The 72,089-nt window shown below is 36.3% G+C and overlaps 1 pseudogene; it reads left to right on the top strand.

Moving 5' to 3' along the window:
• The first annotated feature begins 25,823 nt into the window (after window positions 1–25,823).
• Window positions 25,824–27,451, top strand: LOC126953406 (52 kDa repressor of the inhibitor of the protein kinase-like; annotated as a pseudogene).
• The last annotated feature ends 44,638 nt before the right edge of the window (window positions 27,452–72,089 follow it).

Consider the following 72,089-nt stretch of genomic DNA (forward strand, 5'->3'; position numbering starts at 1 on the left):
TAGGGTCTCGGGGGTTTTTATAGGCACGGGGTGGGGGTGTGGTAGGCCAAGGTGGTCTTGGGAAATGCAACATTTGGGCACGGAAACTGAAATGCTTGTCCTCACCTAGGTCCCTGGGCACAGGCCCGGGGGTGGAGCCCTTGCCAGGGACCCACACTTCTCCACCCAGCACTTCCTGCCTCCCTCCTGTGTCAGTTTGACAAGCAAAATATAATACCATTATTTTGGTGGCAATCTAGGAAAATCTTAGAGCTACTTAAAATTAAGATTTAATTGAAATGAATTAAATGAAACTAGGTCTAAAAACCTTAATGAGTCATTTGGATATATCCAACTATTCATATGTTTGACAATATTTGAAGAAATCTTTGGTTAATTATTATTGTACTGTTCGTTCCTGTTTTGGGCACTGTTTATGTGAAACATTTATGTGAAATGGTTATTTTGAAACTGCCACCAGAAACTAGTGGTTGAAGAAAGGCAATTATGGATATCCAAATACCAAGTAAATTCCTTAACAATTTCAAACAAATGAAAACAAAGCATTCATATACTTTTTCAGTAGAAAACTTTCCCCTGAGGATACACCATAAGTAGCCTAGATAACATAGTAATTGAGTGAAAACTTACCTGTCACTATAACTAAACAATGTCACAAAAGATTTTACTAATTACTCGCACAGAAACAAGACATAAATGGCTGAGCATGGGGATAAATTTTAATTTTCTGATGTTTACTATGCCTGCATTTAAATTTTTAATTAAAACAATTAAGAAATAGCAACTACTTATTGACTTTATGCAAAGTCTCATAAACTTGGGCAGTGTCTAAAAAAACATATCTTCTCAACTTGCTGAACCAGAAATTTCATTTTGTCAATTCAGCAAGAAGTAGTAAGATTACAAATGCTTCTTTATGCTAACAAAACTCGTAAAAGAATTAACTGTAAATTACAAAGTAAAAATAGTTTTGGTGTGTTCCAGGCTCTATGTTATGTACTTCCTACTATAACATATTTAATTTCTACCATTCTATAAGGTAACCAGGATTAACCTCATTTTTTAAATAAGAAACCGAGTCCCAATGAAATTAAACTATTTCCCCTAGGTTACAGAATTTTTTAGCAGCAAAATACAAGAAGCAAACCATTGGAATGTTAATATTTTAAGGTCATGTACTTAGTCTTGTTCATAGCCATCTCTTCAGTGGGTTCCAAATGAAATCATAATAATTATCTGTTGGCCATTCTAGTCTTTCTTATTCCAAGGTCTGGGCTGTTTTGACTATGATACAATATCAATACATTTATTTAAAAAAATCTTTCCAGTCACCAGAATAGCTACTCATTAACAATATCAATATGCCAAATTAATAATTATAAAATCAACTTATAGAGTATATTGATGTATATTTTATTTAGGTCAATAAAAGACAAAGCGATTATATGCACCTTGTAGTATATGTTTCATACAATTGTGAAATAACCCTGGCAAATCTTATTTTAGTACAATTTTTATTCATCATTATAAGTATTATTTCATATTAATTGCAACTTTTTATATCAATTATATTTCAGTCATGTCTTTTTGAGGATTCATCTCCAATTTTGTTTTATAAAAATGTTCAAATATATTTAAAAGTAAAAGGAATAGCCATCACCTGGATTTAGCAATTATGAAGATTTTGGCACATTTATTTCATCTGTTTCAACTTATTTCCTGATATATGTTAAAGCAAATCTCTGACTTTGTGTCATTTTCTTGAATGCTTTATTAGATTTAATAGACACTTGGAAAATCATTTGCTTGGAAGAATTGATCAGAACTGATATTAGAACAGATCAGAAGATAATTTCCTTAGAATAATTCTAAGTCATTTTCCCCCACTCATTTATAATTATCTTCTTCTCTAGGTAAGTGCTATACTGGTCCAGATTGGATAGCCTCATGTTGTAGTAACAAACAACTGCCAAATCTCAGCAGATCATAAATTTCTTCTCTGTTAGCAGTTAGTAGATTTCTGGCATTAGATGGATTATGCTATTACAAAGAAAAAGTGTAAAAGACACAAAGATATACAGATGTGAGAGGTGAGAACAACAAAAGTTTTCAATAGTTAAGTATAAAACATCCTTATACAGTATTTCCACATTGGGATGATATTTGAATGTGGAAAGTACAACAGCAATTGCACCAATTAAAGAACAAAAGATGTTACAAGAGGAGGAGAATGCTGTTGTGAGAGGTGTACCAGAAGCAACACTACAGCTTTAAAAGGCCCTGTGATGAGAAAAAAGAGGCTGATTCTCTTGTGTATGGAACTAAGCATGTAAATGGTTTTCATACTTCTATAGATTATTTGGACTCTTTCAAGAAACTAGTTTGTTTCTAAAATCTCATTTAAATACATTTCTGAACTCTGAAAAAATCTGAAAACCAATCTATTTACTATGCCCCCTTAGTAAAATTGATGTCCTGTCAACACATCTTAAATAAATGGTTCCTGATGAAAGGATGTCTACTTTAGGACTGTAGCACTGCTAGTACCTCTAGTGACAGAGTAGAGAGAAATTGAGTAATAGAACTGGTATCATAGGAAAAATGCTAACTCCATAGTGCATGTTTTTCTTCAAGGATATTTATTGTTATGGACTAAACGTTTGTGTCCCCTCAAAATTTATATGTTGAGATCCTAACCCCCAATGGGACATCATTAGGAGGTGGAGCCTTTGTGGGGAGTAATTAGGTCATGGAGGTAGAGCACTCATGAAAGGCACTAGTTCGCCTATAAAAGAGACTCCCCAGAGAACTTTTTTTTTCTTTCTGTCATGAGAAGACACAACAAGAAGATGGCCATCTGTGAACTAGGAAATACACGCTTGTCAGATATCAAATCTGCCAGTACCTTAATCTTGGACTTCCAGCCTCCAGAACAGTGAGAAAAAAATATTGTTTAAGCCACCTGGTCTATCGTATTTTGTTATAGCAGCTCGAACATACCAAAGGAAAGAAAAAATAATAATTGCAAACCCTTTTTGCTCTATCTCTCTATGAAAAAGTAAAATTAAATGGCCACTTGTTTAAACGTTTGCTGACACCTTTTATTTGAAAAGAAGAGATAATAGTATTAGTCCCATAGTGAAAATTGTAAGTAGTTAATGAGTTAATGTTATGTCAAATATTCAGAAGAGTATCTAGTTCATAATCAGTACTTAATATTCATATCAAACAACAATTATTATCAAAGATGGAAATTGCTTTATGTATGTAAAGCAGACTCCATAATTCATTCTTTCTCTTTTTTGAGGGACAGTGTGTTAATCTGTTGTTCAACCTAGAGTGCAGTGGTACGATCATAGCTCACTGCAGCCTTGAACTCTGGGCTGAAGCTACTCTTCTGCCTCAGCCTCCTGTATGGCTGGTACTACAGGCATATACCACCACACCCAGCTTATAACTCATTATTTTATGAATATTCATTGTTATTTGCTACACATTGTGTTATGTGGTCAAATTGAAGTTATGAATGAAAAATTTCTATCCTTAAGTCAAATATAAGAGAGACAGAATAGCAAATAATTTAAATGATATAAATATAAAAATACAAGTATTCATGAGGATCTGTGAAAGCAACAATGATGACTGGGACTGATAATATATGCAGAAAAAAATGAGGTCAGTTGGGCAGAATGATTCTATTTTTATTTCTCACAGTGAAAAGGCATGGCTTAACACTAACTTGTCCTGGAGGGTTGAAAGATTTTTCTTTAAAACTGATCTTATCAATTGTAGTCAGGACTGCCTGTACAGAATGAGGGAAATTACATCAGTTTATACTTATAAATCTTAGTGATTCTCCTGGGCATTTTGAAATGATCTGATAGCGATCCATTAACTTTACACAATCTTAAATGCACTTTGTGTTCTGGCTTTTCAGCAGATTTCTGCTGAGAAAATAGGGAGGCTTGTCACCTTTTGTTATGTTTTAATTAGTTCCTAACACAGACATGACATTACAACTACTCCCCAAATGGTTAAAATGTCCAAGTAACTTGTGCACAACTGTTTTTAATTCCATTTTCTAGTTCTGAGTTCTCAATCCTTTTATTGTCTCTTTTCTAGCTTGCTGTAGTTATTTTCAGCAAGATATGTACAATAATTAAAACTACCATTTTTTCAGCATGCATTAGCAGAGATTGTGCTAAATGCTTTATGTAAATTTGTTAATTTAATTCTAAAGGTAATCCTACGATGTGTATGTATGGGTATATATTTGTGTCTATGTCTGTGCAAATATATATATATATATATGTATTTTTTTTTTTTTTTCCTTTTGAGACGGAGTCTCGCTCTGTCACTCAGGCTGGAGTGCAATAGTGCAATCTTGGCTCACTGCAACTTCTACCTCCTGGGTTCAAGCGATTCTCCTCCTGCCTCAGCCTCCCAAATAGCTGAGACTACAGGTGTGCACCACCACACCCAGGGTTTTTTTTTTTAATTTTTTATTTTTAGTACAGACAGGGTTTCACCATGTTGGCCAGGCTGGTCTTGAACTCCTGACCTCAGGTGATCCACCCGCCTCGGCCTCCCAAAGTGCTGGGATTACAGGCATGAGCCACTACGCCTGGCTCCAGTATTTTTTAAATTGAATTGCCTTTGTCAAAAATCAAATGACCACCACAATGAGATAACACTGTACCACACTAAGATAGCTGTAATAAAAAGACAGATAACAAGTATTAGCAAGGATGTGGATAAATGCTTTTGTTTGGAAATGTTTAGCTTCTTTGGAAAACAGTTTGACAGTTTCTCAAATATTAAATACAGAATTACCATATGACACAGTAATTCTACAATTAGGTCTATACCCAAGAGAAATGAAAATCTATAGCAACACCAGTCACTTGTACATGAATATTCATAGCAGCATTATTCGTAATAGCCAAAAAGTGGAAATACCACAAATGGCTATCAGCTGTTGAATGGATATTTAAAATGTGGTATATCTACACAATGGAATATTAGTTTGGTACCAAAAAATGAAGCACTGATATATGGTACCACATGGATGAACCTTGAAAACATTATGCTGAGTGAAAGTCAGTTACTCAAGACAACACATTGGACCTTTCAATTTATGCGAAATGTCTGGAACAGGCAAATCTATAGTGACAGAGTTAGTAGTTGCATAATGCTGAGGGGATTGGGAGAAATGAAGAGTGACTATTAAAGGGTACTTACCTTCTTTTTTAGATAATGAAAATACTCTAAAATTGATGTAGTTATGGTTATTTTACAAATAACTTTTCTGCACATGTTTTCCTCTCTTTTTAGAATTTTGATTATACAATATAAAGCATCATTCATTATTGTCCCACAAATTCCTGAGTTTCTCTTTCCATTAATTTTTTCTATTTATTCAGACCGGATAATTTCTATTGATCTATCTTCAGGTCCACTAACTTTTTCTCTGCCATGTCTATTCTGTTACTTAGTAGAGACAGCAAATTTTAATTGTACTTTTCTGTTATTTTTTAGATAACTTATTTTTAGTTCTAATCTCTCCATTTTGCTTTTTAAAACATAGTGTTTACTATTTCTCTGCTGAGGACTTCTATCTTTCCATCCATTTAAAGTATTTACCTTTTTCTTACAGAACATGAATATTATAGCTGATCTAAAGATCTTGTCTGATCTCCTTGAGGTTGACATCTGTTGACTATTCTTTCCCTTTAGAGTTAATCACATATTATGTTTTATTTAATGCTGAATACCTTTGAATTACTCCCTAGACATTTTGAGTGTTATGTTTTAAGACTCTAGGTGTTCTTAAAATTCTTCAGAGAATGTTGCATTATGTCACAGATGATCCATCATGTTTTATTTAGATTACAAGTTTGATCTTTTGAGGATAGTTTCAATGTCAGTTCAGTTATTAAAGCTCTAGCTATGCTTCTTTTTGTAGTGTGTTATACCTCCATAGCTTGGAGATGAACCTTGGACTTAATGTTATTTCAAAGCATAGTAAGAAATACCTTTCGTTGACTATTCCTCTTTGGAATGTCCCACACAATCTCTGGATCCCAGGATGTATTTTCCCAGTCCTCTGTTTGGAAAGATGGGATTTCTCTCAGAGGCTCAGCCACCTATGCTGCCCCCACCATTCTGTTGGAATCACATCTCTTTGGGACAAAGTGAGAGAAAAGAGAAGAGAGAGAAAAAAAAAATTACAGAAATCCTTTCTGCATTCTTCAGACCAAGGAAGTCTCTTTTTCTGGTTTCTCTGGTCAGAAAGATGGATTTTCTCTCAGGATTTTAGGTGCCTGTGTAGCTATCACCACCACTGGGCAGTCGCCTTTGGGATAGTGCAAAAATAAAGTAAAATGGCACTTCACCCTGCGCACTCTAGTTTACAAGGACCTCCGTCCCTAATCTTCTGGACAGAAAGACAGGGTTTCTCTCTGGGTTTTTGCTGCCCCTGCTTCAATGCATATGAGGCTGCATTGGAACTCTTGTTGGGTTAAAGCTGAAATGAAAGAGGAAGAAAAGCCCAGAAAGTTTGCCCTAGTATAAATCAGTCTTCAGGCATTGACTTCCCTCCTCGATATGCCTGTTGTTATTAACTTTTCAGAGTCCTCAGCTAGTTAGTTTCTTTTTGTATTTTGTCCAGAGGTTTCAGTTGTAATCAATGGGAGATGTAGGCTGTAGTAGATTTATTCCTTCTTGACCAGCACTAGAGTTCCAGAAACCTTGCTTGATTATAGTGAAATGAGGAAAATGAAGATTCAGACAGTAATGTAAATAATTCCAACCCTTGCCTTAATCACTGCATTCTGCATTTTATATATGAAGAAGAATCCTTTACTTTTCTTTTATATTTGTATTTTGCAAAGTAAAAGAATAAAAAGTGGCCTGTGATTTCTGTTGTGTTATGCGAAGATAGCTGAAGGAGAACAGCAGCAGGAACAGGGGCTGGAACAGAAGAAAGGTCACTAATAAGAAAAAGAATAAGAGAGACATAAAATAGATCAAAAGATAAGTCTATGTGGGTTGGCTTACATTATTAAAATAGGCATTTGTCATATGTCTCACTCAGGGTTCAGGCAGGAAACAGAGGGTATAGTAAAAGAGTAGCCGGAAAGAGTTAAATGAGGATACTATCTCATTACAGGCGTAGGTAGGATTAGGAAAATCATAAGGGATGCCAAAACGCAAAGGGACTAGCAACAACTGAAAGCTGTTCCAATCCTTGAACCTGAATGAGCAAGGGGAGGAAACAGTTATTAAAACCTATAATAAAAGGTGCTGTGGTAGAGAGTTTATGCAGTTTTATTGAAATCTGTGGTGATAGACAGAGAAATGTAGCCATGGTCACAAACTTGCTGGTGACGAATTAGGGAGTAAATATTTTGTCCTGTATTTCCTCCTGTCCTCTTATCTCCTGCTGGTGCCTCTCATTGTCTGAACTCAAACATCAAGGGAGCCCAGATGAGGCAGTTCATAGATGTCACCTCTCAGAGCACAGAGTAGGTTGGAGAAAGGTGGGAAGTGGCTGTCGAGGACAAATGGAAAATATCTACTCCTCTTGTCCGTCAGCCACCATTCTTATTTAACTAGAAGAAAACACAATTATGTAATCACAGAATGATATCACAAGTTTTAACCTCACATTTTACTTAATATATTAGGGCTACCTGTGCCCTTCAGATATACTAGAAGAAAAAAGGGGGAGGGGAATAAATGATCAATTTACATAAAACATAGCTGCTATTGTCCACTCTTAATGTAGTTTGTCTCAAGGATTAAGTCAATAAATAGCTCTTTGCTTCCACGACCCCTTCTGTCTTTCTTGTACTCTCTACTAGCATGTTGACTGGTTGGATCTTCAATCTGGTGGGATGATTAAAACTTTTATTCACAGAAGATCTAAGTCCTTAGTGGTCTTGTATTTATTAGTTCCTGTAGCTCTCCATTATCTATTGAGCATGGAAGTACCACAGGCTAACCTAGTGAATCCTCTGGATTTCAGAAATAGTAATCCTTGAGTCTATTGTGCAATTTCTCCTTGACAAAAAGGATTAATCATCACTTCTAACTAAGTGACCTTGGTTTCTGTCAATTAGTTTAGCAGCAGGAGGAACCTCAAATAGCCAAGGTACACTGTGGTTGGCAGAATAATGTCTCCCCCAAAGATGCCCATAACCTAATCTCCAGAATCGTTAAATATGTTAGGTTACACAGGAGAGGTTGTAAATGGAATTAAAGTAGATAATAATCTGACTTTATGATAGTGAGATTATCCTGGATAATCTAAGTGAGTCTAGTGTTATCACAATGGCCCTTGAAAGTAGAAGAGGGAGGAGAGACAGAAGGAAATGTGACTATGAAAGTGTGACTAGAGAGATGCAGCATTGCTGACCTTGAAAATGGACAAAAGGGGCCAGTCATAGGACTCATGCCTGTAATCCTGTCGCTTTGGGAGGCTGAGGCAGGCAGATAGCCTGAGGTTAGGAATTCAAGAACAGCCTGACCAACATGGTGAAACCCCGTCCCTACTAAAAGTACAAAAATTAGCTGGGCATGGTAGCAGACACCTGTAATCCCAGCTACTTGGGAGTCTGAGGCAGGAGAATCGTTTGAACCTGGAAGGCGGAGGTTGCAGTGAGCTGAGATCATGCCACTGCACTCTAGCCTGGGCGACAAAGTGAGACTCTGTCTCAAAACAAAGCAAAACAAAACAAAAACAAAAGAAACAAACAAAAAAAGATGGACAAAAGGAACCATGAGTGAAGGAATGCATGTAGCCTCTGAAAATTATAAAAGTTAAGAAAAAATTATTCTTCCTTAGAGCATTTGTAAAGAATGCATCCCTATTGGTATGTTAATTTTAGCCGCATGAGATCTATGTTGAACATGAAACCTACAGAACTATAAAATAATAAATTTGTGTTGTTTTAAGACACTACATTTGTGATAATTTGTTACAAGAGCAAGGGATAATAGATATATTCTTACTTCCAATTTAATGGATCTTTGATTGTGTCTCCTAGTACAAGTATTTCTCTCTTGAGGAATAAGTACTCTAAATCCACTGAGCTCAAGGTTGGTTGCAAAGCAAGGAATAAAAAACTTTTTCAGTGGAATGAGCCATTCTGGCCTTTGGTTTTTAGATCCATGAATTCTGGATTTGGGGGAATAATGACATATATTGGTTCCTGGCTGAAGACATTTTTCATATTCTATTGGAAAATGCCCTTTTTTTTTCAGTTTTATTTCTTAGCTGACAAATAACAAAGGCTTCAACAGGCCATTCCATTGTTCTATCAATTCAACTGCTCCTGGAGTTGATACATATTTAAGACTAGCTAATACTCTCGCTGTAAGCACATTTCCATGCTTTCTTCACTGTATAATACATTCCTTTGTTAGAGGTAACATTGCTGCAGTTTTTTAAGGAATCATGTAAATCTAGAAACGGCAGTGCTGTCATAAATTTTGTGGGCAGAGAAGGAGGTATAAATATTTAATATGTATCTCCTCCCAGGAAGACAAACACAAGACCATTTTCATTGTGGAAGGAGTTCAATGTAATTAACATGCCTCAAAGTGTCTGGCTGATTTTGACCTGGAATGCTGCCATAACCAAAGCTTAGCAGTGTCCTTTGCATTTGGCAGTGTGGATACTTATGATATTTAGACCAGCTCTGTTGAACTCATAAAGAGCTTTTATCTCTGCCTTTGCCTAGTGATTATCCTCTGAAATGTGTGTAAATGTTGGTACTGAGTAATAAATATAAGTGTGAATCTGATTTTACAATCCACTCCTTGTGCTATCACGCTTATCTTCAAATATTCTTTTATGTGTTCCTGACCAACAAGTTAGACGCTGCATCTGAGTAAGTGTAGATTTGTATCTCAGAGTATTTCTTCCTATAAATACTAAAATAAATATAAATATAAAATATCCAGTTTTTATATTCCTATAAATATAAAAACTGGAAGCCTACTGTTTTATTTCTGTATTTTAGGGTTACCCTAACTAGAAAGATAATGCAGCAACTATTCATTTCTAGCTGGCTCCACATTTCCCATGCAGACCCATCTGTATTGCTGGCCTTCACTTTTCTTCCTCTCTCCATGAGGCCATAAGTACTTATGAAGCTTATTTTTGCCTTTTGGAATAGCTGGGGCCAGTTGCCATACAGTGGGATGCTGCTCTGCACATTAAATGTTATGATTTGATGGATCAATAACACCCAGTCCAGATAGAGAATTTAGATGATACAGTTATTTGATGTGCCATGATCCAACACTGAGTTTCTACCATTATCCACTTTTCAAATAGAGAATAGGTATGAGCAGAATATGGCATGGCCTCACTCTAAAACTCTAGGGATTTGTACCATGATTCAACTATCAGGGCCTGGAAGAAATTCCACAGAACCTCTCTGTCTAGACTAGACACTGCTCATACCACCAAGTCTGTTGGATCATAAGGTCCAGGCGTTAGGGCAGCTTGCCAGGTAGTCTAGACCTGCTATACAGCCCTCTTTCTCTTCTTTTTTCTTTTTTTCTGTGTGTGTGTATGTGTGTGTTTCTTTTTTCAAAACTAGAAGCCTCACTGGCTGTCCAGTTAAGGGATCAGAAAGTCTCTGACCATTGTACTTTTAAATTTTTTTTTACAGTTTGGCATACTCCTGTGGTGGCCTTCTACTTCAGAGAAGGCTCTTGAGAATTGTGGGATTTTCTAACTTCTATCTGATAATGAACCAGTGTAAGTTCTTTGAGATGAGAAGAGTGTATTTTTAATGGACTCTATAATGACAGGGGGTAAGGGTTGTTATTGACTTGAAGTATGATATTGAGGGTGTATTGCTATCATGGACATAAGAAGGCAAGGTGCTTCTGATTACCCTTACCAAGCAGTATAGAAAATAAACATTTCATAGGTTAACAGCTGCCACTAGCTGCCAGGAACTGAGTTGATTTGCAATTTGGTTTTTGCTCAGCAAAAACTGTAGTTTGAATTGGCTTTATCCACCTGATTAAGATTACCAAAATCTATAGTTGTTGTTTAGGAAATGAACACATCTCAGTTTTCCAGTGGTTAAAACATGTATTGAATAGGAAAATGACATCTATCACCACCTCTGCACCCTTTGAATCTTTGAAAATGGCAATAATCTCTGCAATACCCCCAGGAACATAGTGCTGATTTTTAGTTTACTTTGTTAGTGATGTGGGTGAAGGTTAGTTCTTGGGACATCTTTCTGTTCCTTCCCACAAAATTACTTATGACTCCGTTGGTGCAGGAATGAATGCAGGATTCTGCCAGTTGCTAAATGTATCTGTTCTCAGTATGAATTCCGGGGGTAGTAACTACAGGAAAGTTCTGTAGTCCCACTAATATGATTGTGAGATGAACTAAGGCCAAAACTCCATCTGTCATCTAACTTCCATAAGCCCTAACTCTGACCCTGTGGTCCGTGATGGCTTTTTGTTTTCTCTGGAGACTGGAAGAAGTTTGGAGCCAATATCTAATGTCTCTTAAAATGTTTGGGTTTTGACCTTCCCCTAATGCATAGTCACCTTGGCATATAGCTGCAGGTCTCTCTGGGGAAAGAGTATAAAAAGATTTAAAAATATATACATTTTAGCATCCTTCATCAAATAGACATGGTCTATTTTTAACTGGAGGAGCTTTAAGTTGTGAACTGGGAAAATCTTGAGTCCTTACTACTGTACTTGAACTTAGATTTGTCTACTAAATCTATAATTTTTCCACTAATTTTTGTCAAGAAACACCTTCATAGGCTTGGTAGTCTTGACATTTATTTTATTCAATGATCACGTAGCCATTGCCACAGAAGCCCACTATTCAAACCACTCTGATTACCATTTTCCCCATGGCCTTGGTCAACCCTTCTGGCTGTGATTGCAATTACTGCTGTCTGGCATCTAGTACTGTAAGATCCTCTTATTTTTACTGAAATTGAAGACATAATTTTCACTGCACTATACACCATCATCACTATCATCTCAAACCTGCAGAGCTCTTCAAGGATGCTTGTGGCCTCTCTGCAATACACTTCTTAATATCTTAGTAAGGTTAGTATCCTATGGGCTCTCCCGTGAGAAGAGATTAGGAGGTGATTGATTGGATTGCATACAATGGATACATTTTATCTCTCTGAGCTATAAGACTTTTCTCTGAGATGCCAGGGGAGTTCTGTCATCTCAAATAACTGTAGGCACTGTTGGGTCCAAGTTTCACTTACCAGTTCAGCGGATTGTTGACACTACTACCAGGTCCTTTTTTTTTTTGAGACAGCTTCTCACTCTGTGGCCCAGGCTCTAGTACAGTGGCATGATCATGGCTCAGTGCAGCCTCGACCTCCTGGGCTCAAACGATTTTCCCATCTCATTCTACCAAGTAGCTGGGACTACAGACATATGCCACCACACTTGACTAACTTATAAATTTTTTGTAAACACAGGGTCTCGTTATGTTGCCCAGGCTGTTCTTGAACTCCTGGGCTGAAGTGATTCTCCCACCTGGGCCTTCCAAAATGCTGAGATTACAGGCGTGAGACACCCACAGCTCCTGCTTGAACCAAGACATTAAGTCATAAATCCGTAGTAAGTGTACTCGTTTACATAAATTTGACCTAGTATTTTGTTTTCCTTATATTAATAGTGTAGGAAGACATTGTGGTACATGTCCTACAGATACAAATTGACAAGATCTTGCCAATTTAGTCTATAAGATGTGTCCATAAAGAATATGTCTTATGTATTTTCTGAGTAATTTTGGGTTCTAATTCTGTTTATGAGCCTGGAGGCAAGGAGTGATAATGAAGGCCCCCAAGGAGAACCTGTATGACTTTTAGAGACAAATTTCCCAGGTGAAATCAGTGTATCTTTTTTTTTTTTTTTTTTTTTTTTTTTTTAGATTTTTAAGGGCAGGAGGTATTGCTTTCATTAGCAAGGATGTTTCTTTCTTTAGCATAAGAGTCATTGAAAATTAAATTGATGCCAAAACTCTGTAACTCTTTTAATTAATTAATATGTGAACTTGATTGTCATTCACAAGTAATTTGCTGTTACAGACAATAATATGTTCCTTTAAAGCTGGCATAGTTTTCCTGATTTTCCATTTGTGCCTTTAATTTTGAATTCATGACTTTCAATAGAAACTTTTCTTTGTGTGCTTTCTCAAGTGCAATCAGAGCAACCAACTCCCTACAATCATAGTCACCATTGTCACCACAGTGACCATATGCTGCAGCCCATAAACTGAACAACCATGATACGAGTCTGTGCCACAGACTACCAGTATAACCTCAATGTGATCATTGAAGACATGTGCAACCAAACCCCAGAATTCCATTTTGATGGCTGTTTCCTCCCCCAGGCTACTTCTGGTAAAAATTACTTTATTGATTAGGAAGCCCATCAGGAGAGAAATGGCACAATTGTAAAGGCAGAGAGAATTAAATACAGCAACAATTTGATCAAATAGTACAAAACTGCAAGACGAACAAGTTCTGGAAATCTAATGTACAGATGGTGATGATGGATGTTTTAGCTAATTTGGCTGTGGCAATAATTACACTGTGTACATATATCAAATATGTTGAACACCTTGAATATAAACAATCTTTATTTGTCTATTAAGTATTCTAAAATAAAAAAATTACAGAGACAATTTGCAAAGGTGTGGGAAGGTTAAGGAAACAAATAAGTGCTTACAACGAAACTAGAATCTTGCAACAGCTGGAAGCTATGAACACCCCTTAGTTTGAAGACCTGGAGGCAATACGCAGTTGTCAGAGTCTAATGCCTTAAGAGAATAGCATCCAGAAAATAGCTGTGTTTTTGGGTAGAAGAATACTGTTATTGTCATGCCTATTAATGAGGACTGAAGGGAATACATTCTCTGATTTCTTTTCTCTGATCTACTGCTAGAGTATCCCATTCAAGGATCCTACCAGAAGCCAGAGGACAAGAAGGTCCAGATGATACAGTGCATTCTTCCCACACCTCAGGCCAGAGAAAAGGTTCATTAGGTGGAAAGTGAATGTTGAGGGAACCAGCAGAGAATATGGAGAATGCCCTATTTCAGTGAATCCAAGTTGTCATTGAGTGTAAGACTCATTTGAGTTTTAGAGATATTAAAATGGGAAAGATTAGCTTTAAATGTGTGTTTAAACTTAATAAAATACCATAATACAGAAATAGGCAAGGATACAAACTTTAAAATTATTTACATGGTTTAAAAAAACAGCAGGCCCTTGAGGTAGTTATTTATTTTAATGGTACATTAAATGTACCATGTTTTCTGACAGTAGCAGAAAATTGAGTACTACACTTTCAAGACAGTAGTAGGGGGAAAAAACCCTTGAGCAATAAAAATTTTATTATTTGATGAAATGAAGCAAACAAATTAATCTGGAATTTTTTTCTTTAGGTTAATCTATTGAAGAATTAACCATATCAGATCTTTGTTTTAAGGTATAATGATTCTAGTCCTAATGTGAAGTAGATCCTTCAGACAGGAATTTGGATATGGGAGCATTTTCAGTAGAAAAAGAATGGCTTTAAGCAAGGCTAATGAGACAACTCTTGTCTGTGACTTTTTGTATTTTTATACATTAGAGAAGACTGTTATTTGATTTTATTTCTATGTCCAGCTCAAGGTAAATTTGGGAGTCACCTTCATGTGACCACTTTCACCTCAGCTTTCTTAATTTTACCATTATAAGATAATAACTATAAAAATTTATCTTGATGAAAATCAAATAGTGGGAAAAGGGAGATCTAAATAGGAAGTTTGAGAAACTGCAAAATCTATGCCGGCTGAGAGACTAGTCAAGATGTTGGCTTATAAAATTAATAAATTGTTAGAAGTTAGCAGAAATATAATTTAGAGAGATTTGGCGCTCATCGTATACCACCAAGTACTGAACAGGAAAGATACTTTCCTACTGGGAACAAGTTGCAGTTTCTTTAGAGGAAAACATAAAAGCACCCTCAGGAGAAGGAGTGTTGAAATCAAATAATAATTTTAATTTATGTTGCTTTTCATTTGAAGAACTCAGTCACATTTGCTTATCAGCTTTCAGAATGCAGTTGTAAATCATGTTTGAATTATTGTAATCCTTTTTTTGTTACAAATAAATTGAGGCATAGATAAATTGATATGTAGTAACTGCTATTGAGGTTATTTAAAGAGGGTGATTTCTAGGAATCATGCTAGTTTTCGTGTCTGATAGAATAAGGGACCCTTCAGACAGAACCTGTCCTTTCTAGAATCCCTATTCATAATGGAAGCTTTAGAAAGTCATATTTTTACTATGTACTCTCCTTCCTTCTCCTCATACTCAGCCATGTCTGATTATATCACCAGTGGGTACATGATCCAGGGATAGGTAGATTTTGACTGGTAGCCTGGTCAAGCAGGGATGATCTCTTTCCAAGCAACACTTCTGGTAGAAATTGCTAGAATCAAGATATTAGAAGTAAAAGTAGAACTGATGAAACACATGTAGAGTAATTGTGGTACTCATTCATAGTATTTGCAGAAACAGCAGTAAAATAGACTTTCCAAAGAATTAAAGATGAGATCCATTCTTTAATTATTTTCATATTTTTAAAATTAAACCTCACTGAGTACATTAAAATACACATATCAGAATGTCAAGGGTCAGAGAGTTTATTCAATTCCAAGGCAACATGTTAGCCGGCCAAAGTTCATGGATGCTAGTCAAATACATGAAACTCCTGGAATAGAGAAAAAGGTTTATTTATTACTTACAGCAATAGCAGTAGGTAGAGTATCAGTATTTTTGTGCTAGCTTGACAAGTTGCAATTCCTACAAGGTGACATTAAGGAAGCAAGATGATATCCGTGTGTGCAATGGATAGCATGACAGAACTCTGAGCTGAGGAAACTTGAATCTTTTATAGCGGGCAATGCACATACCTGTCCTTTTTTAGGAGGCAGACCCTGCAAGCTGTAAGCAAACCTGTCCTTGCTCCAAGGGCGATACTATCTCTGTCTTCCATGGCTGTTTTAAATGCAAACATACTTAGAAAAATAGTCTAGAAAAAAGACAGATAGTGCCTTTGCTCACAAGTTGTACAGAAACATGAGATACCACAGAGAATTGTCTCTCAATATAGTTTAGCAGATATATAAAATTATTTATTAATATATGAGATATAAAAATCAATGGAAAATATTAAGAATCTTAATCTTTGTAATACATGTAAACATTTCATATACAGAGAAATGGTAATTAAGTTAGGTTTTTTAGTATTACCAGACTATGTACTTCAATTTATTTCTAGATGCATGAACTTATTAATGCAACTAATGTAATATGTAAGATCTTTAGTCCTAAATGATTAAACTTTGCTTTAATTTTTTTCTGTGCTTATTCCACTAAGTTTAATACCTAAGTTTTCATGTTTCTAAATTGTACATAATACATTTTAATATGTAAAATGCTTTGATTCTGAAACATACTTCTTCATGTAATGATCAAGTAAATAGATTACAAAAACATAATCTGCATAGACATTGATCCACTCAAGGATTCTATTAAAAGTTATATTGCTTGAATGTATAGTTGATATTTTCATTATTACTCTCTTTGAGTAATCCTGAGTTTAGGGTCTAATATCCAGAAATGTAGCCCTCCAATGTATTAAACATCATAAAAAATTTATTTTACTATGATGAGTAGATGTTATATAGTTTAGGGTATTATAATCTGTATTTCTATGTATGTCTATTCAGGATGCTGTAGTGGTTTCCAAAAGAGATACAAATAGTTATTTCAAGGGTATTGAGATACTCCTTGCTGCTCAGTTTATATGACTGTATCTTCTGTTTTCAGCAACATGTACAAAAGCCCATGAACTTGATTTTTTATTTTGATAACAGTAGTCAACATTTTAGCATTTTTAACTAAATCTAATCCTGAGAATATGAATTTCTTTTGGGGGAAAAATGATTTAATGGATGCAAGATTTGTCCATATCACATTTCCATAAAGTTTCTTTCCAAAATTTGTCTCCTGAACATCTTCAAAAAATTATCATCAGTCCTAACAATTCCAAATGGTCTTGACTAAAGCCTCACCTCTCAGGTGTGCATATTGTTTGTATTTATCTTAGTCATCAATCTGTTGATTTATATTGGAATCTAAGCATGTCCTGCCATATAAACATTACTGTCAGGAAAACTTAATGTATAATAGAATATTATAGAACTTCGCTCAATTCATTAAGCTCTTACACTTTATTTTCCTAGTGAGCTTGGAAGGTATCTCCACAGTTATTCTCCACAAACACCATGAGTGTCCAAAACATTCATATCTCTGTACTCTTTCTTGGCACTCTTCTGAAGCTAGAGCCACCCCTATTATCTCATAGCTTGTTTTATTTGTTCTTATTGCACTGTCTTCTGTCTTACTAAGCAGACAAATTATTTTTACTGTCATATAACACTTATGTTTAGTACCACTATTTTAAATTGGAAATTGTTATCCTGACATCTGCCCCTTTATATAAATGAGAAATATTTCTCAGATCTCCAGGGCCCTCTGTGTTTAAAGGTAATTAATCCCTACAAATGAGTCTAAGATCATTTTATCTATCTATACTTTTCAAATAAATATTAATTGTGGATTTTTTTAACAGAACTTGTCTCCATTGATTACTCAAAATCACAGAATAGTTAGGATTAAGGTGAGCCTAAACTTGTTCCCTCAACAATTCAATAAATTAGGTATCTTAATCTTCTGTAAATTGATATTTTCTAAATTATAATTTGATTCTCATTACTGTTGGAATTTTCATTTTTTTCCTAGACCTTTCCAATGGACAGAGTTAAATAAATATAAACTCTATTTGAATCATTCAGATTATAATTTAGATATTCTGTTTAGTATTTGCTGCTCTTATATAAAGTATTGGGAAAATGTGTGGTTGGATAGCAAGCATTCTTTTTACACTGTTGTAATGCTATGATTAAAAACATTTTAATTATGTGAAATTTTAAATATGCACAGACATATACAAGAGTAGTATAAGTCCTCTGTGTACCCATCACCTACCATCAATTCAGTGACATACTTGGTTTAATTATATCCCTACACTCAGCCCATCTGTATTGTTTAGAAACAAATTCCAGACATAGCATTTTTCATCTTTAAATACTGAATGTTTTAAAAAGATAAATACCCTTCAAAAAGTATAATACCATTCACCACCTAGCAGTAAATAATAATTCCTTAGAATAAGTTTGTGTTCAAATCATCCCAATTGCTTACTTTTTTTTTTTTTTTTTTGCCAATTTACTTTTCATTACTGTGACTTTGTGTGGCATGTTCCTGGGTTCCTTGCCTTTTCTGTAGATAGATAGATAGATAGATAGATAGATAGATAGATAGATAGATAGATAGATAAGTTTTATTAGATTCAGGTTTGATTTTTGAAAATATCATGTGGCCAGAATTACTTTATGAGTGGAATTTTGTACTTCCTCCCGGAAGGTACCTAATATCTCACTCTCCTTCATTTTACGATATTAAGAAATATTGATAATAACTCTTTAGATTAATTGTAGAATTGCAAAATGGTAATGTTCTAATTTTATTTTTTTACTTCCTTTCATTAAAAAGCTGGAATACTATTATAAAGAGAAGCTTCTTGCTTATCAATTATTTGATTTAGTTACTCCAAAGTTTTGTTGATACAGAGAAGGATAAATGCTTAATTATTTCCCTCAGTGTGCCAACTTTCATCACACTTAGTTGCTTTCCTAGAATCCTTCTAAGGAGCTGACCAAATGTACTTTTAAAATATACTTGTAAACTCATATTTAGTTTGTTTCAGTCCACTGTAGTTATTATACTTATCGAGGCTCAAATAACCCCACCTCTATCTAGGGGAAAACTCTTCAAGTTGAATCTCTGATCTTTTTGATGTTTTAATATTTTTATTACTTTCTGCTGTGTTCAGATGTCCCCAGACTCATCTTGTATATTTTCTTTTCTAGCCTTATAAGTACCTATTTCTTTATGAGATTTTGGTATAATCTAGGCAGTAGGGATGCTCTTTACTGTTGGAATTTTCATTGTTTTCTAGACCTTTTCAAAGGACAGAGTTAATAAATTGAACCTTTTTAAAACATAAAAAAGTTAAGTTTATACTAATATTTCGGACTCAAAATTTTATTACTTGTTTTTACTTGAATTTGCTGATTTTATATTTATTTCTCTTAAACCATAAACTTTGATTTTTTTCTAATGATGCATACATAATTGTTTGTCTCACCATTTTATATATAAAACAATTTCAAAGATGTTATTTTGAGTGATAGTCTTCCAGCTCTGCAGAAATTATTAAATAATGCTTATTATTTTGAACATCCCCACCTGACACAAACAAAAACTAATCACTAAGTAGGGACTTGGAAATCAAGGACATGGTCTATGATGCCTTCCTGGCAGAGCATTAAACTTTAATTGCCATTCTTGGTTATATTCTAGAAGCCACTATGACTTTGGACCATTGGGATAAAAAAGGCATTATTAGGTCAGTTTTTAATACCTATGTTGCTCATGACTACAATGCTATCTTTGCTTACTGTGTACAAAATTTATATTTTACCAAATATTTGTTTTGTTAAAATTGCTCTATATCCTTTTGTGTGTCAGCTAGTTAACTCTTTTTTCACTATAAAACCTATGAAGACAATAAACCAACCTACATATAGTAAAATACAAATTGTAGGATCTAATCCCTTTGTGTATAGCAAATAGCTAGGAGAGGTTGGACTTGATATTCATTAGAGAACTTTCAAGGAACCATGTAATTTTGAAGAGAATGCTTCTTGATCGGAAGGTAAAACAACTAGAATGTTTTTTAAAATTTGATATTAAAATTGTGATGAAACAACTAGAATATTTCTTCAAACATAAGTTTTCTTCCTGTGTTAATCTTCAAGCCATAACTTTATTTCTTAATGTGGTGTACAATGGAATTCTGAAATCTAGGCAAGATGTTCCATTCAGCCATCCCAGGTCCATTATGTTGATGTTAAGAGGTTTTTCTTTTTTGGATAGTTTTGAATTAGCAATTAAACAACCAAAGAGAATGATTACTGCTTAATCTTGGGACTGTCATTATAAACTTAACAATCTATCTCACTTCTTCACTAGGGAACATTCTTTTTTTGCTGCCTGCGGGTAAAAATAAAATCACAAATGTGTTTAGTGCTTTCTTGTCCTTCATATTTCGTTCTCTTTACGTGAGACAGAACAATTGATTTGGTATAATTTAATTGAATTTTAACTTTCTAATAATTAAACATTTAGTTTTGAGCTAAGAGTTTTTATTACTATGGTTTTATTATGCCTGACGCTCTTCATAGGCTGCAGATAAGTCTTTAGAGGGACTATAGAACTGTTACAGGAAAGCAAAAATATGAACAGCAAATGAATGATTCTGTTGGTCTTATGACTTTTCTTTCAACATTACTTTCTCAAATAAACTGAAGAAATAGGACTATAAAATTTTCTTTGTGGGATAATAGCTGTAACAGCTTGACTAGTTGAATAGGTAAATTACATTTTAAAAATTAATTTTTGTAGTCCAAGCAGGAGCTTTTGATCACTATAGTAAAACAGAAATATCAGTGTTTTCAAAATTAATAAATCACTCATATCACAGGTCCAATCCTCAGCAACACTATGATATCCTCCTTAAAATATCCATCTGCTATCTCAGATGTCATATTTTAAAATTAAATTTTAAGCTAATTATCCAGAAAGTATTACTAGAGCAAATGATGATAATACCCATGGGATGAAGATGGAAATGGGACAGATTTTATTTTAATAGGGGATCAAATATCTGTAAGTTGTCTGAAAATGGAACTCCAATTTTGAAATTTAGGTCAATAACCTCTAAATGAAGGTTTTTCCACCTGGCATACTTCAGATCAAGTACTCTTAGCACTAATATGAACTTTTTTTTTTTTCTGAGATTGAACAACTGTGGAAAAACTAAACTCATCTATATAAACTTCTAGTACCAGGACTTTTAACTGCTTCATTTTGTTTCATCCATTTTGAAATCGTATGTGTATTCACTTGATTTAATAATTTTACAATGTATACATATATCAAAATATCACATTGGACCCAGAATTATATACAATTATGTTCTGTCAATTAGAATTTAAAATAAATAAATAAAGAAGAAGACGAAGAAGAAGAAGAATTTTTTTTAAATGTATTGTTCCTGCTTTGGCTTATGTCATACTAACTCTCAGGACTTTTTTTTTTTTTTTTTTAGGCATTCTATACATGAGTATGACTAATCCATTTGCTAGAATTGTGCAACAATTAAATATTTAATTTAAGAAATAGCTGATCTTTTTTTCTCACTAATAACTTGGAGGACTTGAAAAAAGAGAATTTTCTCATAATTCTCTAAACACATCGTAGACACAGCTCAACAGCATAATGGAAAACCACCATGATTCAGCCTTACGGTTGGAGGTAGAGATACGGCTAGTGTACCATGTGAATGGATCAGTTTAGGGGCCTTTTAAATCCAAGGAATGGGTGAGATTTAAGATAAATTATTTTAATTGAATAAATTTAGTTGAGTAGGGGCAATGGAAAAAATTAAGATCTACAAAACCAGAAACATCCTATTAACCAATAAAACAGAAAATAGTGAGTGATGGAAAGAAAAGCTGACATATTATCTAGAACTAGAAATTAGAAAAAAATCACATTTACAATAGTTTTTTTTTTTTTTTTTTTTTTTTTTTTTTTTTTTTTTCCCCGATTTGGAGTCTCACACTGTTGCCAGGGTTGAGTGCAGTGGCACTATCTCAGCTCCCTGCAACCTCCACCTTCCAGGTTCATGGGATTCTCCTGCCGTAGCCTCCCAAGTAGCTGGGATTCTAGGCACTCGCCACCATGCCTGGCTACTTTTTTGTATTTTTAGTAGAGATGGAGTTTCACTATGTTGGCCAGGTTGGTCTCGAACACCTGACCTCGTGATCCACCCACCTCAACCTCCCAAAGTGCTGGGATTACAGACGTGAGCCATCACTCCCAGCCTACAATGGCATATAAAAAATACTTAGGAATAAACTTAAACAAAGAGATAAAAGATGTGTATGTACACTGAAAACTAGAAAACATATATGAAAGAAATTGAAGGCACAAATAAATGAAAAGATATCCCATGTTCAGAGATTGAAAGAATTAATGTTGCTAAACTGTCCATACTACCCAAAGTGATCTACAGATTCAACTCAATTTCTATCAAAATCCCAAGGACTTTTTTTTATAGAAATAGAAAAAAATAATTTTAAAATTCATATGAAACCACTAAAGACCGCAAATTGCCCATGCAATCTTGAGCAAAGAGAATAAAGCTATAGTAATCAAAACAGCATGGTACTATACAAAACAGGCATGCAGTCCAATAGAACAGAATAGAAAGCCTATAAACAAATCTTTGCATTTATGGTCAACTGATCTACAACAAAGTTGCCAAGAACACACACTGGGGAAAGGAGAGTTGCTTCAGCAAATGGTGTTGAAACAACTGGATATTTATATGCAAAATAAACTAGACCCTTATCTCTCACTAGATATAAAAATCAGCTAAAAATAAAGACTTAAATGTAAGACCTCAAACTGTAATACTTCTAGAAGAAAATGGGATAAATGCTTCTTGACATTGACCTAGGCAAAGATTCTTTTTTTTTTTTTTTTGTATGTGACCTCAAAAGCACAAGCAACAAAAGCAAAAATAGACAAATGGAATTACAGCAAAGTAAAAGCTTTTGCACAAGAAAATAATCAACAGAGTGAAGAGACAACCTATTGAATGTGAGAAAATATTTTCAATCCATACCTCTGATAAGGGGTTAAATATTCAAAATACTTAAGAAACTCAAACAATTCAATAGCAAGAATGCAAATAACCCAATTACAAATTACAATTAATAATTGAGTTATTTGATTTCCTTGAGGATTTGGCAAAATACCTAAAATAATTTCTCAAATAAAGATATACAAATGGCCAACAAGTACATGAAAAAAATTGTTAATATCAGTAGTCATCAGGGAAATGCAAATCAAAACTATAATGAGATATTACCTTATACTGTTAGGATGGCTATTATCAAAAGGACAAGAGATAAGTGTTAAGGAGGATATAGAGAAAAGCACCCTTGTACATCATTGGTGGGGGTGTGAATTAGTATAGCTGTATTGGAAAATAGTGTGGAGGTTCTTCAAAAAATTAAAAATAGAGCTATCATATGACTCAGCAATTCCACTTTTGGATGTATCTAGAAAGGAAATGAAATCATTGTGCTGAAGAGGTATCTGCACTCCCATTTGCATGGCAGCATTGTTCATAGTAGCTGAGGCATGGGGAAGACCTAAATGTCATGGATGAATGGATGGATTAGGAAAATGTGGGAAATATACAAAATTTTTAAGATTGAATAATATGCAGTCTTAAAAATGAATGAAATTCTATCATTTGAAATAACATGGATAAAACTAGAGGAAATTGTGCTAAGTGAAATAATCCAGGCACAGAAAGACAAGTACTGCATAATCTCATTTATATGTGGAATTATTAAAGTCAAATTTATAGAAGTAGAATGTATGATGGTAGTTACTAGAGGCTGCAGTGTAGGATAGAGAAGATGTTCAAAGGATACAAATTTTCAGTTAGACAAAATAAAAAGTTCAGTAGAGCTATTGTAAAACATGGTGACTATGGTTAAAAACAATGTATTGCATACTTAAAAATTGCTAAGATAGTAGATTTAAATGGTCTCACCACAAAAAAAATGGTAAATATGTAAAGTAATGGATAGATATGCTCATTAGTTTGATTTAACCATTTTACTATATATATATATCTCTCAAAACATCACATTGTACACCATACATACAATCTTTGTCAATTAAAAATTAATTAAAAGTCAAAAAATGAAAACCAAAATGACCCCCTAAACAAACATACAAACAACAAAGAAATAGCTGACTTTCATATATAACCAGACCACAAACAAATTTTAAGTTTAAAACACCATAGCTAGGGTTTTGTTGGGTTTCGTTTACTATCTAAGAGTCTAGGTCCCAAACTTACATTCCTGCTATTTAGTACATTTGAAATTCCACTATTAGAGATTCATTTGGAATGACAGCCAGGACAGGTTTCAAAGAAGTAAAAAACAAATTTGTAAAATTATTATTGATCTATATGGGATTTTTTTATCTCTTATTTTTGGACTGGTAGAGTGGTTAAGGGGGAAAACATGTTTGTGAAATATAGCCTTCCTCATTTAGCAGTTTAAGTGAACTGGAGGCCAAGGATTACTATTCTCCAAGGAAGCAAATGCCAGTATTTGGAGAGGGAAGTGGGAAGAGGAAAAATCAAACTATTATCCTTCCTAGAAGGTTGCTCAGGCATCCTGCAACAATTGCTGCTTGGCAGGCTGAAGCCAGATATCCTTAAACAGAAGACAACTTTGCATTTCACAATTAGCGATGAAAGCTTACAATACAAACAAATAGAACAAGCAGAGTTAACACAGAGGAAATTTGGGTTTTTTCAAAGTATAAATGTATTTGAATCTTTCTCAGTTTAACAAGGAGATTTAGAAATTTGCTTGCATTTGGAATGGAGAGTTACAGATGGGGACAGAGGAGAAGAAAGAGGTTGTAGAGAATTTGCTTCACAAATTTATCTGTGCAGCTCCACTCATTTTTCTTGGTCAGTGATATATCCAAACTATGGCTAGAATGCACGCAAGCAGGACTGAAGCTGTTAAAGTACCTGCCGAAGAAACTAGTGGATATTCTTAACCATATTTAATCAATACAGAAAAGATACTTGATAAGGTGATATGAGAAAAAATATCATAGACTTTTCAAGAAGATGAATGAGGAATGGCTCTTGGAAATTACATTTCACCTATATGATGCTTTTCTCTTCTTGCCTATAGTTAGGGAAATGTAATGTCTTTTTTCTTTTGTTACCTAGTTCTCTGTCTTCCATTGATCTTCTTTATATCCATAAAGTCTATACTCTTTACCTAATCTATGCCATACATATCACTTTCTTATACTAGGTCTTATTTAATACAAGTAACCTTTGTTCTTTGAATTTACTCAGCTCCTGGATTTATATAACTTGTTTGGATAGTTGTGTTCACATGGTAAAGGATGTTGTGATATCTGAATATCTGAATCTATTTGGTTCCCTTTAGATATGGGATAGTGAGAGGTTTGGATAATGATGAATTTTTCTGAAAACTTATTTGAATCTATGTGAAAATAGAAAATAGAGTTCAACTAGTAATCATTAATTGCAGTTCTGAAGAATTCTTAGTCCTCTTGTCAGCAATTTGTCAGTGCTCATAGTGTGTTTGCCGTGTTATTGGTGGTACTGATGATTTCAAAACAGTGAGCTCAGAGAGAAAACATATCCTACCTGAATAAAGACTGGAATTTAAAAGCAGAAAAGCATGTGTAGCCTGCCCCTCCCTTTGTCACCAGCCAGGCTTCTCTCTCCAGCCAGACAGGCCTGTAGGATACTCTGAGGATGTGGGATGAGGGTCTGGGTCAGCAGGCAGGCAGTGACAAGGTTGAACTTCAGCACTGTCCCCAACTGCAAGGGGAAGAGCAAGGAGTCTTACCTGGCCTTCTTCAGGTTCTTGGGGGTCGGCCAGATGCCAGGAGTGGGTGGAGAATTGTAGCAGAGAAGAGACTTAGAAGATAGAACACTTGATCAACTAAATAAACATTATCAATTATGTGCCAAACAATTTGAGAACTCTGTGATCTGTAGACCTTGTATTTACAGGGTAGTTCTTTGAGATAACGCAATATCCACACAATGTGCTCTTACTAATCATTTAGACAATCCACATAGTAGACACAGAAAATGAATAAAAGAATTGAGTGAAGATGAAATCAGGACATGGAAGGGGCCGGGCGCGGTGGCTCAAGCCTGTAATCCCAGCACTTTGGGAGGCTGAGACGGGCGGATCACGAGGTCAGGAAATCGAGACCATCCTGGCTAACACGGTGAAACCCCGTCTCTACTAAAAAATACAAAAAACTAGCCGGGTGAGGTGGCGGGCGCCTGTAGTCCCAGCTACTTGGGAGGCTGAGGCAGGAGAATGGCGTAAACCCGGGAGGCGGAGCTTGCAGTGAGCTGAGATCTGGCCACTGCACTCCAGCCTGGGTGACAGAGCGAGACTCCATCTCAAAAAAAAAAAAAAAAAAAAAAAAAAAAAAAAAAAAAAAAAAAAAAAAAAAAAAAAGAAGAAAAAAAAAAAGAAATCAGGACATGGAAACAGGAAAAAAAAAATGACCAAACTTCTCAACAGGAAAAGGAAATAACATAAAGAAACTAGTAACAGCAATGCTCAGAATCCCAAGTGCGGAAGGAGTTGAGGACATTGTATCTCTAACCCTTGAAGAGAAGCAAAACAAAGAATACCTAAAATTTCGATTCGAAATTTGTATTCTTACAGGAAAGCAAAACATACCTCTGTATAAATATAAAGCTGATGAAATCCCAGGTCTCTTTGCTCCTGATAACTTCTAAGAACTGCTGGAGTGGCTGATAAATTCTGGCGAAGAGGTCCCGAGAAAGCACTTTGAGACAACTGCAGTTAATGCACTGTTCTGCTAAGAAACCCATCAGAAACAGATGCTAGAGATCTGCGAGAGCTGTATTCAGGTAGAAATGTTCAGGGAAGTGAGAATCTCACTCTTCTTTCCCTTATCACTGTCAATATAGAGGACATAGTGGGGGAAGAGCATCACCTGTGTTGGCGAGGTTTGTCCATGAATCTCATAACCTGAAAGAGGATTTTGTAGGCTTCCCAACTTAGGAAGTTATGCACAAATTTTGGCTGTAAAATTCCACACTGTGGCAACTGAGAAGTGGGGGCTACAAATAGAGTATTGTTACAGGCAGGCTTCCATTCTGTCCACTGAATTTTCTTCTAAAATGAAAGTAGTTGCTTCTAGACTTTTACAAAAATATCCCCAAGATATCTACAGAGGAGATATCTCTCTTCTCCTTATGCCTTAAATATGTGGTTGGTGGAATCACTGACTGTTATGGGGAGTTTCTGTTGCATTGGGAACAATTGAAGTTTGTTCATTTTTTTCTATCAATCAATTACCACAACTGCTTTTAGAACTTGAAATGTAATTTTTTTCTTTTTCTGAAGAGTGAAGAAAGGGGTAAAAAACTGAAGGAAATTTGACATTCACCATGGACAGGAAGGCAGGATGCTTTTGAAATTTTAGTGGGCCTCATGAAAGCACTTGTTTTATGTTTGCATGGTACAAATAGTGACAAATATTAGATGCAATAATAATGCATTTGTACCGTGAAGTACAGTAACAGGTTTTGATTTCATTGTTACCATTGTTGTTCTTTAAAATGTCCTTTTGTTTGTTTGTTTGTTTGTTTTTGTTTTTTACAAGAGACTTTTGGAAAAATCTCTAGGGGCAAACCTCTGAGGTCTTGTCTGCAACCAGTAGCTTGACTGCAATACTGGAGTCACTCAGTAAAGTGATGGAAAAAAAATTGAAGTTTATAATGAGTTTTGGTTTGAGGAAGTCATAATATGACTATCCAATTTGATATTCAAATGAAATTCCCTGAGAAATTCCACAGAATTCAGCAAGGTAACCTGAAATTCCAACTACCCTATGAGAGTTTTTATAAAGAAAAGCCATGTTCGGCCAGGCGCAGTGGCTCACGCCTGTAATCCCAGCACTTTGGAAGGCTGAGGCGGGCGGATCACAAGGTCAGGAGACCGAGACCATCCTGTGAATGGTGAAACTCCATCTCTACTAAAAATACAAAAAATTAGCCAGGCATGGTGGCGGGAGTCTATAGTCCCAGCTACTCGGGAGGCTGAGGCAGGAGAATGGCGTAAACCCGGGAGGCGGAGCTTGCGGTGAGCCGAGATCGCACCACTGCACTCCAGCCTGGGCGACAGAGCGAGACTCCACCTCCAAAAAAAAAAAAAAAAAAAAAAGAAAAAGAAAACGCATGTTCAACAGTGGAGTACATTATTCAGGAACTTAAAGGTGGGTTTTCAGAACAGCACCTCAAAGCTCGTAAATGCTTATCTCTGTTACCCTCAGTCACAGGTCAGCTCAAATTTTATACATTAGAGGAACACTATACTGGCGTGTGTAGAAGTGACTTACCCCGTCCCAATATGCTCTCAGCCAAACTGCATTGTTGAAGAATCAAATGGAAAGGCAGAGGGAAAAATATAGAGCTTCCATCCACCATTTATGAAACTCTCCACTTGACTAAATCAAGATTTTACTAATGTGTATGCGTTGCTGAAGGTCCTGTGTATTCTTCCTGTGATAAAAGTTGAGAATTAGTGGTATGAAAATGGACAAAGCATCTCAAAACATACTTGAGGAAACCTTCGACAGACCAAAGGTCGAGTAACTTGGCTTTGCTTAACATACATTTTGATCTAAAGCATGTTCTGGATTTAATGGTGGACACATATATCAAACATTATCCCACTAAGTCAGAATTCCCCACAGATAATTCAAAAATCATTACAGATACTTAAAAGCTTCTTTAAATGGACTTCATCTTACATTTGATATTTGGAAGGAAAGCTGTAAGGTGTATGCAGGTCACTCAGTCACTGAATATCTTTGCCTATAGGCCTCCCATTGAATACATTAATTACTGATAATCTTACTATTTAAATGGCTCCTGTTTGAAATCTGATGCTTTGAGGACCTATTTTTTCTTCCAGAAGCTAGCATTGAAAACACCCTGTTTTATTTCTGCATGATCTCTGCTACTGGCACTCTGGAATTGTTTTAGTTAAGGCATTTTAGGTATAACATTTATTATCACTTTGGATTTGATTGTTGGATATTGAGTTATCAATTATTTGAAGAAATATATTTTGAGGAGGTGTAGGAGTAAGGAGTACATCTTATAATATGTTAAAATAAACCTTATAATTGACCTTGGACTAAGAAGAGTTTCAGGTATGTTGTTAAAACTCTGTAATTGACAGTTAAAGAATGACCAGAGTGAGAAGCTTGTGAGATCAAGAAACAAGGACTTTAGAGCAGGTTTTGTCTTAGTAAATGAACTTAAAGGAACAAGTTACAGTTGAAGTTTGAATGGAAAAGCCTGCTGTTGTTGTTCCACATTTGGCTGTTACTGTTTATATTTCTTTGTTGAAACTACATCATCATATGCTTTTTAACAGGAGTATGTAGAACACTTTATGGTCAAGGCAGGATCAGAGGCCGTGAATACTGACAACTGACTTGTATGTTTTCTTCTGTCTTTTTCCATGACTGTATCTTCTGCCTCATCTTGATTTGTAAACAAAAGCTGGCAAACTACAAAAATAAGTGTTTTGTATTTTATCTAGAAATATTACAGAAAATATTGCTATTTTTGGTGAGGAAAATCAATTTTGTATAATTTATTTTAGTCTAAATAAAATGTAAATTTTGTTTAAAAAAGAAAAATATTCTGTATATTGTTTTTTATTATATATATGTGTGTAGAAAGTGACATTTCTTTTATTTCACCAAATAGATTCAATTAAATTAAACTGTTTTCTTCCTATTTGAAAAATGGCAAGTGGGAATGTCAAAAAGAGAGAGAGCGCGCCAAGCCTTCTTTATGTGCTTGTGAAATTTTTATTGAACAAGCCCATCAGGAATTTCCTTGGCAGTGTTTTGGCACATTATCTTCCCTACCCACTTCTCCTGAAAATCATCTACAAATACATCTATAACTGCATTGCTGATTCAGAAAAAGAAGTCAAATAAATCCTCAAAAGGGAAATATATAGTGAGGATCATGAATCTAGAGTTGGGCGAGCAAGATTCAACTCCCTGACTGTTCTAAGGAACTCCATTTATCCATGTTTTGTTCCATGAACTTCATTTATATGGCTGTCTAGGACTATAGAGTCAAAAGACAAAGCCTAGGTCCTGCTGTGTCAGAAGTTTAACAAGAGAACCTCTGCATAAAGTCAGACCAGCGATAGTTACACTGTCTGTAAAATAATCAACAAGGAATAATTACTCTTTGCAGAGGTTCTGGGTTCAAGGGTAAAATATAATATCTCTTGAGACAATCTAACTATAACTCTTGTGAGATTTGCGGTCAAACCAAAGATCCATCCTACTGAAACTGAAGATGATCAAAGATAAAAAAGAAAATCTTAGAAGCACCCAGAGGGAAAAGACAGATTAAATACTGAAAACAACATTTAGATCAGCCAAATATTTCTCATCCTCAATAACGGAGCCAAAAAATAGCAAAATAACATTTTCAAAATGTGATACAAAAATAAATCTTAACCTAGAACAGTATAACCAAGGAAGAGGGAGATAAAAAGGCATTTTCAGTGAGAGCTAAAAAGAGAGTTTATTACTAATAGTTTCTTACTGAAAGATTTTCTAAAGGATACACTCTGAAAGACTAGAAAATAATTCCACAATGAATATCTGTAATTAAAAAAGGAAAGAGTTACCAGAATATGTGATAAAAATGGATAAATTACCACAAATGTTGTTTGAAAAACCAAAAGCAATAAAATATGATTTGTGAAATAATAAAAATAACTAAAATAGTGGAGCATAATAGCATGTAAGTCAATGCTTAGATGTTAAAATTAAATTATTTTGTTTGAGAGGATAAAAATAATAGTCTTTGAAGAGTTAAATATGCTTCTAACATTTTAGGGTAAACACTAAGAGTAACTTTCAAATTCACAGAGAGAAAAAAATGGGATAGGAAGAAAGTTCTCAATCAATTCAAATAAATGGAAGAAAGCAGGAGGACATGTACACGTATTACAATTTGCCAAGCATTATGGCTCCTCTTGTTGTTGACAATTATACTTCTCCACCACCTTGATGTCAGATTTATTCCTGTAATTTGCTCTGACCAATGGAATGTTACTGAGGAAGCTTTCTGGGCCAGGTAATGATTTGGCATCTTCCTTCTACCTCTGCTGTGAGACTGGTAGAGGCTGCTTCTGAGTCCTGGAGGTAAGGTAAGTGGAGAGACTGTGCATGGACTTACAAAGTGAGTGTGAAACACATCTTTGTAGTGGCAGGCCCCTGCGATTTTAAAGATTAATTGTTGCCAGAAGTACAATCTATCCTATCCTGACTGATAAGGGAGGAAAATCTTTCATAACGATCTTTGGAGCTAATAGCTGTGTGACTTTGGGCAAGTCACTTCACCTTTCTGGGTCTTTATTTCCTCTTCAGTGAAATGATGTATTGTATAGACAGAAAAATCTCTTGAAGATATAAGGGAAAAAGAAAAAGCAGAAAATATGTTCCAATTTATGTAAATAAAACCTTCAAAACCATAACCATTTCAAATCATACGTGTGCATATCTGCATCTATACCTACCTGTTTGTAAATGTAGAATAATAAATCCAGATGGATACAAACTGAATTGTTGACAGAGATTATTACTAGAAGGGGTGGGAGGCTTGAAGGAAGATAAAGAAGGATGTAATTTTTAATTCTATTAATTTATTATTTGAACAGTTCATACTTGATTTTTACATATTCAGTATAATTTCTTTCACAAAGTGCAGTAAAATGAATGTTGGTTAAAAAACAGCGATCCATAGTGATGAATGCATGAGAAAGAGAAATATATCTTTCAGGTAATATCAATTGTTGGATGTTAAAGTTATATTATTTCATTCGAGAGGATAAAAACAGTTAATCTTTGAAGAGTTAAATATGTCCCTAAAATATTAGGGACATAATTAGGGTGAACACTAAGAGTAACTTTCAAATTCATAGAAAGAAAAAATAAATGAAATAGGAAAAAAATTCTCAATCAATTCAAACAAATGGAAGAAAGAAGGAGGATGTGCACAACATGTATCACAATTTGCCGAGCATTATGGCTCCTCCAATTAAATGTTTCCCTAAGTATTTTGTACCTTCAGGGTTATACTGATATAAATGAAGAATTGAATGGCTATTTTGAGACACTTTGTTTTATTGCTTTTTTCAATCATATTTTTCTGAAAAATAGTTTCAGAAAAAATAGTATTACGCTGAACTTCTTACATTTTTTTTCCTTTGCCCACCTTTTTAAAAAATATTTTTTTCCAGTACAATGTTTTAATTAATTAATTAATTAATTTTTTATACTTTTAGTTCTAGGGTACATGTGCGCAACATGCAGGTTTGTTACGTATGTATACATGTGCCATGCTGGTGTGCTGCACCCATTAACTCATCATTTACATTAGGTATATCTCCTAATGCTATCCCTCCCCCCTCCCCCGTCCCTGCAATAGGACCCAGTGTGTGATGCTCCCCTTCCTGTGTCCTTAAGAAGTCATTCCTTCCCAAAGCTCAAGTTGATTGAACTTGAGACTTAACCAACAATTGAGCAATTTGAAATTAAGATTCTAGTGTCCAGAGTTGACAATATCTACTTTTTAAAAAGTTCAAGTAAAGTCTTATTTCTGTCTTATGTACTGTCGGTTATACATGTACAAAAGTGTTTCATGTCCAGAGTGCTTGTGAAGACACATGCTCATATAGAAACTGTAGCTAGCAGTTGCACTGTTACTGTAAATTTTGGGAAAGGAAGGCTGAGAATCTTGTAGATAGAAGTGTGAATGTTCTAGGGTGGCTGACTGACATACTGTCTTTGAGGAATATTGGAAGAAAATATATAACCCTATTTCACACAAACAGCATTATGGTCAGTAGGAAACATTTTGAATTTAGTACAAACATGGCAAAGGATTATCAGGGTATATTTGTGCTAAAAATATCACAATTAATTCAGTATACATTTGGCTAGTGCCCACTATATTTCAGAGTAGTTCTGAAATTGTAGAAATTATTATGATGTGGTACCTGCTCTTAAGGAACCTATAGTTTAGGAGAAAAAGCACTCCTAGTGAAATAGTTGTAATTATAATAATCTGGTTCATACTCAATTTAAAAAATTTAACTTGTCTTTTGAAATAAAAATGTAAAGTTCACCTAGGAGGAAGTCATCATATAATTAAAAGACAAGATCTAATTTTTAATTTTATAGCATTGTAATTTTTATATATATATATATATATATATTTTTTTTTTTTTTTTTTTTTGAGACAGAGTCTCGCTTTGTCACCCAGGCAATCTCAGCTCATTGCAACCTCTGCTTCCTAAGTTCAAGCGATTCTCCTGCCTTAGCCTCCAGAATAGCTGTGACTACAGGAGTGTGCTACCATGCCTGGCCAATTTTTGTATTTTTAGTAGAGACAAGGTTTCGCCATGATGGCCAGACTGGTCTCGACCTCCTGGTCCCAGGTAATCCACATGGCCAGACTGGTCTCGACCTCCTGGTCCCAGGTAATCCAACCACCTCCTCCTCCCAAAGGGCTGGGATTGCAGGAGTGAGCCACCATGCCCAGCCTACAATTTTAATAGTATAATTCTACATATATCCAAAGTCATCATGATTTCAGAAAGAGCAAAATAGAACTGAAAGACTGTCATAATTTTTTTAGTTATCTCTATAAATGAGTTTATGCATTCTAAACCAATCACAGAAAAAAGGAAAAAAAATGAAACAGAGAATGTATCTCTGCCTCTTGATATGACTTCCCTATAGCTATTTTCATGGCCTAAGTCAATTAAGTGCTGGCCTAAGGATTGTGTGCCTTCAGGGCTATACTGATATGAATGAAGAAGTGAATGGCTATTTTGAGACACTTTGTTTTTTACTTTCTTTGATCATATTTTTCTGAAAAAAATAATTTCAGAAAAAATAGTCTCATTCTGCTGAACTGCTTACTTCTTAAGTAATTCCTTCCAAAAACTTTTCAACATTGTGAGGATCATATATTTACTTAGAAGAATAATTTTTATGAAAGTGATGGAAAAATGCTTCAATGAGTTTACATTTCAGATACTTTTCTGAAATGAACACTGATCAAAGCCTTTTTGAAATTATGACAAATTGAGAAGTCTTCTCGGTCTTGACTATTGATAATTGAGTTTCTCTGGTGATACACAGAAGTGGAAAGAGGAAAGCAGGTATTTAAAATGCATGTACATATAAAGATAATACAGTATAAGGGAATGAGCTGTGAACTGAGAACAGAAGATAGGTAAGTTACTCTCACTTACTAGCTGTGTGCTTGGAAAAGTCAGTTAACAATGCTAAACCTCATAATTGAAATGGGGAAAGTGTCGATTTGGGGTCTCAACGAAAGAGAAGTCACACTGATGAATTATTGATAGAAGTATGGTCAGGGTTAAGAGAATTAATAACAGATATCAACACATCTAAGTCCTAAATATCATGGAAGCTGTTACCACACTAGGCTTGAAAATTCAAAGGGAAAAAAGTGTCACTAGAGCCTGGTGAGAATAGGAGCCACTGAGGAGGGGGACTCCCATCAGATGCTGAGGCCATAGATGGATACAGCACTGCAAGAACTGTGGTACCGACATAGTGAGGGAGCTGGGGAAGAATTATTCCTCCTCCTGCCTTCTGATTTCCCAGTCATTCCTCCCATTGGCTGAATCCAAGTAGGAGCTAGCTCAGATGGTATAATCAGTAGAGTTCATTCTTTTGGGTCACAGGAAACTGAGAAGGGTAGACATTGAATGTTGTGGGAGAGGTTAATACGGAACATCAGGAGAAGGATATTAACGTCTGTTACTCATAATTGGTTCAAATTTAAGTGAGATTTTGTACATTAAAGTTCTTTGTGAACCATGATAGTGCTGGCAAAGTCAGATGAGATGCTAATACATTTAATCAGTTTATAAATCCCTCCACTACCATTAATGAATAGCTGGAGGGACTGTACTGTCCCTTCTCCAGAGACAAAAGTGTTATACTCTTTTCCTACTTTTCTTCTTCAAGGCTGCCCTTGAGATTTTTTTTGAGCACATTATTTTATTGGATAAAAATATTGAGTGTGGGAAGAAGGTTACAGCTTACACTGTGATTTGTCCTAGCAATCACACACCATAGTCCAGAAATGACCCTAATTGTAAATGGATTTTTTCACAAAGTATCTATCAGTTATATTGCATTTTCTTCCTCTAATGCTTCTGAAAAGTACATTTTACAATGAAATAACCTCATGATATGTTATTTATCATCAATTTTGTTCTGCTGTAAATTTTGTTCAGCTTAATAAAGGTTTATATTTCATAAAAGCCAGTAGAATCATAGCATGAGAAAAATGTTAATCTGACAGAAATACTTTATTGTCAGAGTTTCCTCATGTGAATCACAGACACTCTCCGTTATTTTTCTGCCAGATGTGCCATGGCAAACCTGCTGGATCCTTGCAAAAACCCTAATTAGTGTCTTACTCCCATCAAAGCCATTTTCTGGGATGTTGCATATGCTACTTTGAGACCCAGTGCATAATAGCACAGTGACTTTTGTACTAATAATAAGTGAGTCAATAAACTGTCACATTCTGTGTTGGCCAAAGAATGAGAGCTAATCTTCTATTTAGTTTCCAAGATTCCATTTTGTGTGAACAAAATGTACTTAAATCATAAAGTTACTTTATTGTGAACACTTCCTCTTTTTATTTACTTCTGTTCTCCCCTGCATCTGTTTTCATGGGCCTAAGTCCTAGACCATGATCTGTGATCTAAATTAGCCCCTTAATTTCTTCTTTGGATTCCTAAAATCTTAATTTGAATGTTGCACTGTTAATGTGAATGTTACATTTTAACTGATATAATGTCAGTTAAAATGCTCTAGGCTGCAAGTACAAACTCCCCAATTAATGGTGACTTAAACTATTATCTCAAATAATAAGAAATCCAGGGGAGGGTGATTTGAGGGCTGCTTCAATAACTAAGTTAAATAATCAGATACCCACATGCATTTTACATTTTCCCTTTTTGCTATTTGTGTAGGTTATAGCTCTTTTCATTCTCACAGATGGCAATAGCAGCTCTGAGGCACACACACAAATATATATATACATATATATACACATATATATGTGTGTGTATATATATATATTATCCAGAAGAAAACCTTATTTGATACACTCCCAGTATATTTTTTTCCCTATGTCTCATTGGCTAAAACTGGGGGTCATATAATCACTGTTAATCTAATCACTTGCAAAGGAGTTTTGGATTTTTGTGACTGGCTAAGATGAATTATAATCTACCAAGGGATACCTACCTTCCATAAGAACAAGGCTACAGATTACTGGACAAAATCACTGCAGGAAGATGGGGACGATCATTGTTGAGTAGTCAGAGTGGTGTTAGACGTAAGTGATATTTGTTGCCCTGTGGCTTTCCATTGCTATAATCCCTTTTTCATGAATTTTGTCTCATTCAATTATCTGTCCACATGGAACTAGTTTCACTCTTCCTGTCAAAGTAGTCTTTAATCTGATGGGAGCCATCCACTTCTACCTGTGATTCTGAATATAAATTCTTAGACCAGCATTAGGAAAGAATAGTCAAGAATTGAAGTACATTAAGAGTTAGAAGTATCTTCTCCTCCCCCAGAAAATACGACTAAATCCACTGCTTTGGCAGCTATTGAAGGCTTCTTTTCTGTTTCCCTCTCATTTATATATATATAAATGCATATATAAAAATGTATACATTTATATATAATATATAAATATATAATATATAAATATATGTGTGTGTATATATATATACGTTTTGTACACACACACACACACACACACACAAAATTTTTTTTTTTTTTTTTTTTTTTGAGATGAAGTCTTGCTCTGTCACCCAGGCTGGAATGCAGTGCAGTGGCGCAATCTCGGCTCACTGCAAGCTCTGCCTCCCGGGTTCATGCCATTCTCCGGCCTCAGCTTCCCGAGTAGCTGGGACTACAGGCGCCTGCCACCACGCCCGGCTAATTTTTTTTTATTTTTACTAGAGACAGGGTTTCACTGTGTTAACCAGGATGGTCTCGATCTCCTGACCTCGTGATCCTCCCGCCTGGGTCTCCTAAAGTGCTGGGATTACAGGCGTGAGCCACCACGCCTGGCCTGATATTTCTTTTTTGATTTACTATATCATAGAGACTGGAAAGTAAACTTCATTTCCTTATGACAGTGGATGATCATGGAACACATTTCTGGCAGGTAGTTGTGAGTCCAAGTATTTGAGGAAGTCTTGCTATCCTTAATGAGAAGGCAAAACTTTGCTAGTACAGTTGGCTTTACTTATCTGCAGGTTCTGTATATGCACATTCAACCAACTACCAATCAATGATATTCAGAGGCCAGGCACCGTGGCTCATGCCTGTAATCCTAGTACTTTGGAAAGCCAAGGTGGGTGGATCACTTGAGCCCAGAAATTCAAGACAAGCCTGGGCAACATGTTGAAACCCCATCTCTACAAAAAATACACAAAGTAGCCAGGCATGGTGACTGGCATGCCCCTGTAGTCCCTGCTACTCTGGAGGATAAGGTGGGAGGATCATCTGATCCTGAGGAGGTTAAGGCTGCAGTGAGCCAAGATTGAGCCGCTGGTCTCCAGGTGTCAACAGAGAGAAGCCCTGTCTCAAAGACAATTAAAAACAAACAAACAAAAATGTTTGAAAAAAACCAATAAGACACACCAATACAATAATAAAAAATATCACAAGTAAAAAGAACAATACAGTATAAGAACTAGTTACTTAAAGTATACTGGAGGATGTATGTAGGTTACATGCAAATACAATATCATGTTATATAAGGGACTTGAGCATTCGTGGATTTGGTATCTGTGGGGGATACTGGAGCCAATCCCGCTGCAGATACTGAGGGATGGCTGTATATAGTGACTGTATGAGTCTTTTGTCCTTGCTCCTTTATTCTGCTCAGATGCCAATGCATGACTGGAAATGCAGCAGCCAGCTTGCAATTTAAGGTCAAAAGGCCCTGCTAAGGTTGGCAAAACTGGAAAAAGAGTTGAATGAGTCCCTGGAGATGTCATTGAGCCTCCTTCCTAGCCTTGGATTGCTGAAAAGTGATTAAAAATCAGATAAGCAAACAGTAAAAAATTGTGTCATTATTTAAGTTATTTTTTAAGTCTTTTAGGCAGTAGAACAAAGTTCCCAATGGATATATTAGTGGTTGAGTCTATCTGTTTACTTACTTAGTTTTGTTGAGCTAGTTGTGTTTTCCTGAAATCCTAGGAAACATGCTCCTATTTTCAAAGCTTGGTCCATTATTTCATCACACTGGAACCAAATTTAATGGTTTTTAAAATGCAATTTTTGGAGAGCTGATTGGTCATTTCTCTTTTCAAAATACTTCTAAGATAAATGGCATCCAAGGTCTCCACCTTGTCACCCCTGCTTTAGTGTCCAGATTTATATCCTACCTTCTTGCTACTTACACTGCAGTCATGCACAGTTAGCTTCCAGTAACCATAAGCACTATTTTCCTACCTGCTGCTTTTCTTATTCATGGTCTTTTCTTTGCTTAAAACATATTTCAGTGTTTTCTCTGTTGAAATTTTTTCCATCTTTATTACTTTATTCAGATGAAGAAGGCTTTTAGTGCCTAGGAGAATATCCTGCTCATAGTAAGTACCAAGTAAGTGTTAGCTATAATTAGCTCTCCTTCCCTTGCATTATGTAAAACATACATTAATTAAATATAAGTTGTGCTGTTTTAAATAGTTACTTTCATATATAATTACTTTCCCCAGATGATTTTAAACTAAGGGTAGACTTGACCTGCATTGTAAGTGTTCAGTTGATAAACTATACTCTACTTAGGTCATTTGAATTGGGTGACATAAATACTCTGAATTCTTCCCTTAAGAGAATAATTAAAATTAAAATTAATCCATGATGTAGGAATCACAAGCACATTGGAAATGCAATGATGATTCTTATACCACTTTTCACACAAATACATGTAAATATCCATAATTTAGTTTCATGCAGGACATCTTTATGATTATATTTTCTTGGACTCTTTCTAATTCTATTTATTTTTCTTTCAAAACTTAATGCATTACATACTATTTTTTGGTTCTTCACTATAAAATATATCTATTCTAAGGTCCCTGAAATAATAGATAGCAAATTGTCAATATAATAAAAGTGATAATAACCAGCTCCTGGCACTGGCAGACCACTTGTGGGAAAAATACATTAATACATTAACTAATTGAAGGTAATGTGTAGATTAATAACAATGCTATTTTTTGTATTAATAAGATAGTACTAAATGACCATCAGTAACATGAAAGAGAGACTTTCAGGAGAAATAATGCCTTTGCTTTTAATTCCATTTCTATATCTGTGCCTGTATCTGGTACCCAATATGCACAATTAGCTAAAGCTATTTGGGTAAGATATTTCTTCATTAGAGAGAGAATTTTTTTTTTCTTATATGGTGATGAAGGTCATCATCTTGATCTACTGATGCATTTCTTTTATAGATCAATAGTGAGGATTAAAGAAGAGCAAATACTTTTTTTAACTTGTTAATATGAGCATAATACATATATGTGCTTTTTCATGCATACTGTTTCGTAAGTGGCAAGATACCAGCTTTGCACTGTTTATGTTTGGAAGTGGTGATGTAAAAGTTTAGACTGAACTATAAATGTATTTTGCTCTAGTTTTCCTGGGATTGAACAGCATATATATGTAAAACGTGGTTCAGGTAGATCATGACAGTGGAATATTTTGCTTATCTGTGTGAAACTCATGATCTATGGTGAGGATTGCTCAGGACTTAACATAATTCTAGATCTTCCAAGATAGCACCGGAATGCTGTTCTCCAGAAGATGGTTCTGTTCCATTCCTAATAGTTTTGTATTCATACTGCCCACTGCCCATCCTTTTCAGCATTGTGTAAATCTCTGCTGTTAACCTTTCTTGGGAGCTATGTAGCAAGTGAAAACCCAGATGCTGATGTGACACTGAAATAAGAGAATTCCTAATTCACCCTTCCAACATCCTGGTTCTCTAATGAGCAGTATTCACTTCTTCAAGGCTCCTTGCTTGGTTTTCATTTGTTGTTTTGTGAAGCACTTAAATTATTTGTTGTACTGCCTCCCATGCCACCCCTTCACCCACGAATAAAATCTTGCTCTTACCCCAAACCATTTGATGTAGGCCTCAGAATCCTAATAGTCCCTTTCTGAGACTGGATGGCTGGTACCGTTGCACATTATCCACTCTCCCAATAGTTAGACTATGGGTCTGGGTGAAACTATGTCATCAAACTTTTTATATTTTATGCCAAACGATTTCAAGTAGGTCTTCTGATTCATTACAAAGTGACCAATACTCACTCTCAGTAAAAACAGTCAGAGTCACCATCTGCTTGACACTAACTAACTTTCCAGGATCTGGCTGGCTGGCAGGTGGTCCACAGGGTGCCAGTGTTGTTATTCTTAGCTTTGTACTTCCCATTAGCTCTTTTCATGACTATTTGTGTGACAGCCAATGTCTCCTGGTAAGATCTGGTCACAGTTGGGCATATGTTGTCCAATTGCTGAGCAGAAAGACAGAGTTTAGAGAGCTGTAGAAGTTACCAAAGTGAGTCCTGGTATCCTGATCTTTTTTTGTTAGCATCACTGTAGACATGATCTAGGCCTAATAGTCTTGATTATCTGGAGAAAAGTATCTGAGCTCTCTCCAATTTTGTTGAGATCCTAGAAAATTTTCTCACCTTTGTGGACACAAATTAGAAATCAAGGGAAGGGGACACATTGATTTTGTTGCCCTGGAAACTTTAATACTACGTTCAATTAAATCCAGAGTGTTAGCCAAACCCATACATTATATGGGTTCGTGATTTTTTTTCCTCTGGGAATTACTTACAGTGGCTTTTTGCTCATGTTATTTTCCTTTTTTTTTTTTTCTTCCAATTTTAAAACTTTTATGTAGGTTTAGGGACACATGTGCAGGTTTGTTATATAAGTCAATTACATGTCATGGGAGTTTGGCATATGGATTATTTCGCCACCCAGGTGATAACCATAGTAATGGATAGGTAGTTTTTCCATCCTCACTCTCCTCCCTCCCTCTACCCTCAAATAGGCCCTAGTATCTGTTGTTTCTTCTGTTGTGTCCATGTGTAGTCAATGTTTTGCTCCCACTTCTAAGTGAGAGCATCCAGTATTTTCTGTTCCTGTGTTGGTTTGCTTAGGATAATAGCCTTCAGCTCCATCCATGTTGCTGCAAAGGACTTATCTCATTGTTTGTTATAACAAGGCTGCATAGTATTCCATGGTGTATATGTACCACATTTTCTTTCCTTTCTTTTTCCTTCCTGCCTGCCTGTCTGCCTCCCTCCCTTCCTCCTTCCTCTCCTCCCCTCCCCTCTCGTCTCCTCCCCTCTCCTCTCCTCTCCTCCCCTCCCCCCTCCCCTCCCCTCCCCTCCCCCCCCTCCCCTCCCTCCCTCCCTCCCTCCCTCCCCCTGCCTGCCTGCCTGCCTGCCTGCCTTCCTGCCTTCCTGCCTGCCTGCCTGCCTGCCTGCCTTCCTTCCTTCCTTCCTTCCTTCCTTCCTTCCTTCCTTCCTTCCTTCCTTCTGAGTTTTAAAATGAACTCTAACACGCAGGCATTACTAAAAATATATCACATTAAAGATGCTATGGCAACACTTTTAACAATGCCAGTTTCTCTATTCCAACTGTCATAGTCATAACAAGGCCTTCCTAAAAGTTTAGGCTATGCATTTGGGGTAGCTCTGATAAGAATAATTATTTTAATGAAAATTAACAGCATGTTTTTTTTTTCTAACTTCTAGTTTGTACAAATGATTTTAGCACTTAGAAATAGACCTATTCAATATCTTCAGGTGCTCAAGCAGAGGAATGAGTCACATTATTAATATTTATGGTTATGTTAGTGATGTATGGTCATTGTAGAAAACACAGAAGTGGCCGGGAGCAGTGGCTCACGCCTGCAATCCCAGCACTTTGGGAGATTGAGGCAGGCAGATTGCCTGAGCTCAGGAGTTCGAGACCAGCCTGGGCAACACAATGAAACCCTGTCTCTACATAAATACAAACAATTAGTTGGGTGTGGTGGTGTGCACCTATAGTCCCAGCTACTCAGGAGTCTGAGGCAGGAGAATTATTTGAACCTGGGAGGCAGAGGTTGCAGTGAGCCGAGATTGCACCACTGCATTCTAGCCTAGGTGACAGGGCGAGACTCTATCTCCAAAAAACAAACAAACAAACAAAAAACACAGAAGTAAAAATTTCCCACAATTCTAACAGATTTCTACTATAAATCTGCCTCATTGTATTTCTCTATAGTTCTATCTCTAGTTATGTTTGAAATTATGATGAATTAATGATATCCCATCTTTTAAATTCATATTATAATGTAAGCACTTTGTTTTTAAACATTTTTATAGACATGATGGTTAGAAATTTTTTTTATACTTTTAAACTTTAAAAAGAGGTACACCTGTTAACCCTCAAAGTTAATTCCACTAATTCAATATTTCTAATAATGCTATGATAGTCATAATTTTACATTAACCTTCATTACATTTCCATTTTTTTCTCTTAGGATATATTCTTAGAAGGAAAATTGTTCTTGAAAGATATAAACAATGTAATATCTTACCATATATTTGTTGGATTGTTCCAGAAATGTTTTATAACAATTTATAATCCTTATATTAGCATATAAGAGTATGTTTCAGCAAATCCTTCAGCAGTATTAGAAATTTCTTGTTTATGATTAGGATTATTATTCTTTCTCAAGATATAGTAACAAATAATCATGAACCTGAATTATCAGAGGTTACCCTGTCTATCCACCATATTCTGATTCTTAAAGATACTTTATTCTGATACATAAAGATACTTCATTTTTGCTATAACCTAACCAAATTATAAAACTGTGCCTATGAAACTAACAGCTGTCATAGTGATGAAGTGACAGTAAACAGAAACTGAAGTTATTCTGCTTGGCAAGTTATTCAAATTTTATTGAAGAAAGGGTTACTAATTTATTTTCACCTTTAAACCATATCACAAACTTAGACTGCTAAGGAGATAGCCTAACTAACCTCTGCCCTTCTTTATGAAAGATAGAACATTGATTGATTTCTAATTATCCATATTACGGCTTAATATATAACAATTAAGCACTATAATACTGGTTTTGTCAGGCTTCTTCAATAAACTCCAGAATCAAATAGAAGCAATGGTCCAAAGGTTAATTAGAAATACATTGTTATTCTGGGGTCATTTCTTGCAAGTTCTGGGACTGTCATTTCAGTAGAATGGTACAAATAATGAACCTTTACGTGCCACGGGCCCTGAGCTGCCCTGTGAGGTCCCCAGGGGCCTGCCTCTCTGCCCTCTTCACTTCTCAATAAGCAAGCAGATTTGAAGTTGTCTGTTGACCAAGATGGAAAGCTCCACAACAGTTCAAAAGTTTTAGTTGCATCCTACCTGAGGGCACGATTTGTCTTAAGGAAATTTTCTGCCACAGCATTTGAAAAACCAAAAGAAACAAGACCTTTGTCTTGTCAATGAAAACAAAACTGAAAGTAAATGCTTTTAACGTCTAAAGAATTTTTCAGTTGCAATGTTCGAGTCCTTTAGCACATCTCATTGAATACTATTCATTCAGATGACAGAATTTGGCAAAGTTATCATCAATTTCAGATTACTTTGACTCTTAATCTCATTTGTCCCTGACAGAGTTGCCATCTATCCCTTCTTTCCCCCAAGATCTTTCTTTTCTCTTCAGATCTGTATGTAATGATTACCATCTTGTAGTTTTCTGACCTTCAATCCAATTTGTTTGACCAAAACCTCACATATGAACTCACTTGAATCATACAAAGAGGATAATACAGGGAAGGTTCTTCCTCATTGCTGCCTCATCTCTTCATCATTTAACATAGAAACTATATTTGTGCTATTCCCCTTTCTTCTTTTCTCCTAAACTCACCTAACCTCTTGTTCTTATTATTTTTTTCTACCTGCTGAGCATGCTTATATAGGCTTCTTTCTGTGAGAATTAAGTTTTTTTCCCCTTCTGGGTTAGACTAGGTTAGGTTTTTGCCTCTGTACTCTATGTTGCAAATATAATTTAAATTTAAGAGGGCTACTTATCTTATGTGTTGTTCTCATTGTTGGTGTCATAGTGTTCTTAGTCTTCCATTGCACTGCGTATTAAAATGGGGACAATAATGACACTCCTGTATTATTCTTCCTATACAGGTTATATTTATTAATATGTTTCTCTGAGAATATCTACAATTTGTCTTTTCTATCTTATGAGAAGAGTATAATCTTGATCGTTGATCGCAAACTCATCTTTCATGGGAGGCCTACAAAGGCAACCCTCATCATGATGTGGGTGAGAATGCCAGATGACCCTTTAAGAAGGAGAATCATTTTAACTTTCCCTGGCCACCTCCCCTTGGCTCACTGTATTCCGCTACCCCCACATCAACGTATTTTGTTTTACTCAAAAAACTTTGTGATTAGCAACACCTCCTATAAAGTAAATTTCATTACATAAGCTGTGCTTAGTGACTATATTATGAATAAAAATATTTTTATCTAACTTACTGCAATTCCTTAATCAAAGGAGTAGACTATTTTCAGATGTCTGACATTTTGTTCTAACTGCTTAAGGGGTTTTAAAGACTCTTGTTGACACCACATGGTGCCACATAAACTTCTAAAGATATGGCAGCCAAATTGGTATTCATAATGTTTTTCTGTAGGGGGAAGGAGGTAGGTTTCTGGTACAGTAGCAGTTTCTATTCTCAGATATTTATCAATCACCTTCCATATGCAAGGATCTATATAGGACACCAGAGGGATATTAAACTGTACTGAAGACTGTATGTGTGTGTGTGTGTGTGTGTGTGTGTGTGTGTGCGCGCGTATATATATATAGAGGAATCTTCTTAAGGCATAGGAATGATTGACTATATTGGAAAATGACATTGCAGTCAGTTTATTTGAATATGTCCACTCTGAATCCTGTGGGACAATTAGCTGCTTGATCATTCTGTAGCTACTCAGATATAATCATTTGGAGGTAAAAATGTTTTAACATGACTCAATAATTACATTATATAAATTTATTTAAAAACACATAGAAGTCACCAAGACTTATCCTTTAATTTTATCCTTCAAAGTGACCCAGAGAGGTAAGCTTGCTCAAAGTTCTATGTTTGGTAGCAGAATTAGAACTAAAAATTTGCCGATGTTTTTGACTTCCAGATTGAGGAGGAGGAAGAAATGAAGCAGTATTTTTTAGACATGCTGAGTTGGATATGCTTGTGAGATTTCCTAGATGATGTCTAAGAAATACTTCGTTAATTATGTTGGAACTTTAGGGAGATAGTTCAAAAGATAAGGATTTCAGACCTGTAAATATATAGGATGATGTGAAGGATGTCTGCTAATGAAACAAAAAATTGTGAGTTATGCCTGGCCATTAATAGCACTTTATCCTTCTATCCATCCAGCTTCTGCCCATTGCTATGATCTGAATGTTTGTACTCTCCCAAAATTACTATGTTGAAGTGTAATCACCAATGTGATAGTATTAGGAGGTGGAGACTTTGGGAGGTGAGTAGGTCATGAGGGTGGAGACCTCATGAATGAGATTAGTGCCCTTATAAAAGAGACCACAGAAAGTTAGTTTGTTCCTTCCACCATGTGAGGACTCAGCTAGTAGATGCTATGAATCCTCAAAAGACACTGAATTTGCAAGTCCCTTGATCTTAGACTTCCCAGCCTCCAGAACCATGAGAAATAAATTTCTGTTGTTTGTAAGCCACTCAGTTTATGGTAATATATTGTAGCTTCTTGAACAGATGAAGATGCTCATCATCATACTAATACACATTCCACAAGGCTGTTCACACCATTCATGTGTCCATTCATTCAAAAATATTTATTGCTAGACCTTATTGTAGGTATTAGGGATAAAATGATTAACAAAGCAGATAAGGTTCCTGTTTTCAGATAGTTGATATTATAGTGGGGAAAAGAAATAGTTTCGGAATTTAAAAAATGACTACACAAAGGAAGACCATCGTAAGTACTGTAAAATAAATAAATAATAAATAAATAAATAAACGGTAGTGATGTGATAAACAGTGCTTGGATTGGGGCCTACTCTCGGAAGTCAAGGAGAGCCTCACTGAAAGGTAACATTGGAGGAGACACCCTAATTACTTAGAAGAAGAGCATTCCAAACAGAGAAAACAACAAGTGAAAAGTTGTCAAATGAACATGACTATAAAGCATTCAAAAGAAAGGAAGAAGGCCAGTGTGGAAGAGCAAAGAGAGCAAGGGGACAGCAGCATGAGATGAAGTAAGTGGGAGGGACAGGGAACTGATTGTGTAGGGTCCGTCAGGCCATGATAAGGGATTTGGGTATTATTTCATGTGCAATGGAAAACTATTAGTGGTTAAAGCAAAAGAGTGATATGTTCTGATTTATGTTTAAAAAATATGAGTTAGCTGCTCTGTTGAAAACGGGCTGTAGGAGGCAGGAGTAGAAGCATAAAGACCAATTAGGAGCTATTGCAGGAGTCCCCATGACAGACTATGAACTTGAACTACAGGTTTCACAGTGGTGGAGAGGAGGATGGAACTTAGGTATGTTTTGGTAGAAGAATTGATTCAGCTTTATGATAGATCATATGAGTGTGGGTGGAGAGTCAGGGGTGATGAATGAGAGGAATTGAGGATTATTCCTAGGTCTTGGATTTAGAAAACTTGTGGATAGTGGTGCTGTTTATGAAGATGAGAAGGAATTGGCTTTAAAGAAGAGATCAAGGCTTCTATTTGGGCTACCTTAAGTTTGAGATATCCATTATATATCTATATAGAGACGTGAAGCAGGAAATGCATGAATATATGAGCCTGGAGATGTGTGGAAAGACTGAGACAGGAGTAGTAGGACATATGCTACTGAATGAGTGGTCCTAGGGAGACAGTGTAGATGCAGGAGAGTTGACCAAATTTTCAAGGTTGGAAAAAAAAAGAAACTGAGAAGACAAAGTCAGGTCAGAGAAAACACAAATTATTCGTAGGGAGACACAGGCACAGAGCTTTTGATATTTTTTATTAATTGTTACTTGCCCAATATATTTTTATTTTGGTTTGTGCTACTGGCATCTCGGTCTGAAATATCTGCTATATAGCATTTTTAAGTTACACAAGTAACATTTTCACTGTTCTGGGCTGAATTGTGTCCCAGCAAAATGCATGTTGAAGTCCTAACCCTCAGAACCACAGAGTGTGACTGTATTTGGAGATAATGTCTTTAAAGAGGTAGTAAATAAAATGAGCTTCTTCAGTTGGGTGCTAATCCAATCTGACTGGGATCTTTATCGGAAGAGGAGGTTAGGACACATACATGTGTGCACACAGAGGAAAGACCAGTGAGAAAGGTGGCCAAGAACAAGACAAGAAGAGATGACTCAGAAGAAACAAGCCAGCTGACACCTTGAGTTTTGGCTTCCATCCTCCAGAACGGACAGAATACATTTCTGTTGTTTAAGCTACGCTGTTTGCAGTATTTGTTATGGCAGCCTTAGCACACTATACACACTCCTGTCTTACTTCATTTTTCTACAGCATTTAAAATGGTCAACTATCCATTGAAAAATTGTTGTATTTTATTAGTTCTGATAGAAACTTTGCTAGAGTAAAAGAGTCTCAAAATAACAGAGACTCATACTTAAGAGTCAGAGTGTTAAGTCCAGGGCTAGTGTGGTGACTCTGTGGTGTTAGGGACCTAAGTTCATTCTAAGAATTTGCTTTAAAATCCTTGGGGATTGTTTTCCTTCATGTGATTCCAAATAGATTACCTCCATGTCTATCTACATTTCAGGAGGGAGAAAGAGCACAATCAGCCCTTTAAGGAATGACCTGAAAACTGCCCACATCTCTTGTCCTTACAAACCATAGGTTAGGAATTAGTCACATAGGCATGCTAGCCTTTAAGGGAAGCTGAGACCAACTAAAAAGTGGGGATTCTAAAACCAGAGAGGAAAGAAAAATTGATTTTCAGAACAGTTTTTTATATGGTAGGCACTAAAAGTGAATTTAATCTATCACCTTGATTTTATTTTATCACTAGTATAATCTCTAACTATTCCTATAAAACTTTAGAAAGTTTATATTTCCTAAATTTATTTCTCCTATATAGTTTAAAGAATTGTATTATACATTTTTCTTTCTCTATTTAACCAGTCATAATGTACTAGAAAGCAAAATAAGACTATACCACTATTTCCTAATTTTCTCACTTGTAAAATTAAAAGATTTAGTTAGATAATGTTCCCTCAAGATAAAATTTCTATGAATGTATGCCATATAACACATATATTCCATATTTTAAAAAATAATTTTAAAATAAAATATATGAATGTAGTTGTCATGTGTAATAAATGTTATGGCAATTATTTATTTCCAAATAAATATTCACCCAGTTCTTAAACAGCTCTTTACTATTAAACAAAACAAAACAAAACAAAACAAAAACTTTTCAGGTCTGTTTATACATATTTAGCCACAAGGTGGCAACAGTAGAGACATTTCCCTTTTATTTTTCTCATGCTAAGAAAACATCATGTTTAGAATAATGTCACCAAGTAGGTACTGTTTCTTCTTCCCTCAGTTTCACATGTACATACTCACCTGATAAAGCAAGAGGGGCAGGAATTTTGCTTTGTGTGCATCTAATTTTAGTAGGAAAAGGAAATAAAACCTATTAAATGTTGGTAATTGAGTGCAAAAATTAGAATATCTAAAAACTGCAAATATTTGCAAAATTTATAATTTTAGTATAAAAAGGAAATAAAACCTATTAAATTTTGATAATTGAGTGCAAAAATTAGAATATCTCAAAACTGGAAATATCTGCAAAATATATAAGCAGATGTTCATGCAGTCATAGAATACCCAAAAGCAAAAATTTCAAATTCCCATATATACCATACTTATGCTTAATCTATAGTAGTTTAACAGCCTGAAAAAGCTTTTCTACTTCTTCAAGGTATAGTAATTTTCTAATCAGCAGTACATTCAATTACTGTCTAATCTGTATTGGAATAGTAGTTTTTATAATGTAGACACAGCATTTATTACTTACCATAATGTATATTTCATAGAATAAAGTAGCAAAATATTTACTCTTTCCCAAAATTTAAAACTGTATTCTAATTAAATCTAAGATGCAAATAAACAAACAAATATTATTTTCTATAATCAAAGACAACTTAATCATTTGAGAATGTGAAGATATATAAATCAACTGTAGAATTTTATCTTAAAGTTTACACTATGAAGACATACAACGATATCTGTCAATTGAAAAAGAAAAAGTTTACATGCTGTAAATGCAAATAAAAATCAAAGCACACTGACATAATTAGGAATCACAAGTAATCTAAGTTTGGGGAAGCTGGTTTTTCTGTTATTGGAATTGCTCTTCATTGAAAATGACTAAAAATCTAGTCACCAAAACTCCTTCTTTCCCCTCTCGGAGGCATGAACCCTGCCTATAGTCAGAGGCCCATCTCTCAGCTTCCCATTTCCCCAGATGGCCAATGTGGTCCTGGGCTTGTGATTACTCAGTAAATCTTAATGTAGGCAAATATGCTCTCTTTCTGTGATGCTCTGCTCTGACCTGGGATTGTTGTGCTCTGGGCTGCAGCTGCTACCCTGCTGTGTCTGGTGAATGTGGTCACCTGGGAACTGTGCTACCTGCCAGGCAGCTTGGTGCATCCTGCAGATGCCTCAAGTTTGCTCTGCCATTGGTATTGCAGACAAGAACATCCACATTCCTGCTGCCCCACCTTGGCTGATATAGGCCTCTTTATCCTCCATCTCCCCTCCATGTGCTTTTTCTCACTTGTTATTTAAGGAGCTGCCAAAATCCTTGAGAAAGTATCTTGTCTTTCTTTACCTCAGATTCTGAAAGTCCAGTGCTCATCTTGAGGTGGTGGTGTTCAGTGTGAGAGTGAATAGTCATAAGTTAATTCTGCTTCCCATTTCCCCTGTCCCACTCCATCCACTGAGGACTCACTATTTCCACTCCACCCCAACTTTAATGCAGAACTTGGCTTTCACTCTTTCACAAGAAATCCAAGCACACTAGCTATATTGCCTTAGTTATCTGTTTTTACATTAAACACACACACACACACACACACACACACTCTCTCTCTCTCTCTCTCTCTCTCTCTCTCTCTCACTCAGTCACTCACTGGCTTTGGCCTGTATCAACTATTCGAAGCTGAAACTCTCTTCCCCATTTGTTTCAGAGCTAGTCTTAGTCACAAGAGGCATTTACATGAGACTGGGAAGGGGGTGTGAAGCAGCAGCTCTGATTGTGCTTGGGAGGTCAATGTATGGTTAGATGCTGCTGCAGCTCCTCTGTTGTTGTATATCCACCAGCTCCTCCTGCAACTTCCTCCAGATATCCTCATTTTGTTCCATGACAAAAGGCATCAGGTTCCCTTGCATGTCACTCACATATAGGAGGCATAGAAAAGATGAGAGACCAAGGCAGCTTCCAGGTTATCCTTGAGGTTCCCGTCTTATTCTCAGAGACTGCTACTTTTTCTTACTCCACCCTCCCTTTATCCACCTTCCACCACCACACACCTTACATCAGTCTATCCTTATACTCATATGTCCTTTTCAACTGCCTACCTTACCAACTCCAGGCTCTAGCTCAGGTGCAAAAGCAATAGTCATATATGAAAACTTTAGTAGGTTCTCACAATACAGTAAAGCTAGTTTCTATGATAGATCCATTGTTTTGTACATCACTTCTAGTAGTTCTTTTTCTGAAACCAAGCCCTGACCAATAAATAAATCTGAGAAGCAGTTCCTGGGGAATTTAACCCTAAGTATGAATTCTCTGAATTTGGTTAAGGGATATTTAGAATAGGCTCTCTAATTTGGTTACACTTAAATTCATTAATAACCCCTTTTTTTGTGGGAAAGGTAGCACTGGTGTTCCAGGACACACATGGAAAATATTTATTTAAATTATCATCTTTAGGCACTTGTAATCAAGAACATATAGTAGCTAATCAATAACATATGTTAAAGTTAGGGCATTAATTGAGAAAGAGGGGGACCTTGTTAATTGGAAAGGAGTTATATGATCATATTTTGATGAAGCTGAGGACCTTGAATGCATACATTTTTGGTCTGCTTTGACAGTACAACCTCTTTTCCCTGTGTGAGAATTTGGTCTCCCTTTGCCCAAAGACACTCTAATAGCCTTTCCTGAGGTAGTTACCTTGCAGTAAGCTAATGATCTTGCTCCTGACCTACCTTCATTCCTTCTCATTATCTCTAAATCTGTAATCGGACTAAAATCCCAACAGGATTCAGGGGGTGAGGCACAAGGTGTGACTAGTGAGGAGGTATGATATACATTTAAAAAATTGCAAACTCTTTGCCAACTTAGTTCCATAGAGGTCTGGAGAACAAATGTGGGAATGGACCCTGGGGTGTGGGATCAAGTCTGAAGGAATATAAAATTGGATGCAACCAAATTCATTGAAATTGGCAGAATTTGTAGATTCCCTGCATTCACTTGAGGAGCCGAGAATGGCTCTAACGCTTATGTGGTTGCTTGTTTAAAACCTGGATGTGTTTGTGGCCTGTACTGAAATAGATCAAAATACCAGACTTCCTTGTTATACTAAAAAGAAAAATAGAGATGTTGTGATACCGGAGTGGATGTATATAGCAAGATCTGTATGCCTTTCCCCTAAATCCTCCAGAAAGAATGTATTTCTTTCTCTGAGTCTCTCAGAAATACATTTAAGAGGGAATCTTTCACATTATTGAAGAGCTCCGTGATAAATATTTTCTGTAGGCCAGGAATGATAAATGGGCTGGATTCCTTGGATTCAGTGGAAGGGATGGCATTCCCGGGTGGCAGGAACCAAGTGGCCAAATGTGACAAACAGTGTAGGCCTGGTAGCTGGAATGGGTGATAGACATAAAGCGGTGATAAGAGGCCCTGTGCGGTGGCTCAGGCCTGTAATCTCAGCACTTTGGGAGGCCGAGGTGGGTGGATCACGAGGTCAGGAGATCGGGACCATCCTGGCTAACACGGTGAAACCCCATCTCTACTAAAAATACAAAAAATTAGCCGGGTGTGGTGGCCGGTGCCAGTAGTCCCAGCTGCTTGGGAGACTGAAGCAGGAGAATGGCGTGAACCCGGGAGGCGGAGCTTGCAGTTAGCCGAAATGGCACCACTGTACTCTAGCCTGGGTGACAGCGAAACTCCGTCTTAAACAAAAATAAAAACAAAAAACAAACAAACAAACAAAAAACCCCAGTGATAGAATGGTCTGAACAGCATGGGTATTTGGCTTTAGTTGTTATGATCCCCTTCCTCTTCCTCCTCTTCCAATTCTATGAAATCGAATGGCAGCCTACTAAAGTCTTAAATGATTTGTGTAAAGCAAAAAGCTTTTAGATACAGTGAACAGAAATTGTGACCCCTGAATGAATTTCCAACAATAAGCCAATTGACAGACCCAGAGACCTGCAAACGAAGGAGAGGCCAGATCTTCTTGAACAAGGACGTGTTACCAGACCAAAATTTCTAAGGTAAATCTTCCTTCTAACCCTAATTTTCCCCCAAGATGATGTGAATCCATTTCCTGGACTGACCATTTATAGCAGAAAGGAAATAATCAGATATTTAAGGAATTATTAGACACTGGTTCAGAGCTGACACTAATTGTTAGGCACCTAAAATGTTACTGTAGTCCATCAGTCAGATTAGGGACTTATGGAAGTCAGATGATCAGGGGAATTTTGGCTTGGGTCCATCTTACTGTGAGCCCAATGGGTCCCTGAACTAACCTTGTGGTTATTTTCTCAATTTGGAATTCATATTTGCAGTAGACATGTTATTAGTGTCTGAAGCCTCACATTGTTCCCCTGACCTGTGGAGTTAGAGGCATTATGGACAAGGAAGGGTAAACAGAAATCACTATAATTGTCTAGACCAGAGGTCAGCAAACTTTTTCTGTAAGGGTCCTGTAAATTAGTAAATATTTTAGGCTTTGTGGGTCAGATATAGCCTCTGCTTCTTCACCTCTTCCTCCTTCTCTTTCTATTTTCTTTCTTCTCCACTTACTTCTCCACTTCCTCCTTCTCCACTTCCTCCTTCTCCTTTTCTTCTCCTTATCATTCTTCTTTTTATTATTATACTTCAATTTCTGGGGTACATGTGCACAATGTGCAGGTTTGATACCTAAGTATACATGTGCCATGTTGGTTTGCTGTACCCATCAACTCATCATTTACATTAGGTATTTCTACCCTAGTGCTATCCCTCTCCCAGCCCCTCACCCCCCGACAGGGCCCAGTATGTGATATTCCCATCCCTATGTCCATGTGTTCTCATTGTTCAAGTCCCACTTATGAGTGAGAACATGTGGTGTTTAGTTGTCTTTTCTTGTAATAGTTTGATGAGAATGATGGTTTCCAGCTTCATCCATGTCCCTGCAAAGGACATGAACTCATCCTTTTTTATGGCTGCATCGTATTCCACGGTGTATATGTGCCATATTTTCTTAATTCAGTCTATCATTGATGGACATTTGGATTGGTTCCAAGTCTTCTCATTTCCCTTTTTCTTCTGCTTCCTGTTCCTCCACCTCTTCTTCTAGTCATTCTCCTTCTATCTCTACTTTCATCTCCACTTTTCCTCCTCATTCTTCTCTTCCTCCTCTGCTTCCTTCTTCTCCTCCTCCATCTTATTTTGCTTCTCAATCCTTTAAAAATGTAAGAACAATATCCTTAGCTTATGAACTGTATAAAAAGGAGGGAGACAGCAATATTTAGCCTATGGGCCACAGTTTGCCAACCCTTGCTCCTGTGAACTGAGCCATGTTAAGTTATCTCACCAAGGAAAAGGACGGATCGCTGTATCTGGTCCCTTCTATCACCAAGAAAGAGGCCCAGCACTTTGTGTTCTTCCTGAAGAAAACAGATCTCAATTGGTTATACTACTCTGACTAGGTAACAGGTAAACCAAAAAGCTGCCATTTTTGACTGGATCCTGGAAAAAGAGCAGGTCATGAAAGAGGTCCAGGCTGCCATGCAAGCTGCTCTGCCATGTATGTCATATGAACCAACAGATCCAGTGGTGCCAAAATTATTTGTAGGGGATAAGGATGGACTCATGCCCCATCCTCCACCACTCCTCCCTCTCACCTTGCACCTAAGGCTTCATAGGGGGTGGTCTTTGACTACTTGACTGAGGAAGCAAATGATTCTGCACAATATACTGGCACTATCAGAAACTAGGCAGTGGCAGCACTACAGCCTTACCCAGAAGTGGCTGTGAAATGCTGTGGTGATGCAAAGTCCTCTCAGTGGGCAGAACTTTGAGGAGTACACCTGGTTCTTCATCTTGCCTTGAAAAAAATGTAGAGATATACATATATGATAACTTACGATCAATGGTTAATTTGGTTCTCAGCTACCTGGCCTCTCTTCCCTGCTAGCCTCTTTCATCCTTATTCTTTTCAACTTCTCCTTTTCTCCACTTCTTCCTTCCTGCTCCCTGTACCCTACCTCTTGTTTTTCTGATAAAACCTCTTTATCATCTGATTCTAGGGCCCTACAGTCTTTCTCTACCATTAAGAAATACACTCTCAACAGAGTCTATCTTTATTATGTTGAATCTATCTCTCAACATAACGATAACATCTGCTAAGAAAATACAAATTTCTCCAGTTTAGATGCATATGCAAGTGGCAGGAAAACAATGTTTTTCATACTTTACTCATGCCTCCTTATAGGGTTTAGATGCTTTTGTCCCCTCCAAATCTCACGCTGAAATGTGTCCTCAATGCTGGAGTTGGACCTAGTGGGAGGTGTTTGGGTCATGCGGGTGGATACCTCATGAATGCCTTGGTGCTGTGCTTGCAGTAAGGGGGGACTTCTCACTGTATGAGTTCACATGAGATTTGGTTATTTAAAAGAGCTGCAGCTCCTTCTTCTCTTTCTTTCTCCATCTTGGCATGTGATACACTGTCTCCCCATTCACTTTGTGCCATGATTGTAGGCTTCCTGGGGCCTCAGCAGAAGCTGAGCAGATGCTGGTCCATGCTTGTGCAGCCTGCAGAACTATAAACGAGATAAACCTCTTTTCATTATAAACTACCCAGTCTCAGGTATTTGTTTACAGCAAGGCAAATGGCAGAAGGCATCTCCTTTTCTGGAGGCAATTAATCTTCAGTTGATATATTCAATAGCAGCATGATCTTAATAGGTTTTTAGCAAGACATCCAGGTCATTTATTTTTGAGAGAAAGAACAACAACAAAAAAGCATTTGTTTTTTCATCTTGATCTGTTTAAAATTCAGCCATTTCTCCACTCACTATATCTATTGAGGTTGCCAAGACCACTTCAAACTTGATTCACTAGAAGGACTTACAGGAATCAGAAGCTGTTATACTCATGATCATGATTTATTACAGGAAAATAATATAGGTTAAAATCAGCAAAGAAGAAAACTTCAGGGGGAGAAGTCCAGAAGAGAAGGCACAAGCTTTCAGGTACCCTTCTCAGTGGAGTTGTACAGGATGGACTTAATTTTCCTAGCAATAATGTATGACAACACATGCAAAGTGTTGTCAACTAGGGAAGCTCATCAAAATCCTGGTGTTGAGGTTTTTTATTGGGGGTTCAGTCACGTAGTGTGCAGCACCTAGTGACTGCCTTCAGCTACTCAACTTCAGCCTCTAGTGCAAAAACAAGTGTTTACCTTAAATCACATTGGTAACATAAACTCTTCGGTCAAACTGTTATAGTGTGACACAAGGTCTCAGGCATACAAAAACCCTTAGGCAGAGCATTCCAAGGACTCAGAGTTCAGTTGTCTAGAGTCTGTGAAGGAGTACTCCTGAAAACAGGTCTTTCTTGAGAATATAAGGATTTGAGAACCTGAAGCCTGCTTTTCTGCACACCATGGGTGTACAGATTAGGACTACTGACTTGAGAGTGTCTGTGTTCAGCAAGAAAAACCGGTAGAAGAAAAATAGCATCAGACAGGAATTATAGGGTAGAGATCAAGAGCCCTGGCTTTGATTAGACAGAGGAACTATGACATACTTTCATGACTGACTATTGGGCGGTCACTTAACTTCTCTGTTGCTATTTTCTTTTTTTAGTTTGTGGAATTGGGCTATTTGGAAAATCTACAACAAAGATTTATTATGAGGATCAAATAACCTAAATTATGTAAAATATTTACCACAGTAAGTGTTCAATACATCTTAACAAAAGACCAAATGGCCACGGACACCAACTGCTAACTGTGTAGTCTCTTGCCCCTAGAATGTTTAATCTTTTCCACAGCAAACTCTACAATGCAACAGCTCAGTGCCATCTGGAAATTGATGTATTACAATTTAGCACAGAATAGGCTGTTGTGATACTGTTTATTGTGTTTGTAAGAACAGAGTTTGGGAAAAAGCAGATTCACAGGTTGTGTTATATGAGAAGTGGACTCTAGGAGGCATTAGCATGCAGAAGTTATATTAGGGAGTGCTCCTCAGACCCACAACTGTGAAAGGCAAGGGAAGGGAAGAAAAGGGAGGAAAAGAAGTCTGACTGAGAACAGGGAAAAGCTGAGATGTGAAGTAATCTCAGGGGAGTTCTTAGCCAACTCTACCACAGCTCTGAAGCTGGTATGGCCCTACAGACTTTGGGTGAAAAGACCAGAACTTTATAATCCTGTGTCAGTACAATGATTAAATTTTGTCCACCTTAGAAATAGACACTTCCCTGGGTGAGGCATTTCTTTTTTGCTGAACCATCACTGCTGGTGGCTGACAGGTAGGGGCAAGGGCAGTTTTATAGGCATGCAACTTGTCCAGACTCCCTGGGCCTCATGTTAATGAGGGCCCAACATTTGGTTAATGCTCTGCTGCCACCACATTAAAATTCTTAACAATATTTTAACAAAAGGTCTCACAATTTAATTTTGTATTGAGTCCAACAAATTATGTAGTTGGTCCTGGCTAAGGGCTGTCTGTTAGTAGCACTCTCAGTAGCTGGGATCTATTAAAGGAAAACAAATATTTAATGATATTGTTAAATAACAAGAATGACAAATTTATTCATGACCATTGCAACAGGTATAAAGGCCACCTTTATACCTGTTGTGGTTTATACCTGTGGGGTGCAATTGTGACTTGAAGTCAACCCAGTGTGATCAGATATCACCTGTGGGATGGTGGAGGATGAGAAACTTGATCACATATCAGGGGTCACCAAATATCTGGGATGGGGGATTCTTGCTAAACTGACTTAGCAGAGTTCTTTGCTAAAACTGGATTTTACAAGGAAGTACACAGATGAGCCTAGGGGAAGTTTCAGAAGCCCAACTAAAGTTTGGACAAGCAAATAATCTTTGTCAGATTTTATGTCTATATTTCCAAAAGGGAATTTGGGTGGTACATCACAGTACCAACTACTTCTGGTATATTAATGGTGATAATCACTTCTAATAAGAAATTGAGTAATTTAAAATAAGCAAATAGGATACATTAACTGATTAAAAAGAAAAGCTTTGCCCAGGTGTGGTAGCTCATGCCTGTAATCCCAGCAGTTTAGGAGGCTGAGGAGGGAAGATCACTTGAAACTCGGAGTTCAAGACCAGCCTAGGAAACAAAGCAAGACCCTGTCTCTACAAAAACCAAACAAACAAAAATTTAAATAAAACATTTAGCCAGACATGGCGACATATACCTGTAGTCGCAGCAACTTGGAAGACTTAAGTAGCAGAATATTTTGAACACATGAGTTTGAGGCTGCACTGAATGATTGCACCACTGCATTCCAGCCTGTGTGACAGAGAATCTGTTTCCAAAAACAAACAACCCAAACCAAAACAAACAAAGAAAAATTTTAATTCCATGCCTATAAATTGAGGAGTTCTGTTCTATTCTCTGCTTTCCTGAAATATACATTCTGATATTTTAAATTATCATACATCTATTTGAATTACTGTTTGGAGCTTAGAACTTAAGTAGACAACAACAACAATGAGTAGTTTTATACATCTTGAATTCTCTGTCAGAAAGATTATGGCCTTGTCAACCTGCAGAATGGGAGAAAATTTTTGCAATTTACTCATCTGACAAAGGGCTAATATAGAGAATCTACAAAGAACTCAAACACATTTACAAGAAAAAAACAACCCCATCAAAAAGTGGGTGAAGGATACAAACAGACACTTCTCAAAAGAAGACATTTATGCAACCAACAGACACATGAAAAAATGCTCATCATCACTGGCCATCAGAGAAATGCAAATCAAAACCACAACGAGATACCATCTCACACCAGTTAGAATGGCGATCATTAAAATGTCAGGAAACAACAGGTGCTGGAGAGGATGTGGAGAAATAGAAACACTTTTACACTGTTGGTGGGATTGTAAACTAGTTCAACCATTGTGGAAGACAGTGTGGTGATTCCTCAAGGATCTAGAACTAGAAATACCATTTGCCTCAGCCATCCCATTACTGGGTATATACCCAAAAGATTATAAATCATGCTGCTACAAAGACACATGCACATGTATGTTTATTGTGGCACTATTCACTATAGCAAAGACTTGAAACCAACCCAGATGTCCAGCAATGATAGACTGGATTAAGAAAATGTGGCACATATATACCACAGAATACTATGCAGCCATAAAAAGGATGAGTTCATATCCTTTTTAGGGACATGGATGAAGCTGGAAACCATCATTCTCAGCAAACTATCACAAGGACAAAAAACCAAACACCGCATGTTCTCACTCATAGGTGGGAATTGAACAATGAGAACACTTGGACACAGGAAGGGGAACATCACACACTGGGGCCTGTTGTGGGATGGGGGGAGGGGGGAGGGATAGCATTTATGTAATGTAAATGACAAGTTAATGGGTGCAGCACACCAACATGGCCCATGTATACATATGTAACAAACCTGCAGGTTGTGAACATGTACCCTAGAACTTAAAGTATTAAAAAAAAAAAAAAAAGAAAGATTATGGCCTTGTGCCAGTCAATTGTTTGGCTCAGAGTCAACACAAGGAGAAAGCAGGGTGGAGAAGAGAAGCAGACGTTTGCTTTTTCTGGGTAGTCAACTTGCTGGGAATTATTTTACATTGTTCAACATGGGAAGAGTACACACACTAAGAAAAGCAAAATAATAATAATTATTATTTCTTTCTCCTTATCAGCTAAAGACACTTTTCTTAGATTCTCAACTTTGAATTGAATTTGACTGTTGATGTATCTTCTGTTTTCCTAAGAATAATTTTTTGGAAAGTGCTGTAAATTTAAGATACTAAGCTATGGTCTTCAGGAGAAAAGAAATGTGTAATAGGACAAAATAAGGTTCCCAAGATATCTTCTCGTAAATACATATTCAGTAACTTGCTATGTGGAAAATTTGCCAAAATGAATATTTTGAACAAATCTATATTACTACTGAATTATTTGCCAGTTGTTTAATCTCTCGTTTTGAGAAAGGAGCTTGACACAGGTGTTTATAATAATAAAATGCCAGTCTTCATTCAGACTAAATCCTTTATTCAACGTCTATCTCAGATCTATCTATTCTTTTTGAGGTTCAGACAAATTTTCTTTTATTTTGGGACAAGACAGCATCTCCTGTCACCCAGGCTGGAGTGCAGTGGCACAAACATGGTTCATTGCAGCCTCGACCTCTTTGGCTGAAGAGATTCTCCTGCCTTAGCCTCCTGAGTAATTGGGACCACAGATGCGTGCCGCCATAGCTGGCTAATTTTTTAAACTTTTTATAGAAACAGGGTTGCACTATGCTGCTCAGGCTGGTCTAGAACTGCTGGGCTCAAGAAGTCCTCTCACTTTGGCTTCCCAAAGTCCTGGGATTATAGGCATGAACCACTGTGTCTGGCAAATATTTTTAATATTAATCATAACAAGAGTATAATACATTTATTACTTTTTAAAAAATGAGTTCGATGTTAAAAAATTACTGATTTTGAAAACACATGCTAAACAATAGGTGACACTTTAGGGTGTCCAAAAACTGGCAAGACAATGATTTACAGCTTAAATATCATATTTTCCATGAAAACTTCCCTGACAATAAGAACCTGTAGGTAACCTGTTCTGTGATGTCAGAGAAGAAAGTAAGCAATAGGGTCAAGCAATGGAGTTGGTATATAGTTAGGGATAGAAAATGAAATACAAGATAGTGGCAGGGACAGGTGGGAAGGCAGAATGGTGTGATGACTAGAAGTACTAGACTCCTGACTCAGACTGCTGGGTTCAAATCCCACTTTGTGAAGTTGACAATTTAGTTAGCCCTCCTTTCCCCCACCATGTCTTAGTTTTCTCATGTATAAACAAACACGATATTTACCTCATTGGTTATTGTGAATATGAAATGGATTAATAGGTGTAAAGTACTTAGACTAATACCTGACATGTGAGTGTCTTTATTGGCATTTTAAAATCATTAAAGTTAAAAGATCCCTAATATACCATACACTTTGCACACCCTGATTCATATAATTCTTTCAATAACTGAAATATAAATAGTATTATTTTTGCTCTACAGATGAGAAAACTGAGGCTTAGACAGATTAAATAATTTATTTATAGACAAGCACACTGCGAATGATAAAACAAATATCCAAGTAGGGTCAACCCAAGTAGGACCATTGCACTTCTTTGCTTCTAACTCTTCAGCGATTCCCTACACAGAGCAAGGAGGTTCAGGTGAGAAAATGCCAAAAATACAAGTCCCATTACCACTGGCCTTAAAGGATATAAACAGCTGCTTATATTAATATGGGTCTATAGGTTTATTTTGTTGCATTGTGGACTTTTACACAAATCTTTTCAGTTGTGCAGATTAATTTGAGATAAGTATCAGTCAGGCTTCTTACAGTCAAGCACTGCCTGACTGAAAATAGGGGACCTGTGGCAGGGGGTGAGTACCCTCAGAATTGCCATGCAGTCTGGCTCAGGCATGCTTCTTGTGGACTGCTAGCTAGCATGTCCCTGAGGGAGGCCGGGAAGCTTGGCCAGACTAACACCAGAGAGGGTTGCTGACCACTCTCTCTATGCTGTCTCCCGCTTGTCAAAGTGAATATGTGCTGGACTGTGTAAACTAAAACTGTGAAAGATGTTTCAGTGATTGGTGGAGTGTACCCTGAAACACCAGCTTTTAACATTTGTCTCATGATTTCTCATAAATAACATTGCATATGGGTATTATGAGCATAATTCCTAGTCTTCCCAGGACGATACTGGTTTATGCCTATTGTCCCAGTGTATATTTATCCATAGCACTGGCTTCAATGCACAACATTGTCGTGATTCCAATGATAAATTCTACATATCTGCTACATATAATGATCATTCTACATATCTGCTATATATAATGTCATTTTGCATGTCCATTGTATATAACATTTTCTGTCGCCCTTTCTAGCTATCTCTTCTTTTCTCGTAAACATGGTGAGTCCCTTTCTGCGTATTCATTTATCTGCAAACTGTTTTTTTTTTTTTTTTACTTTTCAATTATTGTTTATTACCTACTTCAACTTGTTTACATTGCTAAACTGATATGTTTACCTGTGAAAATTATTTGAGCATCTCGAGTGGGAATAGTCCCCCCTAAAATTAATGTTCCCCCTAAAATTAATGGAAATGTATTTTTCATTTAATAATTTTTCACTTGTCAGCAGTGTTTTCAGGAATGAATTAAATGTGTTAAATTAGGGACAGCTTTATTTCTGGAACCTGGCACACTGTGGGCACTCAAAGAATGAATATTAATTAAATGTTAAATGTATAAATAAATGAATCCACAGGTCCCTGTATATCTTCACAGCAGGAATTCCAGCAGACTTCTGTAGACCTGTTACTGTGTTTCGTACTCATCGTCTTCTCATATAAACACATTATATTGCATGCACCCATTGTGGCTGTTGCTTTGAATTTCTGATGATTCTCAATCACCATGTTACATTGTAGTAAGTATTACTTCTCTTCACCAATATCTGATTCTTGTCTACTTCTGGGTACATGTGTGGATCACTATTCTCTATTTTATTGAAGTTAGGTGTGACTACATATCTTCCCTTAAAATATGAAGTGGGCTGTATAAGCAGAACTGTGGATAAGCATTTATTGATGGTGTTCAACACTTCACACTGCCTTTCATCTGCTTTCATTGTTCACAGAAGCACATCATAATACAGAGGTAGCATAAGATCCAAGCAACTTGGAGCATTAAACCAAAACAAGGAGGAGAGGTGTTCTGGAGAACTGCTTGAAACTGCAGTGGACTTTGCAACAGCAGCAAGTAAAGTGGTGGTCTGGCAGTGAGATTTGAGGATTGTTTGTTACAGAAGTATATAACCTAGTCTGTCTTAACTGATACACACATGGAATACCATGGAGATTCAGTTAAATTATTCAAGTGCATTTCATAATTTTAGATTGTTTTCACCAATTAGGCCTAAAGACAACATTCCTTAAGAATTTGGACCTATGTTTGTTCACACATATATGTCTTAGTATTGTAACTCTGTAAAGCAAGAATCCTGGAGACTTAGAAGGATGCTTACAGGTTGTGTGTCTCATGGCTTCCTTTTACAACTGTAAAATTGGTATCTAGAAAGTGAGGAATGCCATGCTCAGTATCACGTAGATGGCTAATGGTAGAGACATGATTAGAGTGTAATGTTCTCATCTATATATTTAGTGTTATCTCTGTTACATTTAACTATATCTCATATTCATGATAATTCTTTCAACCACAAACCATAGAACTGGAAATTTCCACCAGAATATTCAATATGGATTGAAGCTAGGCACTAAACTTGAATGTCTGTTAAAAGTTATACTAGGAGACAAGATCAGTGGTTAATACTCATTCAAGTTAATAGAACCAGCCAGCAACAGTAATTCATAGAGCTCAAGGAATGAAATAAGAATTAGAGGCATTTAGTATAGAGAAAGCTTGATGATTAAAAAGAGGTCTAGAAAATAGAAAGAATTGATCTCCAAGGGAGCCCCCTGGAGAAGTGCCAGCAACTGAGGACCTTGAGGCTTACAGAGTGCAGTCCACTGGGCAGAAAGTCATGCAGAAATAGGATCGAGGAGGGGTAGAACATGCCATCAAAAGGTTAAGTGTGGTAGTTAATTCCAAGTTTTGATAAAAATTAAATCACTTATTGGTTAAACAAATTCACTATAATTATTACCCATTGGCATTAAATCACACGTCTTTTGTTGTTGTTGTTGTTATATATTCTCTTAATTGGATTTCCTTTGGGCACATGGATCTCTCTTTCCAAACTGCATTAGGCAATACTTTCATTACAGATGTTTTCAGCAGTTGGCAGGGGACAAGAGGTAGGATTTCTAAAACAAAACAAAACAAAAAATCCCGCATCTTGCCAACTAGTGTCCTTTTTGACATCAAGTTTGACTAATATTACATATCTGAAAACCATTAACAATTTTTCCCCAGCCTATTTTATATTTAGCCACAAATTCTTCACATATTTCTACTGGGATTAAAGAGTTATCAGCTATGGGGAAATCTTAGCGTATATAGCTCATTGCAATGGAAAATATTATTATAAAAATCTAGGAAACTATATTGGTTGTAGAAAATGTACAAAGGTACATATTAGCATATGTTCCTGCTCCAGCATTAACTCTAAAAACATTTGAAAAATAGAAAAACTTGCTATTTCATTTATATCCCTGAAGGTGGCACTGATGATACTGAAACCTTTTTGGTTTGTGCAATGTACCTGCAAGGGTTAATCTGTGAGATCTGGCCATTTCCTTTGATACCAGGGGGGCACTGTCCTATTCTCAGGGTGTGATCTGCAAGAAGGGAGTGGAATTTGTAGAAACCGGTCTGATCTGGATTATCTGTCTCTCCATCGCACCAGCTCCCATAGTTTTAATTAAACTCAGTGTATAGTAATCTCTTATACTTAATAAAGCAGTTATTGCATTTCTGATTTCCTTCTAAACATTTATAAACTTCTATTCCAAGCTCTACTTTAGCATCAAAATGCTTTTGTAGGAATTTTGAGAAGAGACAGCAAAATCTAGTGTCAATGAAATGAAAAGAAAGTCAACAGAAAAAAATGGCCCCTTTGACCTGAGCTGTGTGGCATTTTATTTAAACAATAGTGGGTTAATAGGAAATGTGGCCAATATTATATATGCTAGAAAATGGCCAGAATAAATCACTGCCTTTCCACAGAAGTGTGGTATTCTGGTGTAATGAAGGGCTTTGCACTCAGATGAGGTCAACCGGTGAAACTTGGCTTTTAGCATTGCCTTTGTAATTATGTGTCCCTTACTTTTCCTGACTCTGTATTTTCAGTCATAAAACAGGACTAATAATACCTAAATTAGTGAACATATGTGCAGAACCTAACAAATAGAGTGTGTCCTCAATAACTTCTAATTAACCTTCTCATCCAATTCTTCCAATAATTGTTAATATTTCTTGAAATATCTTGCCAAGAACATTCCTATTTGTATGATCAAATAATACTTGGAAAATACTAAAAATTTTGAATAAAATAAAGCTTAAATCCCAGCAAAATGTAGACATTGGAAGGTGAATGTTTCTAAAAGTACAATCATAACTGTTCTTTCTTTCAAAATATAATGAATATAAACTTAAAAAAACCACAGAGACATTTGCTAAGAAATGAATCTGTAAGTCACCACAGAATGTTAACACTGCTTAGCACAGTCCTTGGCACACAATAATTGCTAGTTTAATGTGAAGTTTAGTTGCTAAGTAATCATTTATTTTGTTCAGCCCATTCAAGTGAAAAAAACTGATAGAGAAAGTAAGGAGCTGACACAAATGTATCCAGCTTATTGGTGTTTGGGCTGAAATTAGTGGTAGATGTTACGCTTTTTGGTTAGATGTCAACTATGAGCTCACAACTGCTGAGCACTCCATTATAAAAAGGAGAAGGGATTTCTTTCTTTCTCCAAAGTGCTAATGTGTAAAAATAAATATGCATTTTAAAAGTCAGTCCTTGCTTAGTGTGCAATATTTTGGATGGTATGCAAAAGTAGTGGAAAACACAATTAATTTGAGATTATTAGTATTATGTGGTGAGAGGATACACAAATACTAGAAGATTTTTTAGGTTGGCAGACACCATAAGCAAATGATGAATTGAGCATAGGTTGAATATGATTGGAGGTCATGCCTTAGCTAGGTAGAAATGTGAAGCAAGCCTACCCCAGTATGTCTGATTTTCTGTGTTTCTGAGAAAGGAGATCATACTGTTGGCATTGGAGGTACTAAGCAGATGGAACAAAACCTCATAGGATCTCCTTTCTTTTCATAAGAAGCAACTATAATGGACAGGAGTAAACTCATGTTGGATCTCATTAATAAACCATAGAATGTTGAAGCAACAGAGCCCAAAGATTATAGTACTATATGGAGCAGTTATTAAGAATGGAGAGGTCCCTGTGGTGTCCCACATGGAGTCTTCACAGTCAGCTGAGGCGAATGACTGCTCTGGAGAGTTTCAGTCTGTCACCGTCTTGTGCTTTTTCCCACTCTTACATGGGGCTCTGTTTGCTCAGTGAAACCATGTTGTCCCTCTTTTAATCAGTTGTTTGTAAATGACAGTGTGGAATAAAAAGGACTTCTCCAAGCTGAAAGGTACAAGGGATAGAAGAATCAACTCAATTTCTGCTTGACTGATTTCAAGAAACGGAGTCCACAGGAGAGAGTCAGATTCCTGTTAGAGCAAAAGGCAAAAAGAATGTCTACAGAAGTGGTTGACATTAAACTTTCTTTAAAGACTAGGCTTTCACTGATGATTGACCTTGAGTTCATAGACGAATTAGAAAAACTTTCAGGAGATTAGTCATAAAAGAGGACAGACAGAGCCAGATGGAAATAGAATCTGCTGGAGATGAAGGATGTCCAGTATTTCTTGATACTGAAAATAATAAGAATGAAGATACAGAAGTTTACCTTAAGTAGAGAGGCTCGAGGAAGTGTCTAGAGGGCAGCAGGTCTATTTTGTCTGAACGTGCAGATTCCTTCTTCATTTCTGACATGGAGGTTTTGAGAAAAAGCAGATAAAAATACAAAATAAATACATGAATTGAAATATTTATCGTTTGATGGGTAAAATGCTTTATAAAATCATATATATATTTATATATGTATACTAAAGATCATACCATGTATAATTTTCTATTTTACCCTTATAACTTCTACTTTATATCATAAATATGCTGGTAACTACTCTCCTCAGACATAATTTTTAAATGGCTGTATATAGATGTAGAGTGATTTATTTAACCATCCCCTTATTGTTGGAGAGTCAAGTTGTTTCCATAAATATAGAATACATTTTACCCAAGCAATATATCACTGATAATACATTTAGAAATGGAGTTGTGAACACTGGGGAAGGTGTCAGTATTTACTGTCAAATTTAAATAAGTATTTTAGATTTAAGACTCTTTAGAGGCAAAAAAATTGAAATGAGACCTATAGAAGTCACACTCAGAATGGTTCGAGGTTAGTTATTTCCTTACTCTTTTTGGGAGTCAAATTTATCTTTACATCTAAGAATGGTCATTCCAAAGAAAATGAACCCCAAATTCTGTATAGATAGGTCAGGGTCATAAGTGAAAGAGACATTGTGAATTAGCAGTATTTGGAGTTCAGAGACGCTGACCTCAGAAGTTTTCTGATGGTCTGTGGAATACGTAGAAATTTTAAGTGGAGAATGCATTTACTCTTTATTCCCCCATTCTACCTCTGGGAGCTACAGGGTTTTACTGTAGACCAAGTAATTGTATCCAGAAAGGAATACATCAGTGATGGTTTTGAGTTATATTAATTCTTTGGGACCTTGGGATATAATTTAATACCTGGAAAAAAATGAAAATGAGTGGCATATATGTCATTAAGATTTTTATGAAAGTCTATCTCCAAGCCTCAACTCCTCAATCATTACTACAGACTGTTCATGAACAGAATGATATATCCATGCATTAACATAATTGGATTTAGGTGGAATTTATGAAACATTAATAAATTTGATCTAGATTAGACTTAGACCTTCTCCATATGGGGGTTTAAATTACTGAATTTGCAGAACTATCTCATCTCCAAATGTTATCAATAAACAACTTGTTCTCAACCAGGGGCACTTTTGGTTTTCTCCTTTCAAAGAGCTATTTGGCAATATTTGTGTATTTGTGACATGTTTAGCTGTCACAACTGGTAAACAGTACTACAGGCATCTAACAGGCAGAGGCCAGAGCTGCTGATGAACATCCTATAATACACAGGCCCATCCCAACAATAACAAAAATTTGCCCAGTTAAAATGTCAATAATGCTGAGACTGAGAAGCCATGCAATAAGCAGTCCTGTGTAACAGCTAGTGCTCTGGAAGGTTCCGATGCCATTTTAGCTCATTACATTATTTTAGGAAATTTTAAGCCTTCTCAATAGGTATTGGAATGTCACTGCTTTCCTTCTTGTATATTTAAAATATATTTTGTGCTTTTATATGTATAGATGCTTTAATCTCAGTCATAATTGATATGTGAAAGGTAGGAGGTGAGCTTGCCCCTCCTGAACACCTCACTTACACAACGTATTTTTCTGCTTACACATAATGCATTCCACAGATTGGGAGAAGAAAGGGGTTCTTCCCCCATACTTTCCAAAACATAGACTTTAACTTTTTTCCTTGGAACAGAGACCATACCTACCAGCAGAGGCTTCTTTATGACTCTAAGAACAACAAGCAGATTCATAGCTGGAAGCAAAATACTTTCCTTGGAAAAATCTTTTCTAATAAATTGTGCTTTGTCCTTGCCAGGACAGAAAACAGTTAAAGTAGCAGAAACAACTTTCCCCTGGCTGGTGGGGAAGGAGTAGAGCCTAAACTAACACTCACTTCTCAATCCTGACTGGTTTCTTCTTTTACTTTCTTTCTTCCTCTCATATCCTCAGGCTTTGAATGTGCAGACTAGGTGGAAATTAATGACAAATCTTGGCCAAAATCTTTCAGCATAAAATTCAGCCTCTCTAGGGACAAAGCTTTTCATTATCTAGCCTCTGCTTGTCTCTCCCACTTCTCATCTGTACTGGGTTCCAAGCATAAGCCCTAAAGCAGTAATTCACAAACTCAGGTGGACATTGAAATTAAAATGGGTGGGTATTAATGTAAAAAAAATTGGGGAACACTGATATGGAGTCTCTGGATCCATATTTTCAATAAACTCCTAGGCAAATCTGATAAACCCCACTGGAATGTGCAATCCATTGCTTAAACATGCCAGACCTTCCCATTAAGTCTTTTCCTCTGCTCAAGTTCCTCCCTCTGCCTAGACTGTATTTTTAACCTCTGTGGAGTTCTTCTTGAGCTTTCCAGGCCAACTTAACTACTCCCACCTCTCTCCCCATAACAAATTGTTTATGCAATAAGCATGTTGCTTATTGATATGGTTTGGCTCTGTGTCCTCACCCAAATCTCATCTGGAATTGTAATTCCCACGTGTGAAGGGAGGGACTTGTAATCCTCACATGTGGAGGGAAGGAAGTGATTAGATTATGGGGGCGGTTTTCTCCATGGCGTTTTCATGATAGTGAGTGAGTTCTCAGGAGATCTGATGGTTTTATAAATGGTAGTTTTTCCTGTGCTCTCACACACGCTCTCTCTCACCTGCTGCAATGTAAGATGTGCCTGCTTCCCCTTCCGCCATGATTGTTAAGTTTCCTGAGGCCTGCCTGGCCATGTGGAACTGTGAGTCAATTAAATCTTGTTTCTTTGTAAATTACTCAGTCTTGGGTATGTCTTTATAGCACTGTGAAAATGGACTAACATGATGTCTATTATTAAAACAAATGGAATAAGACATAACAATTCATTGTGCTACTTTCTTTTCCTAGGTAGTTTGCAAGCTCCTTAAAGGATAAATATTTCTTAAACTAATCAATACACAAAATACAGTTCACAAAGCTAGTTGTATTGGTCATCTCAAACATCACACTGAAATCCTGCAGGTTGAGTTTCTAGCTGTAGAAAAATTAAGAAATTATATATATTTACAATTATACATATATAATTATATATATATACACACACACACATACACACACACACACATACACACACATACACACACACACACATATATATTTTTTTTTTCTGGCCAGGCATGGTGGCTCACACCTGTAATCCCAGCACTTTGGAAGGCTGAGGTGGACAGATCACTTAAGGTCAGAAGATTGAAACCAGCCTGGCCAACATGGTGAAACCCTGTCTCTACTAAAAGTTAAAAAAAATTAGCTGGGTGTTGTAGCAGACGCCTGTAATACCCGCTACTTGGGAGACTGAGGCAGGAGAATTGTTTGAACCCAGGAAGTGGAGGTTGCAGTGAGCCAAGATCGTACCACTGCATTTCAGCCTGTGTGACAGAGTAAGACTCAATCTCAAATATATATAATATTTCCTAAAAGTAAACTAAGTCTTTAGTCATTTATGAATCATTTTGTTTGTTTTTTATTCTTTTCACAGATCAAAGGTAACTATTCACATTAGAATTTAAAGAAAGATCTGAATACCTGAATACCTGAATATCTGAATATATGAGTAATAAATAACATTAAATAATAAATAATAAAATGGCTATGTAAAATGATACATACACACATATACCAATGACTGGAATGAAATATACCAAGATTGCACAGTAAGATTAATTGAATTTAAGATGGATTTGCATATTGTAAGAACAAATGCAAATTAAAAGTAAGAGGCTTAGTTCTCCCCATTAAGAATGAGGTAAGAGCTTTTCCTCCCTTCCTTTTCCTTAGAGCACTTATTAGAATATCTTAAACACTTTCTTGGGTCTTTGAAATGTATATAAATCCTTTTGAAGACTGGATAGGCCTTTTGTCACCTCTGTGACCTAGGAATGTCTTTCTCAAGAACCTGGGAACGATTTCTTTGAAATGCAAACATCAAGGGAGATAGCGCCTCTATCTCTCAGTTTCTGTGGTTAAGGTAGGAGCCTAACTTCAGCTGGAGGGTTTCAAAACTACCTCCTCTCATATAGAGATGAGGAATTTATTTTTCCTCTGGATACAGCTAATTAGCTAACACAGATGGTCACCTCAATGATCAGGTAAAGTGAGGATAAATTATGTGTGACAAATATTCTTGTCAAGGACTAGTCATTGTTTATCTTGAAAACATGTATGTAATAGGTTGTATCTGCTTGTCTACATGAAGGGGCGAGATTTCCGTCTTTGCAATCTCTTAATGGATTGATGGTGATGTACGTCACAATCTGGTTTAGAGCTTATCAATAATAAAAGTGTTTTGTTTTGTTTCCACTACTACTTTTAAGGGAGGATTTCTGGGTTGGAAAAGGCTTTGTTTTAAATTATATTTCCCAAAAATATTTATGTCGAATTCATACATGTTCTGTAATTAACTGCTCATTTAAATTTAAATCAAGAAATTTTCTTAAAATATTTTTGCTGCATGCCAAGAACAGCCTTTTGTTCTTGAACTTTTGAACTAAAAGATATCAAGAGAAAGAAAGTATGCAGAAAGAAAGTATGCAGAAAGAAAGCAGACCAGGGGAAGGAAGGACAATGGGAAGAGGGTAGGCAGTCATATATTTATTTAATATATTTTGATTGCTAAGTATATGTAATGTGTGGTGTGAAAATGTGGGAATAACAGTAGAAATCATGATGCCCCTGGAGCTCAGAAAATAATAAGCCTTCAATGAATAATAAGCCCCAAATGAAGCCTTCAGCAGCAGCCACAGAAGCAAGTTTTTCCCTGACCTTCTCTTGCCCTGCTGCCCCTCAATCTATTCTCCCCGAAGGCTAACCATAGAAACTAGAAATCCTTTTCCCCAACAGTTTTCATAGAAACCAGAATCCCTTTTCCCCAAAGCCAGCCATAAAACCTAAAAATATTACTTTAACTTTCCTTCTGATTTTCCGTGTGAAAACTGGCCGTAAAGAAATTATATGACCTAGTTGTTTGACTGTAGGTTCTGAGACCCCCATTCCAGAAAGGGTCCTGCTGCACCCCCAGAGGGAAGAAATGACACTCAGAGAGGCTAAGAAGAATCTAGACAGACTGGCTTTGCTGGGCTTCCCCACTCCATCTATTTGTATGAGATTATGCCCTTTTTGTTTAATCATATTTTTACACAACTGTCCACACTTTTTTGAACCTAACCATAAAAATAGACAATTTTTCTTGTATTTTGGGGTCACCATTCTGAAGGATCCCTTGTATAGATGTTAAATAAATTTGTTACATTTTCACCAATTAATATGCCTTTTATGAGTTTTTTTTTTTTTTTCAACAAAACTTCAGAGAGCCGTCTTGGTCCCGACAGTGCCCAACTCAATCCAGAAGCCTATGGTGACGTTAGTTTATATGCCCAATGTTGTACAACTATCACGTCTATTTTCAAAATATTTACATAATTCAAACAGAAACTCAGCATCCATTAAGCAAAATTTTCTATTCTCTCTCTCTTTAGCCTCTCTTAACCTCTAATTTATATGTCTCTATGAATTAGCTGCTTATAGATAATTTCCTATAAGTTAAATCAAACAATATGTGTGTTGTTTTCATTGCCTGGCTTATTTCACTTAGCATAATGTTATCAAGGTTTATCCATGTTGTAGCATGTGTCAGAATTTCATTCTTTTTGTTGCTGAATAACAGTCCATTGAATGTATTTATCACTTTTTTTTTTTTTTTTAATGGAATCTTGCTCTGTCACTCAGTCTGGAGTACAGTGGCTTGATCCTGGCTCACTGCAACCTCCGCCTCCTGGGTTCAAGCTATTCTCCTGTCTCAGCCTCCTGAGTAGCTGGGACTACAGG

The sequence above is a fragment of the Macaca thibetana genome, chromosome 4 (assembly GCF_024542745.1).
Source record: "Macaca thibetana thibetana isolate TM-01 chromosome 4, ASM2454274v1, whole genome shotgun sequence".
NCBI lineage: Eukaryota > Metazoa > Chordata > Mammalia > Primates > Cercopithecidae > Macaca > Macaca thibetana.